This window comes from Ostrea edulis, chromosome 4, assembly GCF_947568905.1.
Source record: "Ostrea edulis chromosome 4, xbOstEdul1.1, whole genome shotgun sequence".
In the NCBI taxonomy this organism is placed as follows: domain Eukaryota; kingdom Metazoa; phylum Mollusca; class Bivalvia; order Ostreida; family Ostreidae; genus Ostrea; species Ostrea edulis.
Genome location: NC_079167.1, coordinates 80836150 through 80908238, shown reverse-complemented (window position 1 = coordinate 80908238; position 72089 = coordinate 80836150). Strand labels below are relative to the sequence as shown.

The window sequence follows — 72089 nt, the reverse complement described above, 5'->3', positions numbered from 1 at the left end:
TACATATTGTTGCACAAACTGTACTTAAAATCCCACATAAAATTCACCAAATTACTTCTTTTTTTTTTAAATTCACAAAATTTCAAAACATTCCTTGAAAAGGTAAATTGTATTTACTATTCTTTCAAGTATATAAATCATCTTTTAAAAAAAGGGGGGGGGGGTAGGGAGGGTCATTGAATATTGCATATGACAGATAACCTCAGATTAACCCACATTGAGAGACCGATCAAGGGGCCTTTTTTTTCTCCTGTATCACATCTGATCACCCCAAAGCACTTTGCATTTTGGGCGTACTTAAGCAGAGGAATGCCTGTGTCAGTCCTGACATTAGTAGGGTCTTACACAAGATAAGAAATCCCTGAAGCTGCCCTATCATTGAAGAACACTCAGCAAAATGTCATTTGTTGCTAGTTCCTGGAAACAAATTATTGATAAGAGAAGCAAAACATATTGAAAAGACCCTGGGTGCAGGTTCAGATTGATGGGGGGAAAACAAATTGTCATTGATCAACATATTTTCACACTATTCTGAAAATATTTAGGAAATTCTCACGCCCTGTAAATTAAATTTTTTAAAAGCTTATAAGCCTGTGACTATTTGTTTTTAACCGACACAAGTGACTCGAAATTCCGATACAAAAGTTCTACGCTGAGTATTTCACTGGTGTGCCAACAGATCACCAATGCAGCAAAATTTCTATGTATACAAAATACAGTAATAAGAAAAGGGTGGGTCAGAAATTACACTGCACGTTTCCATGGTAAACTCTGAGGTATTCGAAGGAATGCCATAACACACTGCTTTCCGTGTCACAAAATACATTCACATAGCAAATGCACTTCTAAATCTGTCCGCCATCTAAAGATCTTAACCAAAAAGACCCAAACCATTTCTTCAAATCAATCCTTGAAAAAAAACTTGAGAACCGTCTTCGTGTTAGTTCCGCATGGATCTGAGTTTCACTAACTAATACAGAGAATCAATTACGGCACTCTTTTACGATCGTTTTTAAAAAAAAAAACATCTTTGATAAATAAGTCATTTTAAAATAATCTGTTTCATTTTTTAAGAAAATAAAAATCATAGAGATGTCAATGATTGATGGATTTAAAACCAGAATCTCCAAAAACTTCCAAATGATATTTAACACCTATTTTTTGTACTTGTAGTACAGTGGTGATTAGGTGTTAAGATTTGTTGTTGATTTTGTACAACAATTTCGTCCATTTTAAGTCTGTTTACATAATGACCAGCATTTAGGTGAGTCAAAGGCTTATAACAATATTCAAAGAACAAAAATCACTAGTCTTGGAGGACATTTTTTGAGGGTCTTGTATCTACTACTTTTTCCTGATAAGCTACATATATGTAGCAGAGAGACTCAGATAATTTTCTATATATATTGATACTTTTTGTCATTCGATCCATCAATACTGCAATTCTCATTAATGACCACTCAACAAATTTACAGTAAATGCAGACAAAAAAACATCGACAAAAGCAAGAGATTGCACTATTCATAGTGAAGTAGGTCCCCTGAGACCAGTGAACTCAGTTATCAACATCCGTATCACACAATGAGAATTTTTAGAATAATCTCTCTCCACAGAAGCACCTGCAGAAGGTTTATTAAGTCATTCAATAGCTTTATCAATATTATCAGGCATTTTAAATCTCTATCAGCTTATTTTTTATTAGACATTTCAATAAAAACATGGTCATTACTAATTCATTAACGGTACATATACAATCATCTCGATCCTCACTCTCCTGTACTTTTGCACACAGAAAAAAAAAAGAACCCCAACTAATATTTGAGAAAAGTTTTAACTTCTGGGTGGTGCATTCAAACATTCTGCAAGTAATCTGTTAAACTATCTACATATTTGATAATAACCTAGACTTTATCAGCATCTCTGTGAACTAATGACTACTCCCCCACCAAAGCAGCATCTAATATGCGGCTCCAATATAGGACACTTCCTGACCTTGACACTGGGAGGTTCCCTTCTGAGAGTAAATAAAGCATTAATTACTTGCTGAAATAGACTATTTCTTTCAACTTTAATTTTTTTTTATAGAAGTGGGTAAAATACGGGAAATAATCAGTGAGATTTTCAGTGGTGATAGCTAGGTGTTTCTCTAAACTTACGAGTGTCAGTGTGTCTGTACAAGCCAGCTGCATTTCTATACACATGATTCATAAACTTTCACTTTGGAATTTTAAGGTACCTAACACTGTATATACTTTATATTTTACTTTTATACAAATCATATATTTTGTCTTGAAACTCTTTAGAATCCAGAAAAGATCTGATGACTCACAAGGCATGCTTCACTTCTAACAAAAAGTAAGGGTTCGTAGTTAATTATTTTCAGCATCAATTATAGGCCTTTTCTTTACATTTTGTGGTTGTTGCCATAAACTTCTTTAAATTTTGCATCATTTCATTTTTTTTCACCACAAACCTTCACACATAGTTGTCATTAATACTGACTTTTTATTAACCGAACTTCATAAAACGAGCCGTCTCTCCCTTTCTGTTGCAGTCAATTCTCTGTCATGTAACCATCACATTAGGGCATCAGACACACCCAAATTTTATTGATACCAGAAGATATCAAATGCACTTAAATCTCTCCACATCAAGTGTGTTCAACATCCCTGAGGTATAAATATTCCCCTGCGGACGATGAAAAAAGCTTGCTGCCGATTAGGGCAACTCCCTCTAATTAAATTCCAACTTTTGTTTACACAGCTAGGATAATTAATGGAGGGGCGTTTCATCAAGTAAAGATACATAATAAATCATTACACAAAAATAGTGGTAAATTCAGCAGCAGTTGAAAGAAATGTGTAGAAGCCAAGCTGTACCAGTACGCTGCCAGTATTTTAGGAACATCAATCATTTGACATATATTCTAGGCAAACAGGGTATTTTATGAGGTATAAAATCTAACTTCTCCCAATAAAACGACTAGATACATCAATAAATACACAAAGACAGTAACTGTGTCAAATTGAGTGAATATCTAGATGAAACTTTAGAGGTTGCAGAAATCCTTCCCGTTTATTATTCACATGTTGGTATATACAGGTAACACTGATATTGCCCATTTACTTTTTGTATACACCCGATTTATAAATCATTTGTACTTATTTCTCCATATGCTGCATCTACATGTAGTTTGTAGTTCATCTTTTCTCATATTTATTTCTTTATAAACCTTCCTTCCCCCTCTGGGCCCGAAATTGGAATAAATTTATCTCATCTTATCTAGAGCTTTTTATAAAATGATAAGTTCCTCCTCTTGTGATCTGTTATATATAAATTTGATGTCTTACATATTTAGAATATAGTTTTATTTTTTGCTTAACACACTACAAAGGATGCATGAGACCCCATCACTTAGTCAAATTTATAATTAAAGATTGTTTCTGATTTATTAAATAATTGTGGTTTTCCGGCAAACATTGTCAGTTTGTGATCAAAATAGAAATTTCAAGAAACACTAATGACATCGTATATGATAGGTAAATATATATTTAAAAATTCACAGTTAGAAATTCCTTCGAGATGGAAACTGCTAACACGGTCAACTAAAACCCCTTTATTATGAAAAAACTGAAACTTCCACTGAAGACGAAAAGGCACCTTGAAGACCGAATCATGTGATTGATGATCATTAACTGTGTTAATTAAATATTGTGATATATTTGTAACATACAAGCACCTCATTCACAGATAGATTTCTGTCATCCATAATCAGATTTCTCATCGCAGAGATAAAAGATGTATTCAAATTTGGATGAAATAAAACAGTATGTTTTCGAGGAAAAAAAAGGAAACCAGAGATCAAGATAGCTTTGTCTAACAAACACAAAAGGTCCCGTGAAATGTGATTTAGCATGTTTTTATGCAGATTAGGAGATTCCTGCTACAATTATCAATTTTTGTCACACCTTGCTCTTTAATGTGGTAGAGAAAACAAATGACACTTATAAGCTACAGAACTCAAAATACTTGTGGTCTTCCCCACCAGGTAATCCCTCTACATCTATATCCTTCATCATATTAATAAAAACTCCTAACAAATTACAAACATTGACAGTTTATCACTACATAAACCAACAACAGCCACAGTAAGACGTGGAGTCATAATGATTTTTATTCCCGTAGGAAAGGAAATGTAGAAGAAATAATTGGCTATTACCAATAATGCTCAGATAACACATCAGGGGAAAGTGTCATGAGTGTAAAGTGGAGGATATGTACCATAATATTTTGAAATTGAAAATATAAAAAAAAATTGTTTATTTAATGAAAAAATGCAGTTATAGTAGAAATTCAGGAAGAAGAAATTGACACCCCTTGGACATTGGAACTCAAAATCTATAGACAGGATGCCTTGACACACATAAACCCTGGATCTAGGACTGTCACAGAGCAAGCTACACAATCAAAGGGGCAAAAAATAAACTATGGATATTTATTTTTCCATTTCTTTCCACAGTTTTAGTCTGCCATCATGAAGATGCTATTTCTCCTTAAAATAAAACAATGTTTACCATTCCAGTCTAAATGCAACAATTGGTTTTACTCTTCGTAAATTGATGCCTTTGTTTCATACTGGATGCCAGTCTCTTAAAACTTGAGTTTGTACTCACCCGCAAACCAGATGGCATTGAAACCTGCCATTTGACTGTCCTGGTCTGCATGAAATTTGACTAGGAGATCGTTGGACGAAGCGAGGGGAATTATGGGTAGACTGCTTCCACTGTAGTTTCCGACCAGCGGATCCAGCGTGGAGCGACCGTCGTAAATGCTGACAACATCATAGCCATTCTCTATGTCAAAAGCTTCAAACTGCAAAAATTTCAGTATAATAAATATATCTACCAATAAATACAAAACATTTTCTCTCCCCTATTACAAATGATTTACATCCTACAGATTTAAACATTATATACTGGGAAATTTTCTTTCCTGTTTCATTTTCAGTGTTTTGTAAGAGATTTATTCCATCAGTTTAATATAGGACTAATATTGAATTGAAAACTGTGATACCGCAATGAACAGATCCAATTCAAAATGAGATGCAATCAATTTCACTGTACCGGGGTGAATTTGCAACAAGGAACATTTCTCACTAAAGAGTGATTCCGAAATTTGGCCCTTCAAAATCTTTTACAGCTGATTTGGCCCTTCAAAATCTTTTACATTTGGTTCGACTTTCAAACCTCTTTTACAACTTTCTGATGTAAGATTTGTTCTGATACAAACATAATCATACTCACTTGTAAATAGACTCTTGTTCCTACAGGTGTATGAATGTTCCATTGACAGGATGAGAGGGGTGGGTAAGGATGAGGATAATGTGGTGATTGGAATGTTCCATTGTTTCCCTGATATCTATTGCCACAATAACCTGCAGAAAAAGTCACATCTATCAAGCCAGCTATCATTTTCAAATCTGCCACTGTAAAAACTGTTAAGAACAGAGCCAGCCAATCAGAAATGCAGTCTAGTACTTCACATCTTATGCCATTTTTCTTTGAATGTGCATGTACATGTACCATAGTCTCAAAAGTTTTAAAAGCTAGATGTCTTTGTATATCGATAATCTAAGATCTGAAAAGCTGCCTTGTCACATTGATAAAGCCATTTCCTGCCGCCAACACTAAAAGACTTCCTACAAGATATTTTCAGTGATATGATTTTTCAAAGACTTCTTTAAATTTAATTGCATGGGGATTTTTGACAGAAAATATCATGGTACCTTATGTACAATTTTTACTGCACGCTTAACACAGGTTAAATTTCCTTTCAACATCTATCAAAGTATGTGTATCTGATTAATATGAGTTCCTCTCATCATACAAACTATTTATTTACTCAGGAAAGTCTTCAATCATGTTTCACCCCAAAATTGTATCAAAAATGTCACCAAGGTCAAACAAAAACTACAATATACACACAGCAATCTTAAAATTTCATTCCGCAGTAAATAATTCAAATGGTTTTGATAATTTCTCATAAAACACCTATCTCGTAGAGCCATACGGTGATGTATGCACAGGTTTTCCTTATGCTAATAAATAATGTACAAATTAATTCATTCTTGAATAATCAAGAATTGTGGGGTCTTGTTACTTGACAAACAAAAATGGAGCATGTCAAGTGTACACGAATTATAATGGGTTCAGGTTGAGGCCATCAAATTTTAGTAGAATCTAATGGTGCAAGTATAATAATAAAAAAAATTTTTTTTAAAAAGTATTTAAAATCAGTTACTCGAAATATTTTTAAAAAATTGTTGTGAATTCAGATTGTAGGTAACAAACCTTGAATAAACTGATATACGGTACTTATACAACACTAAAATTTTAAGTTGATTATTTATCATCTACATGCAAGGACAAGTGTTTCCTCTGATATGTTTCTGTGCTCAATCTTAGTTCCCTCTTCATATCAAATAAGCAATCCAGTACACTATTACTGGCCACAAGCTTTATTCATTTCAATTAAAGTTTGACAAGTATACATTTTCCAACCTAACTATATAAACAAAAGTTGAAATGGTAGTATATAGCATTTCTGGTGGTGTGGTCCACACGCACAAGACCACTTATACGCGATTCTGGAATTGTACTAAATAGGGAAATGATGTCCTATTTGTATAAATTAGAGCTCACACAAGTGACATTTCTTAAGCCTGACTGTTACACAACAATCATACATTAAAATCTCATCTTTTTACATGAAAACATTCTTGAATTTTTCTTTTCAAAGATAAAAGATTCTAATTTAAAATCCACTAAAAGAGAATGCAAGGAAATAACAAGCACTCAATGCTTTGAGATCAAAATTTCTATTCTACATTTTACAAGAAGTACACAATTTCCATAAGAATACCACATTGACAAGATACAGTTCTTAACAAAGAATGAATTTCAGCACACGCCCATTTTTGGGCTCCTGTATAGACAAAAGCTATAGAAAATCCTCCAATTTTACGTGTTTACCTTGTACAAGATCTGGATACTATAGAGAGGGGTCAGACCACAGCTTTTAAGACTGGGGATATATAGGGTTTCTCTCTCCTATTAACTACGAGTTCTAGAAACAGACCCCAGCACATCCTGGTCATTAATTTACGCAAGAATTAAATATCGCTCAAATAAAGTGCACACGTCACACAGAAATTGGTAGTAACACTGAGCTGAGTAGAAAAGATGACATAATCTTTAAAAATCAATATCTAAGCTATATCATGACTAATTACCTACTGCACTGAGAATTATTCAGTCTGCTTACTATAATATAAAAGTCTACATCCAGGTAAACCAGAAACTTTGTCACAATCAAGTTTGGATTATATTAATCATACCTATTACTTCACAGGAAGTGATTTTTTTTTTTTAACTTTTCATATTTTCACCACCATTTCCATAACCAAAATTGGGCACTAGCCTTGGACCACAAAAAAGTTACTCCAGAATAGCCATTAAATTCTTTTGCCACCCTGTTTTCCAGAGTCCACAAAGAACTAACTTCAATAAAGACTAATACAAAGACTGCGGACTATATACTATCGCCTGCTGATGAATTCTAACCCTGAGGTGACAGAACGATAAATTGCTTATTCTCTATGGTGATCCCACATTTCAAGGTTAATAAGCACGTCAAATGTAAAACTAATTTTTCTAATGATGTTTTAATGAGAGAGCAATTTTTTGCTCTATAACTTTGAATCATTTCTCATTAGAAATCTGAACTTTTGTGCAACATTTATATTTATGAGACAAGTTTCACCTATATCCCATGCACCGTTCTTTTTCATTTTTATAATGACCATGTACTTATTGCATGATTTATAAATTTCAAAGCCTTTCGTATAGTTACAAGCATTAAATTCATGATTTCCACCTACATATAATAAGTCTGTATATATATAGCAACACAGACCATGCTGTTTCATGACTGAACCAGTTATACCACAAACTACCACTGCACTTCATCATTGATACTAACTAGTACATAGTACTCAAAACAAAATTTTTATAATCATACACATTTTTATTACACAATATCTTTCTCTTGCAATCAGAAAACCTAATTTAAAGACAAATTCCTTCAGTCCTTCCTACCTGAACAATTTCTTTCATCTGATTGGTCAAGACAATCGGCAACTCCATCACACAACCAATCAGAACTGATACACTTGCTTCCATCTTGGCAGCGATACTGCTGTTCGGCACATGGCATAGTTTGGCACACAATTGGCAGTTTCGCTTCACACGGTCCTAAGGACCAGCGATATTTACCAAAGTCAGTCACACTAAATACGTTTACAGAAGAACACAGCTTGTGACCTACAAAGCAGGAGAAGATTTGGTCAGACATGTTCTGAACATGTAAGAAATGCTACATCCATCAGACCATATGTTAATTATGTGCAGTCATTAGCAATTAAATAAGAACTGATCAACCGATCATGGATTTGATATCAATATTTAATAATTGGTGATATCAATTAACACATTCTTCCATATTCATACACTATAATGATCGCATTCCATATCAAAATATTTATGTTGACATTTTTTTTACAGAATTAATCTGCTTATTATTATCAGTTTTACATTTTAATTTGAAAGTTCATTCAAAATGGCTGACAAACAATGAGCACATAGGCATCCTTAAACGAAAAGTTCATTTTTTCCCCCATTACTGAAACAGTTAAATAGTTACATTTTACATGAAACACAAACGTAGTACAGATCACAAACGAAATATATTCACATTTGCAATGATTTTGCCTGATATCTCTACAATTGTAATGATCGATAGCCATTTCTTCATGAATGCATTGCAGTTGTAAACAATGCATGTATGAATAATAAATATAGTATATCTAATTCAATAAATATAGTACATGTATATCTAATTTAACGACTGGGAATTCTGACAGAAATGAAAGTAGAATATAAATATATGAAATAAACTTTGTTTCTGCAACGTTTTATGTCGGCATACTTCATGAAGCGCATGCTGGCGTGAAGCTTCATAGTTCACAACCTCACAATTCATAACCTCATAACCTCACAGTTCATAACCTCACAGATCATAACCTCATAACATCACAGTTCATAACCTCATAGTTCATAACCTCACAGTTCATAACCTCATAACCTCACAGTTCATAACCTCATAACCTCACAGTTCATAACCTCATAACCTCACAGTTCATAACCTCACAGTTCATAACCTCATAACCTCACAGTTCATAACCTCACAGTTCATAACCTCATAGTTCATAACCTCATAACCTCACAGTTCATAACCTCATAACCTCACAGATCATAACCTCACAGTTCAAAACCTCCTAGTTCATAACCTCACAGTTCATAATCTCATAACCTCACAGTTCATAACCCCATGTATTTTCAAAAAAAAATTATATTTCTTAAACAAAATATACAAAACTTGCTATTACAGTTTGATGAAGATGATGCTAAATTCATTTCAATTAATCGTTCAAGAAAACTAACAAAAACCCCATGTTTTGTATATGATCAGCTGATACAGAAATATATTAGATTCATTGATATATCAATACTTATTTCCCCTCTATTGATAATGAAAATCTCATCACTGACAGCTCTACAGTGTTAACAAGATGAAGAAGTCGCTGCAGTTGGAACTAAACAAGTCATGCTGTGCTTTGAATTGAGGTCATTATTCGAGCATGTAACTGCTTAATGAATCTTAATGCTTGCATGAAATAACATTAGCTTACATGATATTCATAACTTAGAAACACTTCTGCACACCGGATACCGAACACTGAATAATGCAGAGGGGTAAAATTATTCAGAAATGTGAAATGACTGGTGATTTCATTGTCCATTCCATTACATGATGTGATTAATGTCATTGTCCATTCCATTACATGATATGTAATTAATAATTTCATTGTCCATTCCATTACATGATATCTAATTAATAATTTCATTGTCCATTCCATTACATGATATGTAATTAATAATTTCATTGTCCATTCCATTACATGATATGTGATTAATAATTTCATTGTCCATTCCATTACATGATATGTGATTAATAATTTCATTGTCCATTCCATTACATGATATGTGATTAATAATTTCATTGTCCATTCCATTGCATGATATCTAATTAATAATTTCATTGTCCATCCCATTACATGATGTGATTAATAATTTCATTGTCCATTCCATTACATGATATGTAATTAACAATTTCATTGTTCATTCCATTACATGATATGTGATTAATAATTTCATTGTCCATTCCATTACATGATATGTGATTATATTGTCCATTCCATTACATGATATGTGATTATATTGTCCATTCCATTACATGATATGTGAGTATATTGTCCATTCCATTACATGATATGTAATTAATAACTACAAACATGCTATGAATTCTTCCTCAAACATCTGAATTTGTGATCACTGTTTTGGTATGATGAGGAGCTATGACAAATACAAAACGTGAATGATTTGAAGGTCGTGATTTGAAGGTCGTTACCGTGTTGAAAGCCCAGCGGCTGATCCAGGGCCCAGAAACCCTGTTCCACATTTGTCACCTGTCCATCCGTCCAGCTATACTGACCAGCTTCATCTCTGGACAATCCTGTCAAATTGTAAGCAAACATTTTAAAAACTACAATGTAAATTTATTTCTAGATAAAAAATTCTCCTTCCAAACAAAGCTATATTTTTGGCTGTTTTCGAATTCCATACCTAAATAACTAAAGTGGGAAAATCCTTTAAAAATTAATCACTTAAGACATTTCCTTCTACAAAAAACTAAATAAATATATAGAACGATGAGGAATGACCTTTTGGCTTTCTCGTCATGTTCTTGGTATTCAAAACAACCAAAATAAATTTACATTTTCTGTCATTAGAAATGTAAGAAATGCTTTACTGTTTGAGAAAAGACAAAAAATAAAATAAATATATCACACATTTATTTGTATGGTTCTATTTTTGGCTTCAAGCAAAACAAAATCACAAGTAATGCTTTTAAATATGTGCAAGAAACAGCAAATTCACAGATATGGTTTCACAAGAGGCCCATGGGTTACACAACTCGCCTCCATCACTTTGCTTATATAATAAGAAATAAACTCATTACTTTGGGACAATAATAGTGTAAAACTTTTAAGCTCCTGCTAGACCCTGTGTTGTATTGATGAAGAAAGTTCATTCTACATGGGGACACTTCAATATCAATTTGATAAACTGTATAGTTAGGACTCGTAAGCCTTGTTGAGATGTTCTTCCTATACTACAGCTGACTCAAACTTCGATCTCGCAATGTTTTTGATCTCTCAAAAAGACATTTGAATCCCGTAAAACATATTTCATTGTTTTTCAGTCTTGATATCTGGAAGTGCTGGAGACACACAGATGCAACCACTGAATCAATCATATAATAATAAAAAACTTCAAACCTTTATTGTGGCTCCATTCAGGCCCCAAAGGTCATAGATTGAGCAAAGGTCATAGATTTAATCAAAGGTCATAGATTCAGCCAAAGGTCATAGATTTAGCCAAAGGTGTCATAGATTGAGCCACTTTAATCCACATTACATGTGATAGTTTGCATATCAAAATAACAACACAAATTGTGGTTCTTTAAAAGAATTTTTTTTTTTAGATCGATTTATTCCTTTGTAAAACTTAAAACCCTTTGACCCCACTCTAGCCATAGAGTAAAGATTAGATTCTTCACTCTAGCCCCAGAGTAATGATTACATTCTCCACTCTAGCCCCACAGTAATGGTTAGATTCCCCACTTTAGCCCCAGAGTAATGATAAGATTCCCCACTCTAGCCCCAGAGTAATGATTAGATTCCCTACTCTAGCCCCTTAGTAATGATTAAATTCAAATGAACTGGAATGTTCACTACAGGAAGAGGCTTGCATATTGATTTGATTTAATGAGCTGATGTGGCATTCCTGCCCCTGCCCTCAAGGGTCTTAAAAGCAAGCTTTTTCTTGTTATGACCTCTCTAGCCCCTTCATTTAAACACATTTGCATCCCCTTCCGATAAAGATACTTTATACCAAGTTTTGTTGAAATTGGCCCTTTCGGTTTTGAAAAGAATTCAAATGTAAAAAAATCTACCTAATTAACAATGACAAGCAGACATAGGACAAATTTTTTATCAAAAAAGATCTCTATGTACTCAAGTGAACTAAAAACACATTTACAAAACGATTTCCTTAACTCCTGCAGCATCCCTGCTATCAAAGCCATATTTTCTGGATCTTTTGATGACCACAAAAAACGGCCATTGTCAGTTTATTACATTATTAGCAGCAATTTCCTTGTCACTTACCAATCCAGAATGAGGCGCCTTCCCAGCCCTGGAGGGACTGGAACTTGTCGTTCTGCTGATGCTGCACATTTTCTATGAAATATCCAAGCTGCTGATTCTGATTATATCCCTCTAACTTCAATAACCAGCCTCCATAACTGCACAGAGTAATTTATAGCACAGTCTTCAATGCAAATTCAAATAGTTCAAATGTTTGTAGTATCTATTGAATGCCCACACATAAAATCAGCCTTACATATAATTTTTAATAGCTTTAATTGATTACTTTTTTATATATATACATAAATGCTTTCTTAATTTATCGACATGGAAGTTGTACGTCTTACAATATTATATGCACAGGGCCTAGAAAATGACACAGAGGTTGTACTATAAATTCAATTTCAGTAAGTACTATTAAATAATTGTACACGTTCTAAGTTTTCCACTAATGAGCTGTTTCACATTTCTGTGTTTTTATTGTGCATGTTAATGAGAAAGCTCACACAGACTCCAGCATTGCCTGCTAATATCACACACAGAAAAACAGGGGAATACATTAAGAGCTTAACAAGAGTCATTGAAACAATTAAATTTAACAGATAACGCCCAAACCCAAGTGTTAACTTAATATGCAGTTCAGATATCCTGTTTAAAAGTCATCAATCTCTGATGGAAGAGCTGACATCTCCACATGAATTACCAATACCAGTGTCCTGTCAACACTCTCTACACAACAACCCAGCATTCTAATTAGCAGGTCCGCTATTTGCTTATTGTTTAATCACATGTATGCAAAATGTTTTACTAAAAAATCATTTATAATGCAATTATTAATGATTGATTATTACCGTTTACTTCACAAGTAAATTTTAAATTTCAAGGCAAAACAAAGAAACATTGTCCGGTGTCAACATAAGACTTCAAAAGTAAGACACCAGTCCGATTCCATAAGCCAATAAAAAAAAAGAATACAAAATCAAATGAAATGACGAGGATGACATCCCAGCTTTTGATGCATATCTAATGAGGGGTGGGGGTGTTTAATCAACTCCGATCATGGAGTAACATGTGTGAACCATCTGGTGACAAATAAGTCTAGTGGTATTTCATCTTTATCAAAAGGAGAGATTTCTTGATAACAAATATTTAAACAGTGGCAATATAACCATAGCCTATCATAAAGTCAGTTTTTCAGGCAACCCATGACCAACAGATTGGTATGAAAGGTTCCGATTCATTAGTACAGAGTGGGGAGGGCTTAAGGCTTGGGTGGCATACATCTGACTCCATCAAAATGCATACATTGCTACAAAGAACATTCTTTAATGCCATATTCATCCCTTACTCCTATAGGCAAATAATTGCATTACAATATAAGATAATAAAATAACTGAATACTCAATATACCTTAATTATTCCGAAAGCAATTTTCAATACACAGTAAAACATGATTATAACTAAGTGATGGGAACAAAATTGATTCGTTATAACCGTAATTCATTATATCCAATAAATTCACATGTTTTAAAACTACAGAGAATGAAAATCACTTATAATTTTTTGTTGTAAGCATGAATTCGTTATAAGCATGAATTCGTTAGAAGCATGAAAGCTTGAATTCGTTATAAGCATGAATGCGTTGTACAGTAACCACAACGTTATTCTTGACATGATAAACGATAGAACACGATACACGCACGATAGGATAGGATACACGCACGATATGATAGGATACACGATAAACCTGATAAATGCAAAACCTGATAAACGATCTTCACGATAGACCTGATAAACGCAAAACACGATAAATGATCTTCACGATAAACGGAAAACCTGATAGAAATGTTGTAAATTTAGAAGCAATTTAGACATAACGAAATTTTGATACCGACAACATAATCACATTATGTTGATAATAATACTGAAGGATTTCAATATTCATTAATATTCATTATACACCTAAAACGTATAATTTCTTTAATACACGGTCGTACTTTTTAAAAAAAACATTTTTAATTCATTTTTACGCTATCACAGCTACATGAAAAATCAGAAAACTAAACTATATATGGTCTTTAATTCATTATTTGATATCTATATGAATTTTCCCAGCCAATGACTCTAAAATTATATTATCACCTAATGTTTGATATATAAATTACAAAGGGAACTCTAAAATTATATTGTCACCTAATGTTTGATATATAAATTACAAAGGGAATTAACTAAATGTAATATAATGTAGTGATATATCATGCTTCAGTAGCTTTCTTATTCTAATGTCTATTATCTTGAATGTGAAAAAAACAAAACAAGTAATATTTTGTGTGTAGCACGGAGGGGTTTATTTTGCATCAAGCTCTAAGTCCATAGGTCATGCAACAATTACAATTATTTTCATCATGACCGTTTTAAAAACAATCCACTGCACTACACCAAATCTTCATACGTTAAATATTTCTACACTGTGAGTGATAATTGATAGTCATAAGTAATTCGAACATATGCATTTGAATTGATATCTTAATAACAAAAAATAAATAAACTATGGAAAAAAACCAAAACCCGGCTTTTTTTAAATTCACAATTTTAAACGCTTAAAGAATTTTGGGTTTAGTATGTAAAAAAAATTCATATAATCATCAAAACCGGCTTCAATTCTCAGTATCTACCCGTACGACTATTGGTACAGTTTACATGTACAAGTAAAAAAAAAAACAACTCGTGCCCAGTTGAGCAGACTTTTGGGAGATGCAACACCATTGCACCCTTTTATACCCTAATCTTCTAAATGTGTGAAATACAACGTCCCTGAGAATGTTTGCAGTCAAAATACGGGTGATACACAGACGCACACAAGTTCAGTAATTGGTATATAAATAGAATACAGGTGGGAAAAATCGGAAGAAAAAGAGCCTTTATTAAAATATATGTATAAAACAATGTAATTGACTGATTTTTCCTTTCAAATCAGAACTTCCTATTTCTCTGTTAGTGTTAATTACAAATAATTGTTTCTAGACAAACAAATGTTTATGAACTTCAGATGAAGGAACTTTCAGATTGACTGTCCACGGTTTGCTCAGCAAACCATTGCCTACTTTTCATACTACTTAGAATGAAATTGTGATAAATTTTCACCCTCTCTGGACAGATAAATAGCTCTTCTTCTGCCTTAAAATCGACAGATTTATGTTCTCTTTCAAATATACTGTCTTTTCTTGATTCCTAAAAATAGCTTCTTTAACAAAACAAATAAAGCTTTCGAAAAGTATCGTACTTTTTCATTAGATTTAATATACAATCCCGATAGTTTCCGAAGCTACACGATAAACGATTTTCACGATAAACGGAAAGCCTGATGCACGCAAAACACGATACACGATAGACCTGATAAACACAAAACACGATAGAAAACCTGACAAACGCAAAACACGATACTATAGAATACACGCACTATACGATGGGATACACGCACGATACGATAGGATACACGCACGATAGAACACGATAGGAATGTCAAGAACAACGTTGGATTACATACTGGAATATTTGAGGAGACATTGTTAACTAAATCTCCAATGATAAACTCCTCCTCCCTCCTTTTATTACCTTTGACATAATGATTCTGCTTGAGTAAATGTTGCTAATTCTGCCAAAACCAGGACACATGTGCTTCCGATTTTACTCCACCCTGTAAAACAAGAACACTTAAATTTACCTAATCATCAATGAAAGTTTGACAGCGTACATACAACAGATACAATTAGCTATACACTCGGCCATATATAAAACGTGTAATTACTTCATGCTTTTTGAAGCATGTTGCTGGAAGGGTAAGTGGTTCATTAATTTTATAACCTACCATCATCTGATATTCATCTTTATAAAAATGTCTGTTAATGGCTAATCATGATGGAGGAAAGAACAATAAAAAATATCTTTTAATTTCTTCGATAGCAGTAACTGAAGGTTATATATAAAACTTTGTATACTGTGGCCAGTGACACCTCCTCCCCCCCCCCCCCCCCCCCCCCCTCTCTCTCTCAACTTTATATTCGGCTATATTCTACATCTGTGACTTTAAAACTGAGCAAATATAAATTTATCCAAAAAAAACGGCCAGGCCAGTCTAAGGCTTGTAATAAATAAAAAACCGGCTTTAAGCCAGGCCAGTCTAAGGCTTGTAATACATAGAAAACCGCCTTTAAGCCAGGCCAGTCTTAGGCTTGGTACTGAGCATGTTCTGTTTCCAGATTCATTCCAATAAAATTTATTTCACTGTGACACAGAAACTAATTATCAAAATGACCAAGTCCAAGTTACAGTGTGCAGACTAGTCATACTTAAACATGTGCTACACAATTCCTTTTTACACAATTAAAAGAAAACTTTAATCACTTAATCTCCTTTTTGACACCATTTTTTGTAATTTTTAATTTTTGATATTTCTGTAAGGGAAACTGCCTAAATTTGTAAGTACTGTAATTTTTACATATTGAGAAACACTGAAACATCAATCTTGTATGAGGCCAAAATAAAAATATTGTTTGTTTCCCCTCGCCCGACCGAGTCTGAAAATTCACACCGACCCATTAGTTTTTATTACGCCATTCTGGTGAAGTTTTTTTTTTAATTTTAAGAAAAATTCAAGGTCGTTTCTGGTGCAGATCAGTATTTTATAATGACAAAAATTTTCTATATCTTCTTTGGTTTCAATCCAAAATTAAAAAATAATAATACGAATACAGGAGGTGTTCTGGTCCGAAATCTAGAAATTTCGCCCCCTCCAGCTGGAGGCGGCATTCTCTGGTTGATTTCAAATACTTAGAAGCCGAATTCAATTTTAAGCTCATAACTAATCAATAAAACGATTCTTCTTGTACTTACTAATATCGATTTTATGGGTTCTTTCATCACATAAACAGTCTCTTGAAAACATTTTATCAAACTGTCGAGCTTTGTTTTGAGTCACGAGACTCGTTTGCTCAAATGGCAGTGAAAATTCGGTTGACTACAATTGTTGGCTTCTGTTTAATATCGAATTTTGGATTGATATTTTCTTTTAATCGATATTAATAAGTACAAGAATCATGATTGTTTTATTGATTAGTTACAAGTGAGTTTAACATTGAATTCGGCTCGCAATTCGGACTAGTGATCTGCAAGATCGAGATGGAGAAATGTTGTCTATACGAGGAGCGCGGAAACAAGAGAATTCGGGGCAATCCAGTGTGCAAGTTGTGTTCTTCAGCAGGGGAAAGTGTTGATATTTCGGACGGATGCGATATTTTTGACAGTCAATCAGAAGCATTCTCAATTTAACTTATTTCTGAACTAATGCTATATTTACAAACTGGAAAACACCTAATTATATGCACATGTGTAACTCAGCTCTGATTGGTTGATGTCAGCATCCATTTTGTTTGATCGGCAAAATCAAGTCTCGTTGAAACGTTTTCTGGTAAACTAGATCTACCGATATCATTTAAAAATATAATCAAAATCACTATCATATATAAATTAAGATAATGTGCAAAAAACAAAAGCATAAAATGTCAGTGAACCATAAATAAAAGACAGCAACCGAGTTTACCAATTTTATAACACCATGTGTCCAAAACTAACACCATTGTCCATAGTTGCAACATTCTCCCTAACTTTATTTAAGTGTTAGTATGTGGTATAAATAGCAGAGAAAATTCTGATGAAACCCAATGTTCGTCGAATCAACCAATATGTATACATGTAGTCCAATGCCTAAGTTTAGTGGTTAGATAATGAGCATTTCCAAAATACATGAAGTACTGTCTGAAATATCGACACCTTCCCTAATTGCAAAACGTGGCAATCAAAGCAGAATTTACGCGAGAACTGACTATACGAGTTTGATGAGGAAACATGGATGATGTGCTTCACGACGTTTGGTATCGGGCATTGTTAATGGTTATGGGAATTTCATAATAAATAAAATTCTGCTAGCTAAAAAAAAAAAACTTTTTACCTACCTACCGACCTTCCTCTGAAATTTAGGGTCGGGAGAGGGGAAACAAACATATTTTTAAATGTGGCCTGAGAGAAATCAATCCAGATTAACACAATAAAGTGACAAACTTTCTGAGCTTTCTAAGTTAACAGAGAGTAAAGAGGTCTCGGTATTAAAGTGCAATGTCTATCGCATTTGTCAGGGAGGATTTTCACATGGTTCAATGTGCATATCATGGATATAAGGACTGCATTCAAGCGTGCAACAGAGAATATTTCAAGATTCTGTGACAACTTATGATGTCAAATTTGTGCCTGATTCCAGAATTTCTGTTTAAAGATATGACTAAAATATTATGAAATATTTACTCATCAAGTTAAAATTTTCTCCACTCATCAAAAATTTGTGTCTCGGGTTCTATGTCTTGATTAAATTTTACTGATGTAGTTATAATTTTAAGGCACCAATCCAAAAGCTTTTGATTATGATAAACCCTCACAATATAATCATGTGATATAAAATTAAACAATATACCATATAATGGGAAATCTTAAACAATATACCGTATAATGGGCAATCTTAAACAATATACCGTATATTGGGCAATCTTAAACAATATACCGTATATTGGGTTATATTAATGTATATATCATGTTGTTAATTTAAATCTTGTCTGTAATCAGTATTTCATATATAATTATAGATATGTGCAATGCAGAAGTGTGAACTCTGTCAGTATTAGTACTTCTGAATGATTGTTATTTATTTTCATTGTTATAATTAATTGCTTGTTAACCTGTACATGCCCCCCCAGGGCCCTTGATTGGTGAATAAACAATATATAATATAATAATAACATATAGGGAAATCTTAAACAATATATCGTACATTGGGAAATCTTTTATACAATATACGGTAAAAGCAAGCCCAACAGGGGCAGAAATATCTTAAACTGTACAGTAGAGAAAAACCGGGCATCTTCTCCGAACATTGCACCTCCAGAATCTATAATGCATTAAACAATATTCTGTAGACAATTTGGGGCGATTCCTGTTAGAAGACTGTAGACAACATGTCATGTGATAGGTCATAGCCTTGCAACAAACTTAAGATCAAATTTAACTTGTAAATATAAATTTGGTAGTCCCTAGTTTTGGGCTGGTAAGTTTACATGAATACCCATCACTAGTGATGACTAGAACATACTGAACACAAAACCATTTTTAAGCCGAAATAAAAATCTGTTTCACCACAATATATTCATTATATGATGCAGATGTAATAATTACCACAGGTATGACTTTTCATCAATAAATAGAAAAAAATCTATCTGCATATATAAATACATTTATACATTATATATATAGATAGGGTTTTTTCCCCCCTATTTATTAATCAATGAAAATTCAGATAGCTGTGATGTGATGGAATACAAATGAAGCTCACCTTCAGGACAGGTTACCCATGGTAAACTTTTCTCATATAACTGGATACTGAAATCTTTTCTAGAAACCTGGAATGCAAGGAAATAAGTTTATCATTTAACATTTCAAGTTCTGTTTATACTGTTGTTTTTGTTTTGTTTCATACGGGAGAAAAAAAATCACCCGATAGCTAGCTAGGCCTAACAAGCTGAAGTGAAATTTTCACATACTACTCAGTTTTCATAGGAATAACAATTGGTTATATCAAAGGTGTTGTCACATTATATTTATTTTATACAGGTATACTGTATTAAGCGGTGTTACATTTACAGCATATCTATGTATTATAAATATGTGACAAGTTCCACTACGCAGCTAATCGGCACTGCACCGTACAGCCGGTAGTGTCCATATATCGGCGATAATTCAGCGCAGATTACTGATAGGCAGCTTAGTTAATTTCAGTTCCGCCAGTGAGGAGACACCAACCCATTACAACAGCTCATGTGGTCATCCTACAGTCTTTCATTTCTTTTTCTTTTTTTCCTTTCTTTTTTATTTCCCAGCAGATTGGTTATTTTAGAACAGTTTTACTATGCTTAGCTGCAGCAGCTATTGAGCTAAGCATAGTTCTAAAATAACCAATTTTTTCATTTCCGGATAAAATTGAAATTTTATTTCCATCAAGGGGAGAATATTTGCACTCTCTTTTTTTCTAAAATTAAATTGTTATTTTTGAGAATCTGATCAGTCGAGAATACATATAATATGTTTTACGGCGTGACCGTGTTTGAGGGCGAAGCAAACAAATTTTGGCATTGATCTGCAGTATATCCAAAACAGAACAAAGACAACCCGAAGTTAGCACGAGGACGGAACTGTATCAAAGCATCCTAATTTTGGATATTTCATCCGCCTACATATTGAACGCGGGAAATATAACGCAATTGATGTAAACAGTACATTGTGACGTCATATTCAGTGTCGTTCTTTAGGAAATTTACAAGCATAGCGTTTGAACCACAACAAACATGGCGTTAATCGTGGAGTGATTATATATGATTAAGAAAATAAGATTTACATGCTTTTACGAATTTTATGTAACATCTCAGAACGACGTGAACTAGGGTAGACGAGATTCAACATGTCCACGCGATAATATTCGAATCGACGCCATTAGTACCAAAATTTTCAAGTTCCATAGGTATGGAAAATTTTTTCATTTTTTCCTATATTTTCCTTTTAAACATGTACATACGTGTTACCTATAGGGAGAGCTCCGCTCTCACGGCCCGAAGATGCAATACAATGATTTTATCAATCTGAATAAACTTGCTACAGAGAAAGAAAGTTTATATTGCCCTTCTAAAAATCCGTACTTGTCAGGTTATCAAGGATACATAACATATCTCCATAAATAAAGGGTGAGCGCCGGTATACAGTAGAAGATCCATGTAGATTTTTTTCTTAAGGGAGTCGGTTAATACCACCTGCCCCCTTAACATCCCCCCTCCCCCGTATTTTTTCAGGGGGGTTCGATCAAACTCCCTGTCGAGGCCTCAATACGTCACCTACGTTTTGGGAGCAAACGAACTCTGGCGGAAGTTTAGGGGTTCGATCAATATACTCGGGACTAAAATTCAGTATTGCATAAAAATTAGGTCAACATTTAATACTTAATTTCTTACCAGCTTTAACTCGATTCACTATTTTAAAAATGAATGAAAAGGATATAGAATATCATTCGTCTGCAAGGCATTATGCTGGCTAATCGTAGTTCGTGCGTGCGCGTTCCAGATGAGAGTCGGTTATTTTCTTAACGATTTAAAACTGAAATGGCAATTTTGTTACATTTGACAGAGTTTCGAAATTCCAAAAAACCACAACATTTTTCTATTTCCTATCGTTTATTCATGACAATCTTAATCTAAGTGTTATATCCCCTTAAATGTACATAGTTCTCGAAACGTAGAGTACAAGAGTTTACAATTTCTAACCAGTATGTACAAAGGTCCAGCTCAAATACCATTGTAATAATATGGTCATACGCTTTTTAAAAAAATTATCTCCTCTCAATGAAGAGTTCTTATTTGATTTCCGAATACTTCGTAATTCGGCCAGGTTCAGTCAGCAGTTAGAATGCAAGTGTCCCGGGTTCGATATCCGGTTGATCCAAATATTTTCCTCCCATTTGTTGCTACAATTTCATTTAACTAAGTCCTATCTATACCTGTATATAGAACCGTCAGTAATGCATACTTGAGATGACTTGACATTTTTACTTGCCACACACAAGACCTATCAAAATATGCTAATTCTATAAAAAAAAAAAAATTAAAAAATGGTAATATACTTCTGGGTTTGTTTGTTTGTTTGTTTTTGTTTTGTGGGGTTTTTTGGGAGGGCTGTGTGTGTGTTGTTGTTTGTTTTTTGTTGTTGTTGTTTTTTGTTAAAGAGTGCAAGTGAATGTCACGAAAATCATATATACAAGCGTACTATTATAACGATATTTAAACTATCAGGACCCGTAGTGGTGTGATAAATTAAGACTATCATTCCGCCTTACACACATTATCTATTGTCGACTTTCGGTTCTCGTTTGTAAACTACAACTAATTAAACCCGTTAATCTCTTAGTTAAAAGTTGTTAATCATGGTCAACTAATCGTGGAACGTATACTCCGCAGTATAAATCATACTTTTTACTGCTAAGCATGAAACACACTGACCTTAAAGTGTAAAATATAGTGTAGAAATACGAAACTCTAAAAACGTGGCACTAAGACACTTCCGTAAACTCTAGCCGACGTCTTATAAATAAAGTTTTTATTTTGAATTCAATGAACATCAAATATATATATATATATATATATATATATATATATATATATATATATATATATTTCCGCCACGTACACTTTTCATAAAGGCCCTGTCACACTATGACGTTCTCACGAGCGTTCGAGTAACGTGTTGCGAGACACAGAGGAACGTCGAGAACGTTAGAAACAAATTACAAAAAAGTTAGACGAGCGTCGATATACGTGTAAAATGATGTAATATAAATGTAAATGTAACCTTAATTAATGTTTCTTAATAATATATAGAAATAGGAGAGAGTGATTTTAAAATATTTTGAATTTTACGCTAGAAGTGCAAGTAATCAGGGATAAGTGTAATATTTAAGTGTAAATTTTTTTCTCTCCATTAATGTATAACTACTATGTACTAATTTTACTTGAAATGGAGCACGTCGTATTTGGCAGTCGTGTAACTAAATACAGACACGCCCTCTCGCGTCTACAGCAAATCATTCTTGTTTAGGAAGCAACTCGTACGAAACGGGATGTGGCACGCCCGAGTATAGAGGAAAGATAAACAGATTCGAACAAAGAGCCATTTCCGAGTACCCGGATGTACACAACCGCTATTCTAATTAATAAAATAACACATTTATCCCCTTGTGGAATTGCGAGCATGCGCAGATTCTGTTATTCTGTGTAGAGAAGTGGACAGTCATACCTCACACTCACAAGCTACATGTCTGGATGTTCACATCTCTAAAGAGATGAAATATGCACGTACGTTACTCGGTGACACGAAGGAAATGCATTGATTCGTGATAACTTTTCAATAAATTTTGATATCTTTATAAAATCATGGATAATTTTATTTAAAATGTCACGATATTCAATTTTAATTTGATGCTAGATATACAAAAGGAAAACTATAAATTCCAGAAGTGTATAATTTGCAGTAGATATATCCCCCATGTAAATTCGACCCAGCTCCGTGTTGCTGATTGGGAACTAACCCAGTGTTAGGTTAGTCGACAAGGAACAATACACTTAGTATTCTATAGGGTGGGGAAGGCTTTTCTGACAGATGAAAAAGATTTGTGGTAATCTTAATCTAGTCATGTTCTATCACAGGATACTGGTCCACCCATCAGGTACAAAGATTTTCTACACCCTCTGGAATTTATTGCAGAGCGTAAAAAAAAGATATATCGGCAGAACATCTTTGGTCTTGATGAAAAATTGGCACATCTGAATCGCTCGCAAAACGAAATTTTTCCCTGCTGAATGAGGGACAAAACGCTGTTTTAAAGTTTAAACCTGATCGTAATAAACGCGATATTGGAGAATTTATCTGTAATTAATTGAAAGACATACACGAGAAAACGTGAAATTTCGCGGATTAGGTAGTATCTGTCAACTTTGATATATTTCCCGCCCTCTCCAAGAATTTCATCCATCTTGCTTTTCAGGAGATGTTGTCAACAATACTAGGTTGATACAAACACTCGAGAAACTAACCTCTGCTGTGAAGGCCCCCTATATTAGGTCACCGCAGTTAAATTCTGTATGTCAAAACTGTGTCGCCCAGTCATCGCAGGAGCATGTTTCTGAATGTCGTTCTAAGTACTGTGCACACATTACAGAGTGTACCAACTGTGTTGCACTATATTAAATCTGATATACATTTACAAAGGTTTCAGATTCCGTGCCCTTCTGCTGTTACGCTTCTTTCAAGTGCAATATTGGGGTCATTCTCTGTAGAGAAATAGTCATTCTTTGTAGAGAAATAGGACTTCATTCTTTGTAGAGAAATAGTCGTTCTTTGTAGAGAAATAATCATTCTTTGTGGAGAAATAATCATTCTTTGTAGAGAAATAATCATTCTCCGTAGAGAAATAGTCATTCCACTTCTCTAAAGAGAATAATATTAGGATGCGTGATTTTAACTTGTCTTGTGGGTGCTATAGTGTGTGTTCGTATGCCCATCTGTAAATCACATACGGACCAAAGTTTCAGATGAAAACTCCGTACTTCCGTTAGAGCAGGGGGGGGGGGGGGTGGAGACGAAAGCCGCATGAGTTTCTAGGTCAAAGGGTCACATGGCAAGGCCATAGTCAGGATTCCAGAGAGATTACCATTATCTTACTTACTTCTATAAATTTCGATAGGTCAAGAAAACTAAAGTCCAATAATAAGCGAAGGTCGTGGGTTAAGATTAAGGTCAGTGATAAAATTATTTACTAATATTTTTGTCAGTAATACTAATAAAGCGTTTAATTTGTCGATAAACGCACTGACCTCTGAAATTGAAATGGAAACTTGCTTATTACAGTATTACTGTATTACACTATTACAGTATTGCAGTATGAGTCTTTGTATTGTGGGGACATCCAAATGCATATTATGTACCATACTTTCAGTTTCCAATGTGTGGTAGTTGGGAAGAGAGAAACGTGCGTGCAAAATTTCAAAGGTGTGAAGGTCACAGGCATCAGTCATTTACTGCGCACAACTAATTATTGATAATAATTATAACAATAATTGTATATTTCTGTGTGATCTAACTGCATTCTGCGCGGAAATGGATTCTTCTCCGGCGGCGCCTGTGTTTGTTTAAAACTGACCATGGGACAAATTCTCCAATCTTGACCATGCTTACTTATTATTGAAACGAGGGTTACAAGAAGTAGCCTGAAACACATATAACAGTTCTTATAGCCTGACACACATATAACAATTCTTATAGCCTGATACACATATAACAGTTCTTATAGCCTGACACACATATAACAATTCTTATAGCCTGACACATATAACAGTTCTTATAGTCTGACACACATATAACAGTTCTTATAGCCTGACTCACATATAACAGTTCTTATAGCCTGACTCACATATAACAGTTCTTATGAAATCGGAAACATTTTGTTTAATACGCAACAGTAACTTTCGATGTACCCAGTCGGTGTTCTGACGTCACAGACTTCATGGGAAACTCTCTGATGACCAGTCCGTGTCCTGTCTCCACGCATCCACAGACAATTGCATCGCTTGGGGGTCGAATTTACTATATAAAGAGTAGTAAATTCGACCCCCAAGCGATGCAATTGCCTGTGCACGCATCCTAACATGAGAGGAGAAAACTTGCCGCTCCTGGGGAGATTCGAACCCATGCCCCCCTGATAACCAGTCGCATTTTAATCAGTATATTGTAATGAAAATGATTTTTTAACAGTTGAGATAGTGCGGTAACCGTGTTTATGGACATTTGGGACAATGTCGTGGAAACACAATAAATTATTCTAAGTTGAGAATCATATTTGTACTTGCTACAGAGATAACAAGGCGGGATGACGGTCATCAAAATAAATCATCTAAAACAATAACAGCACTAGTATACCCCCCCCCCCCCCCCCCCCCCCCCCCCCCCCCCCCCATTAACCTCATATGTTTCAAGACTATCTCTATTCTGACTCGACAGCGATTTCTTTTTTTCTTTTTTGATTTTTATTTTATTTCGGCTTATCATTCCGGATGATGTCTGTTACACAATATTCCAATATTAATGGACAATTTATCAGTTGTTATCGAATCCAGTAATACCTACATGCATCGTGTACATTTATAACACACGTGCAATGTACTCTGTACAGCCTTGACGCCTTGCATATAGTTCTCAACGCAAACCGCAATACAGAACTACATAGCCCTGGGAGAACGCAGGTTTTGGTCCTATAGACAACTTATAATATGGTATTTCATAAACTTTATAACAACGCACTGATAGACACACAAGTTTAATTAAATGAACATGCATTACAACTAGATCTATGAAGATAAAATTTAATTATTCCAACAACAAAGTGCATCGGTGAGTTGCGTGTAAAAATATTTTGATCTCTGATGTAAAGTCTAGGGCGCGGTTTGTCAGTAATTGAAGCTTATCGTTTTACTATGCTAGAATTTGGAAATTGGTTCAGAGACTGGTATGAAGTGTTTTTCACAAACTTTGTATTTATACAAAGTACAGACACAAATACACAAAGTCCAAAGTATATACTTCATAGTCAAAATTCCCAGCCAGTATTCTCTCTCTCTCTCTCTCTCTCTCTCTCTCTCTCTCTCAGATAGTTTTATCTACCCGGTGTCGTTTTCGCTTAACTGCAGTTTATAAGTGCAACTGTTTGCATAAGCATGTTTATCAGGATTGTTCTTTGACTTTAGCTGATAACTGACATGTGCAACATGCAACAATAGGATTTATCTTGCTGGAAAATAGCAGGGTCAAACTTGTTTGCTTCACCCAACATGCACAGCATCAAGAATTAAATTGACGCAATGTTAAAAAAGTGTAGAGTGTTGTGACGCAAATTAAAGCAAGCACTCATGTGAGGAATTTCGTGTTTTGGAGAGATGCTGATAAAGATTCTTATAAATGTCTTCTGACTTTAACTTGAGTTCGTGCATCGGTGATGCTATATTCACGTCTATTTATAAGTAATTACTACTAACATAGGTAATTATATAAGTATGACAGTGTCTATTTGAGATGAGTTTAATTCCATCAGTCAACTTTAAAATACGATCCTTCGAAAATTCAGATTTGGTGAATACAATATACACAACTACTCAAAATTGATTCAATCATTTTTTAATTTATTTAATTACTTTGTCGACAGCTAGCAAGAAGCTGTTACACTAAAAGAGAAAACAAAACGTGGATTTTTTTAAAAATTGAAATATCATTCCAGTTTTATGAAGAAGGAAAAAATTCCCACCCAGAAGATTCTACAAACATAAGGAAGCTCTTGTTCACACTGATTAACACGGAGCACATGGTAACCCTGGTTTACGAGGTACAATGAAACCCCAGAACTTCCGCGTTAGTTCTTGCAAGGATATTAAACGTCCACCCAGTCTGCATCTTGTCAATTTCCACGACCAGATGTATTTATAACTACAGATGCAAACACATTATATGTTTTTTCATTAATTCTAATTAAATCGTGCATGTTCACGCCACTTAAAAAATAAATCGATAATTTTTTTAATAATTCTGAATATTAGGAGCAATAAAATGGGATTAAGATGTGGCATGTGGATTTATCTTATTTTTAATTCTTTCACAAAAAATGGTGAATACACATTTCTAATTTGAACTAAATCTAATGAACCTTTACCGGTTTTGTGTTGTTGTTTTTTTTTGGTTTTTTTTTTCTTTTCTTTTCAAATAAGAAGGAAGTCCGTATTGTTCTTGTCATTTGAAAGTGTGAGAAAAATTGCTTTAAGAAGACTGGCATTTTGTCATGCAATCTAAAATACCACATCTGTCTTTGATTTCAGGAAATTTAATCTAACGAGACACTGGAATGTCACGACCTGTTCTAATAATGACATTGTTTCTCCTTGTCTTTTTGATAATAAAAAATAATAATAAATTATTGATTGATTAACGTATGATCAAAAATAATTGATGCTCGCGTTAGCGACACCAGAAAAAAGCGTAACCGCCAAAATGACTCAGAATTGGTTTAGATCGCAAGCGATGTCTCAGAACGCTATCATTCAAAAACAAGTGGCGGATTCAATATTTTACGTAATATTTTGAATATCTCTTCTTTTTTTCTCTTTCGCCTAAATTGAACTGTAAAACCGTTTATTTGATGTTATGTTGCTTTTTTTAAATCTATACCAAGAAGTGTAAAGAAAAAAAAAGGACATCATTTGTCGAAAATAAAATGTATGTTCTATGATTAATAAACATATACTACGTACATTCAAATTAGAGTTTTCTTTATATCATTAAAAGCCAGAAGAATAACATTTCCATAAATTAGTTAAGCGTTCCTAATTACGAATGCAAGTCTTCTCAGCCATTAAACACATAGAGTGAAAAACTTCTCCAACTATTTCCCTATGCACTTCCTACCCTTACTAACCCTGCGTAAGAGTGCACACTGCTGGGAATCAATAACAGGGTGTTAATTAAATGAGTGACCCATCTAGTGACCTAATTAACTTACCTGAGAGTAGACACAGACAGAGCTGAACACTGACCAGAGGACAACATAGGTAAGAAGGCTTTTCGGTTTGAACATCAGCCGAAATGACCGAACCATTTGCTTGTAGAATGGGGAAAAAATACACAGTCCGAGTCCGGCGGGGGCATCGGGAAAGTGGGGAAACAAGACTGGCAGATATATCCAATTATTATATTGTTATACAGTACACTCATTTAATCCCCTGCACATATACCATAGTGATTGGCTTTCCAGCATCTAGGAAGAGAAGGCCGAGACAATAACATAGCGTTCTGTGTATATTGAGACACGAACTCCGTTTAGTGGTAAATCCCCTTGATAAGGACAAACTCCCAGTCACACCAAGAATTAAACGTGTAAATCCATTTTTCATAATCATCAATATATAATAATTTCAACCTAACTTTGTCATAATACCGGCATGGAATGATAATAATACCGTGTCGCTCTATCGTAATACGAGATCACATGGGGCCGCCGACGGGGAATACACTATTTAAAAAAAATATATGTCAGTTGGTCGATCAGCTTTAACGGTCACATAGCAGCACATGAATAAGTCTTAGCAAACGCAATTCTCAAAAGATACATATAAAATACCACAGGATTAAGATTCAATTTTTTTCTTTCTGATTTTTAAATCTTAAATGAGATGGTTATCCTTGAACGACCTCATTTGTAGTATAACTGCTTATATTGCGCTAAGACTATAACAAGCGCCCAATGGGAAGTCACGCTAATGTTCATTCATACCCACCCATGAAGAGCGTTTTGGTGGGATAAAATGCAAAATATACAGAAAATGTTGTCAGAATTGTTCACGGGTGTTCTAATAATGCCAGATCTGTGGACCATTGTTGAGATAGAACGGTGAGAACAGCGTTTAGAGAGTACACATCGCCGAGGCGGGGAATCCCTGAAACAGACTATGCCTGACCTAAAACCAAACAATATCAGCTGTTATATGCGATGGGTGTGGTTGCTTATTTGAGGATAATTTGCATCGTTTATGGATTCGGGCACCTGCCATTCGGTCCTCGGGGGTCTTATCTGAAGAAATGTCTATGATTTATGGTCATACGGGCAACAGAAAATGTTTTATTTATCGAATTCCGAGGGCACCCTCCCTCCATTATATAATTCAATAATTGATTCACACGAAATCAATATAGAGAAAGGCTACATCAAATTTTCAACCTAGGATTTATGTTCACAATTTCTCCACTTTGGAGTGTAGATCGTTAATCTATGTTTATGATAGCAATTGTATTATGAAAGGGCGTAGCGGATTACTTAGATTATTTATTTAATGATGATAAAACACCTATTGACCCCCGTTAGAGATGATAGCCCAATCGCGTATACGCATTGGAGATCAATGTATTGGAGTGCTAAGCTATATATTCAAGTGAATTCAAGCACATTCAGTAAAATAAACTGCGCACTGACCAAAGAATTCTTAAGTTTTTTTCTTTTTCTTTGTTTGGGTTTTTTGGGGTTTTTTTGCCCCCACCTTCCTTTTTTCCCCACCTGCCAAGCATGCATGGGATTTTAGAGGATTAAGTTGGTGCATGAATGAAAATATAAATTACAAAAATTTGAAAGAAAAATAATAGAATAATGTGCTCAAGGTAATACCTGCGTTTTATTCAGAATTTTGTGCTTCACATGTTCATGCTATAAAAATGCATGCGCGTACTTGCTGTAGCCACATGAATACATGGACCCTGAAAAATTGCCGTGCTGGATCGTACAGCTTTATAACGACAAAATGAGCACTTGAGCAAGTTAAAATTCCCCACCGTATTTCGTAAAATTAACGGAAAATGATTGTATAATTGCATATGTATAAACATGTCCTTAAAAATAAATTATCGCCGCTATATCGAAACGTGTGTAGAATAAAACAACCCCTCTCTATAGAGCCGTTCAATCAAGTCGACAATTTATGTCAATTCGACTCTTCATACAAAGTGTTTGAATTTAACCACAAATATTTTTTTTTTTGTTGGAAAATACACAAAAAGACAACACAGGACGTTTCTGTGAATGGAGGAGCAGATCTGCACAATTTTGAATAAACAGTTGTTTTTTTCCCGGTTGATGCTATGGAAACGAGAATTAATCATGATTTCATGATTGTATATATATATAGAATAATATATGACAAAATGAACACCTGAACATTCAATAATCATGAAAATACGATGAAATAATTATATTTAAAGATAAGTGATATTTCCTAATACATACAGACATATACGTATTGATAAGCATGGGATCAATCTAATTTTTTTTAAATCTATTCCAAGGCAAAGGAGAGAGAGAGAGAGAGAGAATACTTTGCAGTGGTCCTATCTTTATTTCAGGAAAAGTGCATATCTTTCCTACATGGCTGCGGTAACGTTTCCGAAATTAAATTTTACTCGGTGTTAATCTATACACCACAATTTAGAATAAGTTCGCGTGCCAAATGTAGTCATAAAAACAAAATGACCCAATTAATCTAACAGAAGATGTAGGACTGAAAAAGATCTCAACTCTATAATATGATATACCTGCATCACAATAATTTATTAAAAATGTTGGAAACATTGATATCAACATCCCAACATGGCCATGCAGGAAAATTCGAACATGGAACATTGATATCAAAATCCCAACATGGCCATGCAGGAAAAATCAAGAACGTATTATCGTCATTCGCTTAGAGAAAAATCAGTACTCCTCGTCATTAATTATTCAGCATAAACATAATGACTGATTGATTAAGTCATGCCTTGTCTGACAAGGCAATTAATTACTTTGTAAAACAATTGTCACAAAAATTACGTAGCACATTTTTATTATATATTACAAATGTATATTCCAAAGATACATGTAGGTTTGTTTTAAAATTACAATGTATAGGACTTTGTAAAGCAAATCCCCCCCCCCCCCTCCCCTTTTCAACCTCCCCCAACACTATTGATATACCAGAATAAATCCTACAGAGACTTTTGTGAGTATTTAAATTGTAACAATGTCCAAATTGGTAGTTTACAGTTAAGCATTTGGCTGGAATCTGTAATGGGCGATTTTTCAAAGGTTTCCGATCGTCAGTTGCGGTGAAGGGCGTTTACATGACAAAATATTGAATCCTGGAACCGAACAACCTTTGTGACGATGTTATGTCATAATGGACAAAAATAAATTCCAGTAATTTCTCAAACAGAACATGAGAAGCAAGGGCACCGCAGAGGGAACATCCTCTATGCCTCGAAAGCATTCAGTAACACACACAGTGAGACAACATTCAGTAACACACACAGTGAGATAACATTCAGTAACACACACAGTGATACAACATTCAGTATCACACAGTGAGATAACATTCAGTATCACACACAGTGAGATAACATTCAGTAACACACAGTGATACAACATTCAGTAACACACACAGTGAGATAACATTCAGTAACACACACAGTGAGACAACATTCAGTAACACACACAGTGAGATAACATTCAGTAACACACAGTGAGACAACATTCAGTAACACACACAGTGAGATAACATTCAGTAACACACAGTGAGATAACATTCAGTAACACACAGTGAGACAACATTCAGTAACACACAGTGAGACAACATTCAGTAACACACACAGTGAGACAACATTCAGTAACACAGTGAGATAACATTCAGTAACACACACAGTGATACAACATTCAGTAACACAGTGAGACAACATTCAGTAACACACACAGTGATACAACATTCAGTATCACACACAGTGAGATAACATTCAGTAACACACACAGTGAGATAACATTCAGTAACACACACAGTGAGACAACATTCAGTAACACACACAGTGAGATAACATTCAGTAACACACACAGTGAGATAACATTCAGTATCACACAGAGTGAGACAACATTCAGTATCACACACAGTGAGATAACATTCAGTAACACACAGTGAGATAACATTCAGTATCACACAGAGTGAGACAACATTCAGTATCACACACAGTGATACAACATTCAGTAACACACACAGTGAGATAACATTCAGTATCACACAGAGTGAGATAACATTCAGTAACACACACAGTGAGATAACATTCAGTAACACACAGTGAGATAACATTCAGTATCACACAGAGTGAGACAACATTCAGTATCACACACAGTGATACAACATTCAGTAACACACACAGTGAGATAACATTCAGTAACACACAGTGAGACAACATTCAGTAACACACAGTGATACAACATTCAGTAACACACACAGTGAGACAACATTCAGTAACACACAGTGAGATAACATTCAGTAACACACACAGTGAGATAACATTCAGTAACACACAGTGAGATAACATTCAGTAACACAGTGAGATAACATTCAGTAACACACACAGTGAGACAACATTCAGTAACACACAGTGAGATACCATTCAGTAACACACAGTGAGATAACATTCAGTAACACACACAGTGAGATAACATTCAGTAACACACACAGTGAGACAACATTCAGTAACACACAGTGATACAACATTCAGTAACACAGTGAGATAACATTCAGTAACACACAGTGATACAACATTCAGTAACACACACAGTGAGACAACATTCAGTATCACACAGAGTGAGACAACATTCAGTAACACACAGTGATACAACATTCAGTAACACACAGTGAGATAACATTCAGTAACACACACAGTGAGACAACATTCAGTAACACACACAGTGAGATAACATTCAGTAACACACACAGTGAGATAACATTCAGTAACACACACAGTGAGACAACATTCAGTATCACACAGAGTGAGACAACATTCAGTATCACACACAGTGAGACAACATTCAGTAACACACACAGTGAGACAACATTCAGTAACACACACAGTGAGATAACATTCAGTAACACACACAGTGAGATAACATTCAGTAACACACAGTGAGATAACATTCAGTAACACACACAGTGAGACAACATTCAGTAACACACACAGTGAGACAACATTCAGTAACACACACAGTGAGATAACATTCAGTAACACACACAGTGAGATAACATTCAGTAACACACACAGTGAGATAACATTCAGTAACACACACAGTGAGACAACATTCAGTAACAAACACAGTGAGACAACATTCAGTAACACACACAGTGAGATAACATTCAGTAACACACACAGTGAGATAACATTCAGTAACACACACAGTGAGATAACATTCAGTAACACACACAGTGAGATAACATTCAGTAACTCACACAGTGAGACAACATTCAGTAACACACACAGTGAGACAACATTCAGTAACACACAGTGAGAAAACATTCAGTATCACACAGTGAGATAACATTCAGTAACACACAGTGATACAACATTCAGTAACACACAGTGAGACAACATTCAGTAACACACAGTGAGACAACATTCAGTAACACACAGTGAGACAACATTCAGTAACACACAGTGAGATAACATTCAGTAACACACACATTGAGACAACATTCAGTAACACACACAGTGAGACAACATTCAGTAACACACAGTGAGATAACATTCAGTAACACACACAGTGAGATAACATTCAGTAACACACACAGTGAGACAACATTCAGTAACACACACAGTGAGACAACATTCAGTAACACACAGTGAGATAACATTCAGTAACAGACACAGTGAGATAACATTCAGTAACACACAGTGAGATAACATTCAGTAACACACACAGTGAGATAACATTCAGTAACACACAGTGAGACAACATTCAGTAACACACACAGTGAGACAACATTCAGTAACACACACAGTGAGATAACATTCAGTAACACACACAGTGAGACAACATTCAGTAACACACAGTGAGACAACATTCAGTAACACACACAGTGAGACAACATTCAGTAACACACAGTGAGAAAACATTCAGTAACACACACAGTGAGACAACATTCAGTAACACACACAGTGAGACAACATTCAGTAACACACACAGTGAGACAACATTCAGTAACACACAGTGAGATACCATTCAGTAACACACACAGTGAGACAACATTCAGTAACACACAGTGAGATAACATTCAGTAACACACACAGTGAGATAACATTCAGTAACACACACAGTGAGACAACATTCAGTAACACACAGTGAGATAACATTCAGTAACACACAGTGAGATAACATTCAGTAACACACACAGTGAGACAACATTCAGTAACACACACAGTGATACAACATTCAGTAACACACACAGTGAGACAACATTCAGTAACACACAGTGAGATAACATTCAGTAACACACACAGTGATACAACATTCAGTATCACACAGAGTGAGACAACATTCAGTATCACACAGAGTGAGACAACATTCAGTAACACACACAGTGAGATAACATTCAGTAACACACAGTGAGATAACATTCAGTAACACAGTGAGATAACATTCAGTAACACACAGTGAGACAACATTCAGTAACACACACAGTGAGATAACATTCAGTAACACACAGTGAGATAACATTCAGTAACACACAGTGAGACAACATTCAGTAACACACAGTGATACAACATTCAGTAACACACACAGTGAGACAACATTCAGTAACACACAGTGAGACAACATTCAGTAACACACACATTGAGACAACATTCAGTAACACACAGTGAGACAACATTCAGTAACACACAGTGAGATAACATTCAGTAACACACACAGTGAGATAACATTCAGTAACACACACAGTGAGACAACATTCAGTAACACACACAGTGAGATACCATTCAGTAACACACAGTGAGATAACATTCAGTAACACACAGTGAGATAACATTCAGTAACACACAGTGAGATAACATTCAGTAACACACACAGTGAGACAACATTCAGTAACACACAGTGATATAACATTCAGTAACACACACAGTGAGATAACATTCAGTATCACACACAGTGAGACAACATTCAGTAACACACAGTGATACAACATTCAGTAACACACACAGTGAGACAACATTCAGTAACACACAGTGAGACAACATTCAGTAACACACAGTGAGACAACATTCAGTAACACACAGTGAGACAACATTCAGTAACACACAGTGAGATAACATTCAGTAACACACACAGTGAGACAACATTCAGTAACACACACAGTGAGATAACATTCAGTAACACACAGTGAGATAACATTCAGTAACACACAGTGAGACAACATTCAGTAACACACAGTGAGACAACATTCAGTATCACACACAGTGAGACAACATTCAGTATCACACACAGTGAGACAACATTCAGTAACACACACAGTGAGACAACATTCAGTAACACACACAGTGATACAACATTCAGTAACACACAGTGAGATAACATTCAGTAACACACACAGTGAGATAACATTCAGTAACACACACAGTGAGACAACATTCAGTAACACACACAGTGAGATAACATTCAGTATCACACAGAGTGAGACAACATTCAGTAACACACACAGTGAGATAACATTCAGTAACACACACAGTGAGATAACATTCAGTAACACACAGTGATACAACATTCAGTAACACACAGTGAGATAACATTCAGTAACACACACAGTGAGATAACATTCAGTAACACACAGTGAGACAACATTCAGTAACACACACAGTGAGACAACATTCAGTAACACACACAGTGAGACAACATTCAGTAACACACAGTGAGATAACATTCAGTAACACACACAGTGAGACAACATTCAGTAACACACACAGTGAGATAACATTCAGTAACACACAGTGAGATAACATTCAGTAACACACACAGTGAGACAACATTCAGTAACACACACAGTGAGACAACATTCAGTAACACACAGTGAGATAACATTCAGTAACACACAGTGAGATAACATTCAGTATCACACACAGTGAGACAACATTCAGTAACACACACAGTGAGACAACATTCAGTAACACACAGTGAGATAACATTCAGTATCACACAGTGAGATAACATTCAGTAACACACAGTGAGACAACATTCAGTAACACACAGTGATACAACATTCAGTAACACACACAGTGAGATAACATTCAGTAACACACACAGTGAGATAACATTCAGTAACACACACAGTGAGATAACATTCAGTAACACACACAGTGAGATAACATTCAGTAACACACACAGTGAGATAACATTCAGTAACACACAGTGAGACAACATTCAGTAACACACAGTGAGACAACATTCAGTAACACACACAGTGAGACAATATTCAGTAACACACACAGTGAGATAACATTCAGTATCACACAGTGAGACAACATTCAGTAACACACACAGTGAGACAACATTCAGTAACACACACAGTGAGATAACATTCAGTAACACACACAATGAGACAACATTCAGTAACACACACAATGAGACAACATTCAGTAACACACACAGTGAGATAACATTCAGTAACACACAGTGAGATAACATTCAGTAACACACACAATGAGACAACATTCAGTAACACACACAGTAAGACAACATTCAGTAACACACAGTGAGATAACATTCAGTAACACACAGTGAGATAACATTCAGTAACACACACAGTGAGATAACATTCAGTAACACACAGTGAGACAACATTCAGTAACACACAGTGAGATAACATTCAGTAACACACACAGTGAGATAACATTCAGTAACACACAGTGAGACAACATTCAGTAACACACAGTGAGACAACATTCAGTAACACACAGTGAGATAACATTCAGTAACACACACAGTGAGACAACATTCAGTAACACACAGTGAGATAACATTCAGTAACACACACAGTGAGACAACATTCAGTAACACACACAGTGAGATAACATTCAGTAACACACAGTGAGATAACATTCAGTAACACACACAGTGAGACAACATTCAGTAACACACAGTGAGACAACATTCAGTAACACACACAGTGAGACAACATTCAGTAACACACAGTGATATAACATTCAGTAACACACACAGTGAGACAACATTCAGTAACATACAGTGAGATAACATTCAGTAACACACACAGTGAGATAACATTCAGTAACACACACAGTGAGACAACATTCAGTAACACACAGTGAGATAACATTCAGTAACAGACACAGTGAGATAGCATTCAGTAACACACAGTGAGATAACATTCAGTAACACACACAGTGAGATAACATTCAGTAACACACAGTGAGATAACATTCAGTAACACACACAGTGAGACAACATTCAGTAACACACACAGTGAGATAACATTCAGTAACACACACAGTGAGATAACATTCAGTAACACACACAGTGAGATAACATTCAGTAACACACACAGTGAGATAACATTCAGTAACACACACAGTGAGATAACATTCAGTATCACACAGAGTGAGACAACATTCAGTATCACACACAGTGAGATAACATTCAGTAACACACAGTGAGATAACATTCAGTATCACACAGAGTGAGACAACATTCAGTATCACACACAGTGATACAACATTCAGTAACACACACAGTGAGATAACATTCAGTATCACACAGAGTGAGATAACATTCAGTAACACACACAGTGAGATAACATTCAGTAACACACAGTGAGATAACATTCAGTATCACACAGAGTGAGACAACATTCAGTATCACACACAGTGATACAACATTCAGTAACACACACAGTGAGATAACATTCAGTAACACACAGTGAGACAACATTCAGTAACACACAGTGATACAACATTCAGTAACACACACAGTGAGACAACATTCAGTAACACACAGTGAGATAACATTCAGTAACACACACAGTGAGATAACATTCAGTAACACACAGTGAGATAACATTCAGTAACACAGTGAGATAACATTCAGTAACACACACAGTGAGACAACATTCAGTAACACAGTGAGATAACATTCAGTAACACACACAGTGAGACAACATTCAGTAACACACAGTGATACAACATTCAGTAACACAGTGAGATAACATTCAGTAACACACAGTGATACAACATTCAGTAACACACACAGTGAGACAACATTCAGTATCACACAGAGTGAGACAACATTCAGTATCACACAGAGTGAGACAACATTCAGTATCACACACAGTGAGACAACATTCAGTAACACACACAGTGAGACAACATTCAGTAACACACACAGTGAGATAACATTCAGTAACACACACAGTGAGATAACATTCAGTAACACACACAGTGAGATAACATTCAGTAACACACACAGTGAGACAACATTCAGTAACACACACAGTGAGATAACATTCAGTAACACACACAGTGAGATAACATTCAGTAACACACACAGTGAGATAACATTCAGTAACACACACAGTGAGACAACATTCAGTAACACACACAGTGAGACAACATTCAGTAACACACACAGTGAGATAACATTCAGTAACACACACAGTGAGATAACATTCAGTAACACACACAGTGAGATAACATTCAGTAACACACACAGTGAGATAACATTCAGTAACTCACACAGTGAGACAACATTCAGTAACACACACAGTGAGACAACATTCAGTAACACACAGTGAGAAAACATTCAGTATCACACAGTGAGATAACATTCAGTAACACACAGTGATACAACATTCAGTATCACACAGAGTGAGATAACATTCAGTAACACACACAGTGAGACAACATTCAGTAACACACACAGTGAGATAACATTCAGTAACACACACAGTGAGATAACATTCAGTAACACACACAGTGAGATAACATTCAGTAACACACACAGTGAGACAACATTCAGTAACACACACAGTGAGACAACATTCAGTAACACACACAGTGAGATAACATTCAGTAACACACACAGTGAGATAACATTCAGTAACACACACAGTGAGATAACATTCAGTAACACACACAGTGAGATAACATTCAGTAACTCACACAGTGAGACAACATTCAGTAACACACACAGTGAGACAACATTCAGTAACACACAGTGAGAAAACATTCAGTATCACACAGTGAGATAACATTCAGTAACACACAGTGATACAACATTCAGTAACACACAGTGAGACAACATTCAGTAACACACAGTGAGACAACATTCAGTAACACACAGTGAGACAACATTCAGTAACACACAGTGAGATAACATTCAGTAACACACACATTGAGACAACATTCAGTAACACACACAGTGAGACAACATTCAGTAACACACAGTGAGATAACATTCAGTAACACACACAGTGAGATAACATTCAGTAACACACACAGTGAGACAACATTCAGTAACACACACAGTGAGATACCATTCAGTAACACACAGTGAGATAACATTCAGTAACACACACAGTGAGATAACATTCAGTAACACACAGTGAGATAACATTCAGTAACACACAGTGAGATAACATTCAGTAACACACACAGTGAGATAACATTCAGTAACACACACAGTGAGACAACATTCAGTAACACACACAGTGAGATAACATTCAGTAACACACACAGTGAGACAACATTCAGTAACACACAGTGAGACAACATTCAGTAACACACAGTGAGATAACATTCAGTAACACACAGTGAGACAACATTCAGTAACACACAGTGAGACAACATTCAGTAACACACACAGTGAGATAACATTCAGTAACACACAGTGAGATAACATTCAGTAACACACAGTGAGACAACATTCAGTAACACACAGTGAGACAACATTCAGTATCACACACAGTGAGACAACATTCAGTAACACACACAGTGAGACAACATTCAGTAACACACACAGTGAGACAACATTCAGTAACACACAGTGAGATAACATTCAGTAACACACAGTGAGACAACATTCAGTAACACACAGTGATACAACATTCAGTAACACACACAGTGAGATAACATTCAGTAACACACACAGTGAGATAACATTCAGTAACACACACAGTGAGATAACATTCAGTAACACACACAGTGAGATAACATTCAGTAACACACACAGTGAGATAACATTCAGTAACACACAGTGAGACAACATTCAGTAACACACAGTGAGACAACATTCAGTAACACACACAGTGAGACAATATTCAGTAACACACACAGTGAGATAACATTCAGTATCACACAGTGAGACAACATTCAGTAACACACACAGTGAGACAACATTCAGTAACACACACAGTGAGATAACATTCAGTAACACACACAATGAGACAACATTCAGTAACACACACAATGAGACAACATTCAGTATCACACACAGTGAGATAACATTCAGTAACACACAGTGAGATAACATTCAGTAACACACACAATGAGACAACATTCAGTAACACACACAGTAAGACAACATTCAGTAACACACAGTGAGATAACATTCAGTAACACACAGTGAGATAACATTCAGTAACACACACAGTGAGATAACATTCAGTAACACACAGTGAGACAACATTCAGTAACACACAGTGAGATAACATTCAGTAACACACACAGTGAGATAACATTCAGTAACACACAGTGAGACAACATTCAGTAACACACAGTGAGACAACATTCAGTAACACACAGTGAGATAACATTCAGTAACACACACAGTGAGACAACATTCAGTAACACACAGTGAGATAACATTCAGTAACACACACAGTGAGACAACATTCAGTAACATACAGTGAGATAACATTCAGTAACACACACAGTGAGACAACATTCAGTAACACACAGTGAGATAACATTCAGTAACACACACAGTGAGATAACATTCAGTAACACACACAGTGAGATAACATTCAGTAACACACAGTGAGACAACATTCAGTAACACACACAGTGAGATAACATTCAGTAACACACACAGTGAGATAACATTCAGTAACACACACAGTGAGATAACATTCAGTAACACACACAGTGAGATAACATTCAGTAACACACAGTGAGATAACATTCAGTAACACACAGTGAGACAACATTCAGTGACACACACAGTGAGATAACATTCAGTAACACACACAGTGAGATAACATTCAGTAACACACAGTGAGATAACATTCAGTAACACACAGTGAGATAACATTCAGTAACACACACAGTGAGATAACATTCAGTAACACACACAGTGAGACAACATTCAGTAACACACAGTGAGATAACATTCAGTAACAGACACAGTGAGATAGCATTCAGTAACACACAGTGAGATAACATTCAGTAACACACACAGTGAGATAACATTCAGTAACACACAGTGAGATAACATTCAGTAACACACACAGTGAGACAACATTCAGTAACACACACAGTGAGATAACATTCAGTAACACACACAGTGAGATAACATTCAGTAACACACACAGTGAGATAACATTCAGTAACACACACAGTGAGATAACATTCAGTAACACACAGTGAGACAACATTCAGTAACACACATGTAGTGACATTTTAAAACATCATTTCCAATCTAATATCGTGATTGAACAATCGGTAATATTCTTAAACATGAACTCATTTCTTAAGTCAACACTTCACTTGGTAACATTCTTAAATCGTAGCACAACATTCGGTAATATTCTAAAACGTTATCCGGCGGTCCGAACTTCCTTCGTTACCCAGAGACCCGGGCTTGCTTCGTTACCCGGAGGCCCGGGCTCGCTTCGTTATCCGGAGGTTCGGACTCGCTTCGTTATCCGGAGACCCGGGCTTGCTTCGTTACCCGGAGGTTCGGACTCGCTTCGTTATCCGGAGACCCGGGCTTGCTTCGTTACCCGGAGGCCCGGGCTCGCTTCGTTACCCGGAGGCCCGGGCTCGCTTCGTTACACGGAGGTCCGGGTTGGATACTTGACACCTGACGTTGAGAAGACGTATAACGGTTGCCATGGTTATATGTATCAGCGGACATCTTCATGTGTCATAGTTGTAGCAGGCATGACAAAGATATCTGAAATGATACTTATTCCATTGTCTCCATAATATATTCCCGGACGTACGCGATATACATCGCAAACGCGCCTGTGGATAAGTTACTTTTGATCATCTTGAATTTTGTTGCAAGACAATACGATAAAGGGGGGGGGGGGACAATTTGGCCAAATATTCCGTGTCCGAGTACAGATAAGAGATAGGGGCGGACTTGCAGACAAACGAAACATTCGTATAATCGTGTAAATCTAACAAATACAATGCAGGATTACGTATTGATTCTTTGTGAATTTTGATCGCTAACATTAAACGTTTCTATGTTCAACTACTTATCCTAACTTAGACGGGCGTATTTATTTAGTAAAAGTGTCAAGCTCTATTGACGGATGGGAGTGTAAAATGTGTAGATTAATTATCACGTATCGATTAAATACTCCACCCAAAGATTTTCGATTTTTTGGTCATATGCATTTTATTTTCGAGTAATAGATGAAATGACTACACGGGTATATTTTAACCTGAGCTTGTGAAAGGCGAAGATAACGAACAGTGATCAATCCCATTACTCCTATAAGCAATACAAAATAGAAAGTTGTTGCGTACATCATTGACTACACAGGTAGATATTAACCTTGCCTTGTTGTGTACATCATTGACTATATGGGTAAATATTAACCTTGCCTTGTTGCGTACATCATTGACTACACAGGTAGATATTAACCTTGCCTTGTTGCGTACATCATTGACTACACGGGTAGATATTAACCTTGCCTTGTTGCGCACATCATTGACTACACGGGTAGATATTAACCTTGCCTTGTTGCGTACACCAGGACGCAGTACGTTACAAACAAGACCTGGTAAACACAAACATTATAAATAGCAAAAAACAACCGAAAAATGTCCCCGTCTTTCCCTTTCACACGTGCGCTAAATTAATCATTTTCCTTTCTACAGAGATAGTTTAGTTTTAATTATAAACCTGCAAGGCCACTTAGTTATAATCAGATAGGTGTATTTTGGAGGTATTTGTTTTTTAAAAATATGTTTACAAAATTTATACGTATGCAATTTAAAAAGATCGCATGCATGTAGAGGATTTGGGGTGTTTTCTGTCTCTAATTAAACCAGCGAGTTACACGTCCGCGCTAACGGCTTTCGAAATTAAAAAAGAAAAATTACATAAAACCCCGTCATCATTCATTCGGAAAATTAAAAGTCATGAAATATGAGGATTTATTGTGTCAAAACTTAATCTAGCATAAAAAGGACAGAAAAATGAGTGAACATGTTTAGCAATTTTGTAAACGCCCTACTTTGTTAATTCTAACGGCCTTTTTATTCGCATCCTATCGTTGCTTTTGGGTAAAAGGCGTTCAATTTGTTCAGGATTTTGTAATTGTCGATAATCAACACAGTTCCTACCGGGCAGAAAATCGTCCCCACCAATCGAGCTGCGGATAAAATGCATATGCAAATTGTGTGCTGTGATATGACAAGTTTGAATACAAATGAAGAGACATAACTCGTGATTCACCATCAGTGATAGAACACATAATTGTATTAGAGTTACCTTCCATTATAGACGAGAGAGAGAGAGAGAGAGAGAGAGAGAGAGAGAGAGAGAGAGAGAGAGAGCGAGCGTGTATAGTGAGGACAATTGTTAAACATTTGACAGAAGTTGTGAGGATAGAAAGTATACTATGAAGACAAAATTACGTCCCCATAAACGTGATCCACAGCATGTGAAAGATGTAGATACAAAATATTTGGTTAGTGAGGACAAGTGGTGTGGGGACGTTCTCACAAATATTCTCTCTCAAAACCATTTTTTCACAATTCGAAAGAGTATTAGATAACCTTTTATAGATGTCTCTATAGCTGTACTTTTTTGCCCTCATACAATAACATATCCGTGTATTCTCTTCTAGACATTGTGAGGACGCATCTCCCAAAAATTGAAATCCTTTAAAAACTATGTATTTAATAATTCTACATTATATGCATCCATAATATTGGGTATCCTATCACCTTAAGGTAGCTCATTACACTAAATTCTTATTTAATGGCTCGATAAAACACCTATGATTTCACCATCGAAAAAGTGATACAAGCTCTCAAATATTATATTTGAATTTTTATGTGCTTTATCCCGGAATGATAAAAAAGGTACTTTGTTTGCAAATAAGATGCTCTAGAGTCCAAATTTCGCTGTGATTTGATGCACGATATGAATATTCAAGAAAACATGCCTAAACGACTCAGATAGACTGTCAAATTTTTTTAAAATATAAAAACGAAGTTGTTTTTTTTTTTAAATCTACGGATAAAATCTTTAAAAAACATGTCAGTAAAAAAGGATTTATCAGAAACATTTTAAAAAGAGATTGAAATGAAATGGTCAAAATTAGAAATATTACACCCCCCCCCCCTAATTTGAACCAAGCCCGAGTCTTTGAGAACATTGTATCAGAAAATTACATTCCTTTGATGTAATTGGTTTACAAATTAAACGACTTTATAAAGGAAACTAATTTCTTGATGAACAGTGCATACAATTAGCAACAATATGATTATTTTAGTAATTTCTATCAATTTTGATCGGAATCGGTACTTTTCATATCTGAATTTTGGTCATTTCGTTTCAATTTCTTTTTATAACACATTTCTTCGATATATCTTTTCTAACTGACATGTATTCGTAGATTTAATATAAACAAATAACGTTTTTAATTTTCATAAATAATTTTTTCGAAAAAAATTCGAACTTTTTATATATCTTTTAGGCATCATTTATCAGATATTCATATCATCACAGCGAAATTTGGGCTCAAGAATATCTTTATTTGCAAACAAAACCGCTTTTTTAATCCTTCCGAGAAAAAATCACAAAATAATTGAGAGCCTGTATCAATCTTTCGATGTTTAAATCATACTTCACAAGTGATGTCTTAACAAGCCACTAAATAAAATTTTAGTGTAAATGATCTACCTTAAAGAGGTTCGCACCTCAGATTTGGAGTAATGTCAATTTTTGGGAAGTGTATTTTTTATTTCTACATTGAAGGAAAATTAGGAAATTAAAAAGAAAACCTGGGGTCGCAACGCTTGTTATTGAGCTATAGTGTTCTAAACATGACCTTTTTACACTCAAAATTTCATTTAAACTTGATGTCTGTTGATATCTACACAAATCAATCATTACATAAAATAGATTACATAATCATGTCTTCTAACAGATAAAAAAAAAAAATTACTGCTAGTAATGGAAATAAATGACTTTTTTTGCACTTGATATACGAACAATTCCACGATATCAAACTTGAGTGCATTTAGAGTAATGTCAATTTCTAAAATTTCACACAAGATTAGGCCGAAAGTAAATTTTCAGACATAAATTATGAAGGACTGGTCAGATTTGGTGAAGGCGTCAGTCCCAAGTATTCAGCCAAGCCGATTGTGGTCCGGGGTACCCCCAGACTTACTCGGCGTTTCTCTATAATTTGCATTGACTCTTCGCGTACAATTCTTGGTTTTCCATCTCGTTTCTACCAAAAACGTTGGGATATATCGATTTATTGCCATATTTGTTTTAACAGGTTGGGAACATGTCCCCTACAGGGATATATTCTCGTGAAAACCCCTTTTTAGCGAGAGCAAATATATCCCGTACAACCGAGACTACCCATCCATATCTTGTTTAATGTGACAAGTGCTAAAATGTCCGATACTTCTGCAAGTACTTATAGCTAAATCAAAAACTCACAAATGTGCACTAAATTTCGCAAATGACAGATTCATGAACAATTTGCGTCACGTTGGGTGCATGTCGCAATTATTCAGCATTACACGGAATTGGCCATTATTTTGTACAAGGTAATGTTTACTTTCTCGCTAGATGAAGTGTTCCCACCCCGTTATTTTGATAGTTCCTGGTTGTTGCAAGTAAAAATGTAAAATCACCCGTGTTGCAGAAGGTTGTATATAGTTATCGTAGCAAAGAGAAATCTTCAGGACAATCGGTTATAGAACCCGTGACCGGCTAGCAGCCGAGCCACCCTTGTCGATTACAATTCAACCCTACTCTGAAAATCGCAACTCTTTATATCGGAAATGAAAAAAATGTCAGACAGAAAGGTCACGTACATGCGTGTCCTCAACATAATTTGTTACCCGCAAACATTTGGCTTGTTTCATTGGTCTTGCACCGAAACAAATCAAAGGCGTCGAGCTAAGTTCTATAGTGCACTGAATTGCGGACAAGTTTATCTAAATTATTCACCACCAAACTGTTTTTCCAAGCTATTAATATAGAGCAAACAGAGTGCCACAGACTCTTGTTTCTGCAAGTTATGACGTCTGTATACTATCTAATATTAGTATACAAACGTCACAACTTATCTACAGAAACAAGTGCCTGTGCAGAACACGTATCAGTCCAGTCTACTTGGGGGCCCCAAGTCATGCGCCGGCAGCAATTCCAGCAGAACGTCAAGACTGAATCCACACACATTACAAGTATCAACAAGAATTCAAAGAAAACCCAAACATTTATCTAAAAACTGTATACAGCTATAAATGTAAATGAGGATACTTCAGTATTACTTGGTACTTCGGCGTCATATTAAAACACATCTACAAAATTAAAAATTCCCAGCAACCATCATGCAATTAATCTAACTACAATGTACATTGTTCCTAAATAAGATCACCACAACAATCCATTGAAACACTCCCCAAGGTTTCTATGTACAGACAATCCTCCCCAAGGTTTCTATGTACAGACAATCCTCCCCGAGGTTCCTATGTACAGACAATCGGCAATATCACAAATACTCATTTCGACTTCTTTACTTTCTTTGCGCTCTGTGGTCTCTTTGGCGTCTGAAAAGATAGATCAGTGTAAGTAACGGGTGTTTGAATCCCCCCCCCCCCCCCAAGATTTCTTTATAGAATGGATTTCTTTGCCAATCATGGTTTCACTGGGGGCATAGCATACACAAAAAGTGAGCACGATTTGTAAATTTATAAACAAAGGTAACAGGTATATCATGATAAAAAATTCGCTCTCCTGCCTTTAGGTTTTACCTTACATGACCGCCCGAAACCAACACCCGTGCACGTTCCAACCTTGGTCACTTTACCCATAGGCATGCACCTGTTTATATAGAGAAAATACCTTGGGTTTGGGCACTTTCACGGTGTTCTTCCGCGCCAGTTTTGCAGGAGACTTCTTGGGGGATTTGGCGGGAGATTTCATCGTGTTGCTGGCTTTCTTGAGTGCGCGCGGCTTCTTCACTGAATTCAGATTCTTTACCTCCTTTTTCTGTTTTGCGATCTTATTTTCCTTGTCTTCGCTTTTCGTCACTTTCTTCTTTTTCGTCGCTAGTATCCTAAATCTGCTCGACATCAGAGGCCTGTCATCAGATTGCTTCGATTTGTTGATCATGTTTTTCTCGAGCGCCTTCATGAGCGCTTGCTTCAGGCGGTAACGCACAGTGGTCGGGTCGACAGATTTATAGTTTTCTGTGATGTAGTTACGAATGGATGGTACCGATGCTCCTTTAGTGTCTGAACTCGCTCTTATGGCTTCAATGGCCATTTCCAGGAAGGACGGATGAAGTTTGGGTGCCTTTTTGACGGCGTGTTTCTTACTCGTTGACTTCCCTGGCGACGCCATTTTTCGCCCTCTGCTGTGAGAAAACTCGTCTAATTGTGCAACACGTTATATATAGCAAAAGCGCGGACGCCTTTGAAAACACTGGATTGAAATGACACATGCGATATGGATTTCCAATCCACTTAGACGTCGCTTGAAACTTCTACTATCCATGCGTCAGAGACGTCCTAAAAATGCGTCCCATGTTAACTTTTTCTTTTCTTTTAACATCCCAAGTGTTTACAGATTTCAGTTAGAAGATTACGACTTGCTTGACGACCCCCCCCCCCCCCCCCCCATGCCCAGGTCTTCTATACTAACACACAACGACCTTCGGTTTCTTTATCAAAGCCTGCGAGATACTACATTATACATCGAGATGTATATAGATACAGATTGGCAAATAAATCTATTCTATAACGTTCAGCCGATATTCATATTAGCCCAGTCTTTAGTGAAGAGGGAGTTTATAAAGGCCTGGTAGGGAATGGGGGGCAAAATGGTGATTTTTTTAATATAAGGAAATGAGGTTAAGAGAATATTCAACATCCTACATTTCTGTATCATAGTTTGATTCTGAATTTCTGAACAGCCTTGTTCTTCTCTGATTTCGTTGTCTGTTTTTTCTTACATTGATATAATGGTAATACACTGAAAGGATCGCCATTAAGAATATTTAGATAAATCCAGCAATGAAAAAATAAAGGATTTTCCGGACTACGGGGTCACATTATCAATTCATTGCAATGTCTTGATAGCGCTGACTTTTGAAAATATCCCACCATTTACAACTGTTTTCTTTTAGTTCAGATACATGACTATGATGTATACCGGTATTGTGCACTGTCAGATACATGGCTATGATGTATACCGGTATTGCGAACTGTCAGATACATGACTATGGTGTATAACGGTATTGCGTACTGTCAGATACATGGCTATGATGTATACCGGTATTGCGAACTGTCAGATACATGACTATGGTGTATAACGGTATTGCGTACTGTCAGATACATGACTATGATGTATACCGGTATTGTGCACTGTCAGATACATGGCTATGATGTATACCGGTATTGCGAACTGTCAGATACATGACTATGGTGTATACCGGTATTGCGAACTGTCAGATATATGGCTATGGTGTATACCGGTATTGCGTACTGTCAGATACATGGCTATGATGTATACCGGTATTGTGCACTGTCAGATACATGGCTATGATGTATACCGGTATTGCGAACTGTCAGATACATGACTATGGTGTATAACGGTATTGCGTACTGTCAGATACATGACTATGATGTATACCGGTATTGTGCACTGTCAGATACATGGCTATGATGTATACCGGTATTGCGAACTGTCAGATACATGACTATGATGTATACCGGTATTGCGTACTGTTGCTGTCAGATACATGACTATGGTGTATACCGGTATTGCGTACTGTTACTGTCAGATACATGACTATGGTGTATACCGGTATTGCGTACTGTCAGAGACATGACTATGATGTATACCGGTATTGCGTACTGTTGCTGTCAGATACATGACTATGGTGTATACCGGTATTGCGTACTGTTACTGTCAGATACATGACTATGGTGTATAACGGTATTGCGTACTGTCAGATATATGACTATGATGTATACCGGTATTGTGTACTGTCAGATACATGACTATGGTGTATACCGGTATTGCGTACTGTCAGAGACATGACTATGGTGTATACCGGTATTGCGTACTGTTACTGTTATGATGCAAGTTGTTGTTTGGAGTTTTTGAAACACGTCCATGAATACAAATATGTCTGGGTGTGGGGAATAGAACTATAATGGGCACGAGAAGACCCATTTGTAGTGCGCTGTCCAAATTTGTGATGGAAACCTAGTCTGTATATATGTGAAAAGAAAGGCGAAATTAGTATCATTTCACTAAACAACAACAAAAGATAACAACATATTAGATAAACAGATTTATTACAAGTGTTTTCTACATGTTTATAAAAATATTCTTCTCCTGATCATAACTTTACAGAAATCAACAATCTTACAATAATTTATATACAACAAAAGTGTGTAAGTACATAGTACAATATGATTTTATCAATTAGTAAGTACATGTACATTGTTTTCTTAAGTATACTGGCCCCTTTGCTAAATTTGAACAAGGTTGAACACATTCACAAGAAACGATGACAGATTCGCAGGAAGACTGAATGCACAATGTAACGGAAGTCAGGTAAATTTGGCGCATTGGAAATATTGGCTTCTTTTTGGCGAATGAGGAAATTTCATAAAAATTAAAAGTGCCAAAATTTTAATTTTTCTATATTATGATATTGATCACTGTTCGATATCTTCACTTTCATTCACTTAAATGAAATGGCGCCAAAGGATAAAGCGGAAAGATTTCAAAATTAGTCTTTTTCCCCAGAAAAAATCCTCTAGATATTCCCTGCGCAAAAATTACCCGATATACGTCAGAAGTTTGTAAGTAACCGTACATCCGTACGTCAAGCCGCTACATGTTAGATATATGCAAGTAATCGTATGTCAGATCTTTAACCGCTATGTCAGATCTTTAAGTAACCGTATAAACGTACATCAGGCAGCTATGTCAGATCTTTAAGTAACCGTACGTCAGGCCGCTATGTCAGATCTTTATGTAACCGTACGTCAGGCCGCTATGTCAGATCTTTAAGTAATAACCGTATGCTATGTCAGATCTTTAAGTAACCGTGCATCAGGCCGCTATGTCAGATCTTTATATAACCGTACGTCAGGCCGCTATGTCAGATCTTTAAGTAATAACCGTATGCTATGTCAGATCTTTAAGTAACCGTGCATCAGGCCGCTATGTCAGATCTTTATATAACCGTACGTCAGGCCGCTATGTCAGATCTTTAAGTAATAACCGTATGCTATGTCAGATCTTTAAGTAACCGTACGTCAGGCCGCTATGTCAGATCTTTAAGTAACCGTACGTCAGGCCGCTTTGTCAGATCTTTAAGTAACCGTACGTCAGGCCGCTATGTCAGAAGATATACTAGTGTAATCACATTACAAACAAAACACATACTCTTTTATAAAAGGAACACACATGTGTAGTGTTAGCGTCGGACTGAGATTAATTAAATGAAAACTCGTCTCGCCTGAGTACCACGTTCAGAAGTTTGTAGCATAAGACTAGTAGAATTTCCAAAACATGACTCTTTTCCATCGTTGAAATAATTAGAATTCGTATTAAAGCCTAGAGTTCATGTCTTGCCCCCCCCCCCCCCCCCCCCCCCCGATGTATATAGACCATAGAAATAATTAGAATTCGTATTAAATAATTAGAATTCGTATTAAAGTCTAGAGTTCATGTCTTGTTCCCCCCCCCCCCCCCCGATGTATAGACCATAGAAATAATTAGAATTCGTATTAAAGCCTAGAGTTCATGTCTTGTTCCCCCCCCCCCCCCCGATGTATAGACCATAGAAATAATTAGAATTCGTATTAAAGCCTAGAGTTCATGTCTTGTTTTCAGTCACACACCCCCCCACCCACCCCCAGATGTATAGACCATAGAAATAATTAGAATTCGTATTAAATAATTAGAATTCGTATTAAAACCTAGAGTTTATGTCTTGTTTTTAGTTTTTTCCCAGATGTATAGACCATTTTACAATAGGCAACATCAATGACCTTCACTTTATGAAAGAAATGAAATTGATCAATCACAGAGAAGTATTACCCAGAGTTCAGAGTTCAATTTGATGGCAATCAAAAACTTCACGGACATCTCCTGGAAACCGCTAAACCACGCACAATTTATTTATACAGATAGAGATTCATGGATTCCTTTCGACACATATGACTGTCACAACTAAACCTATGACTGTTACCACTATGATGGTGATCAACACCAGCAGCCATTTGTTGTTCCGCGCCAAGTGTTTCATTCTCATTCTTTTCGTGACGACTCGGAATTCACTGGCCTGAAATCATACAAAAACATATAAGTATCTATCTATCTGTCTGTCTGTCTATAATTCAAAGATAAATAAAAAAAAAAACCAAAAAAAAACCCCATAACAAACCCGATCCTGTAGTTTTTCTGCTAACTTCTCCATGTCCTCTAAGTTATCTGATCGTTCCAGCAGTTTCTGCATATTGTCTCCCAGAATGCCCACGAGCTCATTAATCTGAGTCTGGATCCTCTGAAGATCAGCGGCATTCTGCTGATCCTCGAGCTCGGGATTCTGTATATTGAGCTCAAAAAAATAAATAAAAAAATATCACACTGAAGTCCACTGTATGTCTATTTCCGGTATATTTCTCCAATCTTTCTGATTAAGAAATTACTAAGAGCTTTATTGATGATGTTACGTCATCAGAACTGCCCGAAAGGTCTTGGCACTGGATATTTGGGGACATATTTAAGTAAATGTGTAGAAGACCTTACTTCCGGTCATCATTTGAAGGAAAAACAAAAATGTTTTGAGTCTCATCAGGCCATGCAAGAATGCGGGAGCATTCATGAAAATAATGTTCTTTGGAATAGATGATTTGGATCGTAGAAAAACTTGCCAGGTATAAAAGAGACCTACTGCACAGCTCAGATGCATTGTTTTTAAGATAAGGGTCGGTCAATTTACCTTGAGATGGTTGATTTGGTTGACACAGTTTAGAATAACTAACGACCTTCACATGGCTCCAATCTTTATTATGTTCACAAGATTTTAATAAAGATACAGGTACCAATACTACGGTATTCTATGAATGAAATGAAACACAAAGCTCGGTAAGACAGGTATCCAAAAACAGCGGTGGTAGAGATGTAAATGGAAATAGTTTCAAAACACAGCCTGTCTTATACCAATTCTTGGATCTGAAAATCAAAACTACCTGTAGTACTAGTGTTCTACACATTATTACGTAGTACAATGAATTAGTGTGATGGGTCCTTATTCCTAGACTTTAGTGTTGTACACATTATTACGTAGTACAATGAATTAGTGTGATGGGTCCTTATTCTTAGACTTTAGTGTTCTACACATTATTACGTAGTACAATGAATTAGTGAGATAGATCCTTATTCCTAGACTTTCCCGACTACATGTTTAAAAGGCGCGTGCAAAATGCATCTTCTGGGATGAAATCAAATAGTTTACGGTACATTGTACGAGTCTGTGTGATTATAACGCTATCATACTGCTACATTAATGATGTTAGTGTGGAAACAAATTAAAAAATCTAAACTACTAGTGTACCTGTAAATACCTTTCTTGTGATTCGATTTTATTTACTACATTTTTAAAAGTAGATTTTACAGGGGGGAGGGGGTCGGGTCCGCTCTAGAGATCAAATATGCAATGTTTCAAAAGATAAAATGAAAGCATTTCTGGACATTATTTGTTTTTACAGGGCGCATAGCATAACCATATGTATTTTGGATCAGCTCTTTGCACGAATAAGGCATGTCCTAATTCGCTCCACTTTTAACAGTGATTGGCAAGCCTAAAAACCAAAAAACATGTAGTCTGCGTTGTAAATACGTTTGTATATTAGTGTAGTTGTAGTGCTAGATGTATTTATATGTTGTTTTTGTTATTATTCTCTGTTGATATTGGCCACATTATGTAATTCTTTTCGTTTGTCCTGAAGAAGGGACCGAAAATTTGACAATCTGGTTGTTCGTGTCGTTGGTCATTTTAGTGCTTTGTGTGTGTGTGTGTGTGTATATATATATATATATATATATATATATATATATTCATTGATTATACTGAATAAGAAATAATTCGATACTCATCTTTAAATAAAAAGAATTGCCCAATGTTGTGTGGTATTAGGCTTTGATTTTTAATTTTCTCAAGAGCTTCAGAGGGGCTTCACTTAGTAGGTCCCAGAACCTCTGTCTTCTAGGTGCCCCCCCCCCCCCCCCCCCTAATTTCAAATATGTCTTGGGTAGGTTAGGGACAAAATAATTAAAATTAATATCAAAGCAACACAGGCACATAGTATCGTTTTTTCAAAGTGGGGGATGGGCAGCCAGAGGAAAAGTTGACTTCACAATTGTCAAAAATCGAGCATTCTTCTTCCCTACATGAGTTTCACCAATCCTTCTCTGCCCACCCCCCTACGTGCCTGTGTAAGAAATCAAATATTAAATTGTCAATATATTGTTATACAATGTAACGGGAGTAAATCAGTAATCATTAATGATTGGTTTAAAAATATACACAAATAGGGTGACTCCGCGGTATTATTGTAAGATAGGAAAATAAATCATTTGCTGCCCTCTCCCCTATTGAAATGGCTGTCCCCGATTCTTCTTATATCCACATTCTGAGTTATTCTTGTTTATAGATAATTGACTTTGACTCAACTTGGTTTTGCGTTCTCCCATTTGTGGAACTTACAGACAACATGAAATTTGAGTGAGGACTGGGTATTTTTTTCTTGAACAAATAACTTTAAACAAATTAAAGGCTGTGGTAAGATTATGCCAGAATCTGTATTTGCAATCCTTGAGCCTAATCATTATTATTACACACAATGCATGTGACTTTCCTAATGGCATCGTGATCATATGGTATGTTTTAACAAAATTTCCGATCGAACTTTCAAATAATCCTAACCCATGTACATATATACTATATACAATGTATGATATGATATGTGTGCATATATACTATATATAATATGCTATCGTGAAATATAACAGATTAGACTTACCTGTACCCCCGCGTCCTCTCTGGCCATACTTTCTGTTTTATAAAAATAGATCACATTGAAAGTAGCGGTATTTCCTTATTGATCAGCTCAAACCGAAAGGAACACAACGTGGCGCTAGTTACGGCGCTTAGATTGTTATCAATATTATTTTTTTAAATATATATATATATTCATTTATTTCCCAGAGCCTACTCTATAACAATTTTAAAATAAGTAACTAATATAATAGGGCAGCTGCCAGGGATGGGGCCCTGACTAAGCTCCCTCAATATATAACAAAGTTTTTACTAAAGTACCACGCAGGGTACATATTAACTAATTTAGATGTACATTCATTGAATACATAAATTTCATTGCATGTCAGAGTAATATTGTCACAGTTGACATTTAAATGTATAGGTTATAAATTATTCATATTGTATGATGATCAATGTAACAAGGAGTTAGTAGATTACAACAGTGCCATAATGTTAGATATAATAAAGCTAGGGATTTTCTTAAAACATAATACCACTCATGCTGCCTCAGGGTCCACACACACAGAAACTAGAGTCCAGGGATGACCCTAGGGCAGCCTAGCCGGGAGACCATTTTCTCCCAGTAGAGGAGGATTTATATCATACGTAAAACTACATTTACATAATTAAGTACATGTTGTACGTGAACTATGTATACATATCGATTACAAATAAATACAGACATATAATAGTAAGAAATATATATATATATATATATATATATATATATATATATATATATATATATATATTATATATATATATATATATATATATATATATATATATAAATTAAAAGTATGTTACAATACTGATAATGTCTCGCACATTAATTTAATTTTATTAAAGTTTATCCGAAATTCCTAACATAATGTCTATATAATTCGAGTTATGTGTGTTACCAGTCTGATTAAAACCAACCCCCCTTCTCCTATCGTCAGGAGAAGGGGGGGGGGGCTGGTTTTAATCAGACTGGAGTGTTACATTTCTTAAGTACTTTATGATATGTTAGCAATTCATATTTTATATGTTGTTTAACTCTTTCTTGTGTTTCATTTTTGCTATTGAGTCTACATAACATTTTGAATTTGTATATACGATAAGCAATGAAAGAAATTAAAATATTAAGAACTGATATTTTGTCATTTGTTTCCTGATAGAAGCCAATAACAATATGTTTCCAGCTAATTTCAAATTTTAATGAGGAACTTATCAAATTCCAAATATCTTTGACGTTTGAACAATCAAATATTAAATGTTTACAATTTTCTGTTTCATTTGGACATGAGTTGCATTTACTGCTTATATCTTGGCAGCATTTACTTAAGAATAAATTATTGCTGAGCAAGTTGTTCAGAAGTTTATAGTTGAAATCCGCAACCTTTTTATCAAAAATATTTGCAATTTTATGTCTATATATTTTTACCCATGATGATTTACACTGAATATGAAATTCTCTTTCATAGAATGATTGATAAATAGGTGTACGTGATTTTTTATTGCATAAAATTTTGTAAAATATTTTTGAAATACCTTTGCTTAAGTCTAATAGTTTGTTACCGTACTGAAAGCGAGGGATTATTGGAGAGTTTGTGATAAATGGAACAATTAAAGATCATATTTGTTTATAAATTCTCTAAAGACTGAATATAAAATCTTATATTGGCAAATCCAATTACTTTTGTATTTTAAATTATCAAGAAACCATTTAGCAAGTTTTAGACCACTTGAGTCACATATATCTTTGACACAGAGCAGATTACTTTTAATCCAATCAGGGAAATATAATGACTTACCTTTAAATGTGAATAATTTATTATTCCATATTGGTTGTTGTAAGAATTCTGTAGCTGATAAATGCATTTGTCTCTGTTTACATTTATTGTAACATATAAAAATTTGTTGATAGAAAATTGGAAATTTTTTGATTAAGCCATGATTTTTCAAATCTGTTTCATTGGTAATTAGAATATATTTAAAGTAAATATTATTTTTCAGACATAAGGATTCTACATATGACTTTAATTTTCCCTTTGAATTTAGTAAATTTTTCAACCCAAGATGCTTTTATTGACATTAATTTTGACTCAATGTCTATCACACCAATACCTCCTTCATTAATGCTACGTATTAAAGTATTTCGTTTTATACGATCTGTTTTATTCCATAGGAACTTAAATATAAGTCTATTCATTGTTTTTATTTCTTCATTGCATGGTAAAGAGAGAACAGAGATTCTATATAAAATCTTAGATAGAGCTAACGTGTTGATCACGCAAGTTTTTCCAAAAAGAGTGAGGTTGTTTTCCAAGCCTCAAAAAGTTTTTCCATGTCTTTTATACAATTCAAAATATTATTTTTATAACAAAGTGTTTTATCATGACCGATGTAGATTCCTAAAGTTTTTACACAAGAGGAATTTATATTTATTCCACAAATGTTATCCGTATAATTACGTTTTAGGTTTCCCATTAAGATACTTTCCGATTTGGATGTGTTAAGAATCATTCCCGAAACGGAGCTAAATTTATTTATGATATCTAGAGCATTATTCATTGAGACTTCATCTTTTAAAGGGAGTGTACAGTCATCTGCATGTTGGACAATATTTTGTTATCAATATTTTGCATTATAAATCAAAATATAAACTTGCTCAAGTCTTTATGTTGTTTTTATTCCTTTATCATTTCGTCCAAATTTTACTGTGTAATTTCAGAAGTCTAAATATCTGCTCTCTACCATACTCAAATGTCACCAAACATAGATGTCATTATTAAAAAGTATTACAGAGAGCACTTATTAAACATAAGAGACTAGAGCAAGTCTAATCAAAATATGGTAAAGTAATTTTATTCATAAACGTGATTGAAGATTATTGTGTTTCTAATTAAAAAAAATAAATAAAAGGAAATAAAATAAGAATAAATAAATGAGTAAAATATTCTGGGACTGTAACGTCGTGTAAAATTTCAGAAATTCAAGGATTCATTTTGAGAATAAAAATACAAAATTTTGATTTGCTAATCGGCTGAGTAGCGATCGTTCCTTCGCCGAGTGTCCGGTATTAGATCGGAGGTTCCGCGTCACGGTAAACGTCGGCGCGATTTTTTGAATCACACACAATTTACAATATTCTTTTGAATGCGTGAAAAAAGTGGAAATTACTCAGAACGAATTCTAAATATAAACTAATAACTCCGACTGTTCCAAGTATCATTGTGTAGTGGAAGAGTCTTCTTCACCAAGGTTAATGGACGAAATTGTTTTTTCCCCTTTATCTTTAAACACAAATTTGTCTGTTCAAATTTAAAACGGAGCGAAACCACTAGCAAGTGCAGAAAGGCGAAAATAATACGGGGTGAAAATAACCCTGTATACGGTATTTCAAATATAGTTTGAATAGGCGACATCACCCATTTGAATAAGAGACATTAGTTATTTTAAGGACTGATATTAACTTTTCGAAATGAATGGATGATATCACTTACAGGAATAGGTGTTATCACTAGTACTATTCGTATATATAATATTTCTTAATGGAAATGAATACCAAATTGACTTTTCATATCGAACCACACTGCACGTTTACTTTGATGAAAGGTGAAGATAACAAACAGTGGTCAATCTCATAAAAGAGTTTATCTAATATGGATAAACCGGGTTATTTCGTGCAGCTTTATCTTGATTAAATTAGAAATGCATAGGGTTCGTCGTACGAAATTCCTATTTTCATTTCTGCGCGCATGTCATAGATTACTCCTTTTCATTTCGTCATTCGAACAGAACAGAAGCTAAAAATCTTTACACCCACCCTCCCTCTTCCCCTCAATTTTCATGTCCCTTAGTATCTCTGTTAATTTCGTAATGCTGTGTGTTCTTCGGTTGTCGTTTCCGGTTTGTTAATTTCTCGTTTCAGCGTCATGGCGTGGATCAATGCAGGCGGAGGTTCATCGACTGTGGATGTGCATTGCAGACTTCCAAAAATTCTTGCCCTGAGTGATTGTTGACTGTTAGGCATAATTTTGCATAGAATGCTGTCACCGGGGGGTACTGTTTTTTCCAGGCTCCCTTGGATCAAGATGGTATTTCTATTGCTTAATATCTATATTCATTTATCTTATGCTGCCATATTATCATCATCGGCCCATACATTGTATTATATTTGTACTTTCTCCAATGTATCATTGAATGGCCAGGACAAGCACTCCAAATGGAGTTTGTGTTTGACTGGATGGTATTTAAAAACAAAATTTCCCCCTTTTTAGAGGGTTTTCTGGTCAAGTTTGTGTCTCTTGTCCATGTCAAGGCAGTAACAAAATAACTCCTAATAAGCAATACAAAATAGAGAGTTAGGCAAACACGGACCCCTGGATATACTAGAGGTTGGATCAGGTGCCTAGGAGGAGTAAGCATCCCCTGTCTACCGGTCACACCCGCCGTGAGCCCTATATTTTGATAAGGTAAACGAAGTTATCCGTAGTCAAAGTCAGTGTGCCAAGGAACACATCAGGCAGCATTTGAGCCGATGATAAGCTGTATTGGCAAACTAGATCATTATAACGGCCATAAAATTTGCGAAATGCTGACTACAATCGAGACTCTTGAAACCCCTGTACCATCAACTTGTTTGTCAGTAGCTTGCCTCGATTTAAAAATTGATGATATGCGGAACAAGCTCTTGCATATTGAATCAGTTGATATATAAACACCATATGCAGGTGATAATGAAATATTGCTACATAGATATGTGAAGTTAACGATGGAGTAGCTGAAATCATCCCGTTTGTATTAAGGTTGAGTTGTTAGTTTGCCGTTAATATCTATTTCCAATAAAAATATCTATGAGTATGAAGCAGAAGTGGACGCCTCTGTGGTGTATTTTATTTCGAGTTCACAGGGATATACCGAATCGACATTTTAATGAAAATTATTATTGTTAAGGTAGACCTATACTCGGCCTTAAATGGACTCAATTATGGAAAAAATGCCTTTATAAGATAGATATATATTCCAGTTATAGATAAACATTGAAAAATATATATGTCAACATGCTAATTTCATTGTTATTGCTTCTCAAACGTAAGCACCCCATCCACATATAAACAGCATTAATGAAAATGTATTCCTCCTTCTTATTTTTCTTAATAATTATTATTTTTCCAAAACAAATGAGCTGTAATAAGCAACATAGACTATATACCCATTTTTTAATGATATGCAATCATTTATTTTAATAAATGTGAATAACTATTTTCATAATGTACACTTTGTGAGCCCACACATGTTAAAAGAAATACTGTTGAAAATGCCATTTGATGTCAATATTGGTCTTTTCCCCCAATTTTTATGGACTAAACCTTGAATAAATTGTTTCTAATTTACAGATTATTATCTCAGAAAAAGGATTTGCGTAAGAAAATCATATGTTGACGTATCATTTTAAAAGCTATAAGCTCTATAACAAGTACACCCCCCCCCCCCAAAAAAAAATCTTGAATTAAACATTATCATATTTTCATACGTCATGTGAAATTTAAGTATATTTACAACTTTGGATAATAATTTGAACTATGTTAAACTATAACTATTATAGATACATGTGGTTTGCAATTAGATTTTACATTTTATCTGAAAACAAATCATTCTAGAAGAGGGTATTCACAATGTGAATGTAAAACGAAAGTAACAAACTGAATTTTGATAGTTTTGCTATTATGATTAATGCATGTGTGTAATGTGTGTTATATATTTTATCATGGAATCATTTGCATGTACATAAATTGGATATACGTACATGTACACCACTTACGCCGATCTATGTAGATACAATCTCAATAAGGAACTACACTGTAGTCGCGTTATACAGATGCCGCCCCAATAAATTTGAAAAACAGGAGAGGGGATGAGGAAAAAATGACAACTTTATGACGGTCGATGAAATAAAACAAATTATTTGTAGCCATTCTTTGAAGCTTGCGCCGTTCTTTGAAGCTTGTGTAAATATCTGCAACATTGGAGCAGCGAACACAACTACATCTGTGGTCACTAGAGCAGCGAAATGTGAACTTTTATTTTTACACAAGCTTACCATGTATTTGTTCATGATAATTTGGATTCAACAGCTGCGTAGTTTTGAATTAGCAATTATTACGCTCGAGAATTTTTTATTCATATGGAGACGTCACCATTGCTGGTGAGAGGCTGCAAAACTTAGGCCTATGCTCGACGCCGACGGTCTTTCAGTAGGGATTTTTAGCGTGTCACACCTGCTGTGACACGGGGCCTCTGTTTTTGTGGTCTCATCCGATGGACCGTCCCATTTAGTCGGCTCTTGCGACAAGCATGGGGTACTGAGGACCTACTTTCACCCGGATCGTCACAAAAGAAATAATATTGTTATTATGATGCTGGTGGAAATATGAATTGGTCCCCCTTTCCCATCCGTCTCTCCAACTTTCTGATGCCCGCGTAATTCCATATGTTGAACATGGATCATTGTAAAACTTTTACATACATGAATAGTCAATGTATCTCACGTACGCCCTCATCCGCCAAAATGTTGTCTGTTCTCCAACCGATTTTTATCTAAAGCTTGAATCATCTTTAGCCCCCCCCCCTTTTTTTTTTAAAAATGCATTGTACAAAATTTGACCACAGCTGATAAGAACGCCTTGGAAGGAATCAATATCGGACAATCATATCGCCATGTAAAAATCAAACTGTTATCTTTGAAATACCACATTTCGGAAAACGGACGCGTGGTTCCGCATTTACATTTGACTGTGACGTAGGCCGTGTATAGGTCTACTTTAATACATATTAAAACGTCGTCGATAAATCTAAATGCCGAATTGAAGGCAAGAGCAAGATATTTTTTTCTTCTCGCGTAAAAGTTTTTTGAATAAATTCTGTTTCATAAGAATATAAAACCAGGTCACTTAACAAAGGAGCACATTTCGTGCCCATGAGAATTCGAACAAACTGTTGAAAGACATGATCGCCAAAGACTATGAAAATATTGTCAATGAGGAACTCCAGCATATTTTTTATTTAAAAACTTCAGAATACTTATGCGTGGAATCAGAGAGGTGTTTAAAAAAGTAATTTCTGGATGACTGATCACTAGATATGAATATTTCCGTTTTCCATTTTTGTTGAAGAAGCAACTGTTTGTGATGTCTAAAATTCTAGTCTTTAATTTATCGTGTACAAGTTCTTTTTAGAATCCACATTTGATTGAACCCACGTCTGGCATATGTAGTGGCACAGTACGTTTCTCCTATTGATAAATTCACAAGAGAAAAGCTTTATTTTATTGTAATTTTGTTTACAACAGCCAACCAGAAAAGGACGAGTAACAGTAATCGTTACTTATAATGTCGCCGCTCGAGGAGTGTTTCGAGCTGGTGCGGATGAAGGCAACGTCCCTAGCATTCATTAATGCAACCACTGTTGAACTCACTATATCAACTTCTTCAAGGCCAAGGGTGTTACATTGAGTTATCCCAAGAACTGCAGAATTATGGATGATTTCAGTATGCATGACGCCTCTTGGCCCGCAGACAATCGTCCATGAAAATACATATAGTCCTGACACGGGGGCCGTAAATATCCCTGTGTAGTGATTGTAACACTGCATACTGTTTGTCCCGACGGCATCAAAAATGACTGTGTGGTGGGAGCCCGGGGATACCTCGTACTGGGACAAGTAAGCATAAAACGCGGGCACTGTCTGGGTCGCGGACTCTGTGGAAGAATATATATATGTACATAGATAATCACTTTTCACAAAGTTTAGGTTTGGTTTACGTCCCGTCGAGAATTTTTCACTCATATTGAGACGTGAAGTACAACAGATTTAGACTTACGCTTACCGCCCAGGGCTGTAGCGGTGAGGGTTCTATAACGTGCCAACGGCAGTGACACGGTCCCCGTTTTAAGGTCGGGTCCAAAAGACTCGTGATTCTCGCTTTTATTAATTGATTGTATATTGTTTATTGTCCCGCTTGAGAAATTTTCACTCATACTAACAACTCAACTTTATGAGAAACGGAATGATTTTGAACAGCTTCTCCATCGTCAACTTCCCATATTCATGTAGCAATATTCCATTATCATCTGTATTTGGTGTTTATATTTAACATATTATGTTACAGGGATTTTCCTGATCAAGATATAGGGCTCACGGCGGATGTGATCGGTCAACAGGGCATGCTTACTCCTCCTAGGCACCTGATCCCACCTCTGGTATATCCAGGGGGTCCGTGTTTGCCCAACTCTCTATTTTGTATTCTTATAGGAGTGATAAGATTGATCACTGTTCTTTATCTTCACATTTCATAGAGACGTCACCATTGTCGGTGAAGTGCTGCAAAATTAGGCCTATGCTATATGTAGGCGCTTATGGCCTTTGAGCAGGGAGGGATCTTTATCGTGCCACACCTGCTGATACGGGATCTCGGTTTTTGCGGTCTCATCTGAAGGACCGCCCCATTTAGTCGCACCGTACGACAATCAATGGGTACTGAGGATCTATTCTAACACGAATCCCCACGGGAACAAGTCTGGTAGAGGCTTTTCTGCTCGATTATGGATTTAGGTTTTCTTACTAGTATGCGATTGTAGAGAAGATTTTTGAAAATTGGAGAATCTGTGACAGTGTTTGCTTAGCCCTCAGCCCCCCCCCCCCCTTCCGGGATGCATGAATTCTGAAATTTATGTATTTTTTCCCTCGACTCAAAGATGCTTCATATTCTCGACTCAAAGATGCTTCATATTAACAAAAAGAAAGAATGGGAAGGGTTATGATCTAGAGGAGGTTAAAATGTTCAATCTTTAACGGATGATGCGTGGTGGACGACGGACGCTAAACAGTAGGAATATAAGGTCACATTAGTAACTCAAGGCATGTTTTAGAGTGGAGAATATATTTCTATGAATATAACGGAACCTCATTACAATGGATTTTAGATGGAGTTTGGTAAAACAGATACCGTGGTAGTGTTCATACAAGTACATGTAATTCATGTAAAACACGTATTCAGAACTAGATTTAAATGGATTCGGTAAGAAAGGAACACGTGAATGATCGTGAGAACTTTGTAGACCATTCTGAGACTGCAGTGTGTCTTACTTGTGGTTGTGGTCGGATTGGAGTACCTTTTGTTGCTGGCTGACCTGAGGTTCCACAAATGTAAATTTCGTTTTTGAGTGTCATTCCCGGTGGTCAAACTTGTCGCGACAGTACCTTGCTCTTCAATCTGTCCAATACACATGCGTGATTAAACTATTTACGATTAGCAGAGAACAATAACACAATAAGCCGTGTATAGGTCTACTTTAATACATATTAAAACGTCGTCGATAAATCTAAATGCCGAATTGAAGGCAAGAGCAAGATATTTTTTTCTTCTCGCGTAAAAGTTTTTTGAATAAATTCTGTTTCATAAGAATATAAAACCAGGTCACTTAACAAAGGAGCACATTTCGTGCCCATGAGAATTCGAACAAACTGTTGAAAGACATGATCGCCAAAGACTATGAAAATATTGTCAATGAGGAACTCCAGCATATTTTTTATTTAAAAACTTCAGAATACTTATGCGTGGAATCAGAGAGGTGTTTAAAAAAGTAATTTCTGGATGACTGATCACTAGATATGAATATTTCCGTTTTCCATTTTTGTTGAAGAAGCAACTGTTTGTGATGTCTAAAATTCTAGTCTTTAATTTATCGTGTACAAGATCGTGAGAACTTTGTAGACCATTCTGAGACTGCAGTGTGTCTTACTTGTGGTTGTGGTCGGATTGGAGTACCTTTTGTTGCTGGCTGACCTGAGGTTCCACAAATGTAAATTTCGTTTTTGAGTGTCATTCCCGGTGGTCAAACTTGTCGCGACAGTACCTTGCTCTTCAATCTGTCCAATACACATGCGTGATTAAACTATTTACGATTAGCAGAGAACAATAACACAATAAATGAAATCAGAACAACAATAAAAACAAACCTGATAAAGACAACATTAATACCATGAATAATAATAAAATCAATAATAATAATGACAAAAACAATAATAAAGTCAATAACAAACACTATAAAAACAACAATAAAACAAAACTGATAAAGATAACATTAATACCATGAATAATAATAAAATCAATAATAATAATGACAAAAAACAATAATAAAGTCAATAACAAACACTATAAAAACAACAATAAAACAAACCTGATAAAGACAACATTAATACCATGAATAATAATAAAATTTAATGATGATAATAATAATAATAAAGTCAATAACAAAAACAACAGCGATAATGATAAAGAACAATGACAACAGGAAGAACAGCATACCTTTTGAATTTGTTTTGGGATCTCATTTTCACCCGTCACGTGATTCTCCGTCATTCTGCTCTCCAGATGAAGAATGGTCTGACCTTGTATTTTTACTTTTTCTTCCAAGATGGTCATTTTTCCTTGATAAGTCTCGACCATCTTTTCTAGTCTTGCTAAACGTTCCATACACACCTCATTTTGAGCAAGTACACAGGCTACAGATACTGGAAAATAAAAAGCAATGAAGCTTTCAATTAGATTCATTCTCAAAAGAGAAGTACATGTACAAGATAAACTACTATGTGCACTAGTACTTGTGTACTATATATAAGATCTTATCAGACACGACATAGTCTATCTATGGGAAAGAACACTCCCTCTTGAGCAGTCAATATTGGAATAATGGACAACGGGCAGTATAAAGTAGGCTAGTAAAAGAATTGCCAATCAAAGCGTTGAATTTACTGACAACTATATATTTAATAAATTTGTTGCAAAACGTTCCCCAAAATTAACAGCATAAAAACGTATGACTTCCACACTTACACGATCAATCCTCATGATAGATTAACAACATGGCATTTTGAAATTATCAACAGCGGTTTCATCAATAAAAATTGAACATTCATATCTTGTGATCAGTCACCCAAACCTTACTTTGTTAACACCATTCTTATTATACGCACACTTACTCTGAAGCCGATATTCAATAGTCGGTTGGAATACCCATGGACATAAATTGTGCTGCTTTATTTGTTTGTATTCTTGTGAAGCAAAATTTATTAACAAAAACTGAGAAAAAATAATACAGTGATCAATCTCATAACTCATATAAAGAATACAGAAGAAAGGGTAAGGTACCAGAGGTGGGATCAGGTGCCTAGGAGAAGCATTCCCTGTCGACCACCCCACTGTGAGCTCTATATCTTGATCGGGTAAATGGAGTAATCCATGTAGTCAAAATCAGTGTGTAAAAAAACTGCTTTAGTTGCTAAGAAACATGACAGACAGCATTTTATCCAATGACAGGTAGGTTGTTTTGGTAATTATATCGTTAAAACAACCATGATTAAATTTGCGAAATGCTGACGTCAAAAGTGACTGTTGAAACTCTGTAACATAAATATGTTTGTCAGTGACTTGCTTTTGTTTAAAAACTGATCATGCGCAAAACAAGGAATTACATTTCGAATCGGCTGAGATACAGTACATAAGTACCACACACAGGTGATAATGGAATATTGCTACATAAATATGGGAAGTTGATGATGAAGAAGCTGAAATTATCCCGTTTGTCAAATTGAGTTGTTAGTTTAACATCCATGTTCAATAAAATATCCACGTTTGAAGCACGTGCGGAAGACTGCAGTGTCATTTTCTGCATTTGCCAGTCCAATATATCGAAGTGAGCTACGATAAAAATCCACAGTCTTAGGCATCTTTGCATACTTTACGTTGACGGCAAACTGATAATTCAACTTTATGACAAAATGAATTACCTCAGCTTTGCAATCGTCAACTCTCTATTTATACGGCGGGTGTGACCGGTCGACAGGGGATACTTACTCCTCCCAGGCACTTGACCTCACATCTGGTATATTCAGGGGTCCGTGTTTGCCCAACTCTCTATTTTGTATTCCTTATAAGTGTTATGAGATTGATCACTGTTAGTTATCTTCACCTTTCACGTTGCAAGTTTTCATTATCAACCTTATTTATCAATTTTCAATATCAAATTCACAATGCACGTCTCTCAACTGATTTGATACGGGAGAACATGCGCATAATAAATTTTTACATGTCTCAGCTGATTTGATGAGAGCATTCGTGAAATAAATGTTCAATCAGAGACAGGCTACTGACAAATATGTTAATATTACAGTGGTTTTCAACAGTCTCGTTTAAAGTCAGCTTTTCAAATTCAATGGTCGTTATATGCATTTAGTGTTCAAATACATCCTGCTATGATGTCGAATACTGTCTGATGTGTTTCATGCTAATTGTTAAACCACTCTTTACATTTCGCGGTAGCTCCGAGATAGAGCGTTCGCGTCTTGAGTTCGAGCTCCGCTCGTGACATGGCAGGGTCAAACCTAAGACGTTAACATAAGTAGTGATTGCTCCTTCGCCAAACGCTCAGCATTTAGAAGTAAGAATAACGGGTCTTTCGGATATGACCTTAAAAACGGAGGCCCCGTGTCGCGGCAGGCGTTTGCACGATAAAGAACCCTCACTACTACGACCCTGAGCGCTAAGCATAGGTCTAAACTGGTACTTCACCTACAGTTGGTGACGTCTCAATATGTGTGAAAAACTCTCAACAATCAATCAAGCAATCCTACTGATTTTCATTACGGATTACTCCGTTTACCTAATGAAGATGTAGGGCTTATGGCGGGTGTGAACAGTTAACAGTGGATGCTTACTCCTCCTAGGTACTTGATCCCATTCCACGAATCCGTGTTTGCTCTGCTCTCAATTGTATTTCTTTATAGGATTGACCACTGTCCGTCATCGTCACATTTTCCTGTTCTTTATAGGATTGACCATTGCCCGTCATCGTCACATTTTCATGAATAAGGTGAATGCTTTATAATTTTTAAAGCCGATAAATATGAATCGCTGCAATTGAAAATTACCCGGGTTGTACATAACATGGTTTAGTATAATGCAATTTTCTGTACACTAGGAAAATGTTTATCAATAATTATGTAAATTTGCTACTTGCTTTTTAGCTGACCTAATCATGAAAGTTAGTGCTACTTAACAAAAGAACAGTTGGTTACTAGCTGTTTGAAACTGTAAAAGCTAGCTTATAGTACTATTAGTAGCCTACAAGGTTTGATTTATAACCATCGACGTGAAAATATCAAATCTACACGTATTTACTACAATGGGAGTTCGCATTTCAAGATATATTTCGACTGAAGTTGCTAGCGTTTTTATGTGAAATGCAATTCATGCTACATATGTAGCTATACTGAAATCATGCCTTGTTACTAATCCTTATAATCCCTTTTGAAACCTTATATAGCTGGGTGCTAATTCTACACACACACACATATGATTTAAATATTTATACAGAGATTAGTTATCACTAGAGATTAGTTATTACTAGAGATTAGTTATTTTCACTGTAAGATATCAGATATCATGCTTAGTTTCGCCAGATACATAAACATCATTAGGCTCAATACAAAAAAGTTAAATCTTTCTGTGAAATATTCATGTCTAATTTAAAACTTTATCTATGATAAGGATTGATTGCAATATCAGAAAATACTCAGTTGTAAATTGTAAAGATTTCTTTTCAGAAATCTAACTAATATCATATAAATCTATTAAAGTTATATATATGAAGGTTTTCCCCAACCTGAAAATGATATATAAAAGATCAAATATCGTACAAGGAAAATGATATATAAAAGATCAAATATCGTACAAGGAAAATGATATATAAAAGATCAAATATCGTACAAGGAAAATGATATATAAAAGACCAAATATCGTACAAATAATATCAGCTACTTACAGGAATAAACTATGATGAATATAAAAATCTTTAGTAGGTGAGTTTATTTTCAGGAATCCGTGTTTGACCCATTCCAGATTTTGTATTCTTTATAGGATTAACAACCGTTCGTTATCTTAATCTTTTTTAATTCCATGCTTATTCAGATGGAAAGGACTAATGTACCTATTTATAGTATAGACAGTACAGCTGTTATAAGTTCGAATCTCATGTTTTGCATCATATTCAAATATGTAAATTACTCCCCGTCATGTATAAAATAAGGAATTAAACAATTCTATAATAACTACTGGAGGACATAGGTTACCCAAAACAAATGTTATAGAAAGTAAAACTATATGGAAATGTTTCAATATTGCTAAAAATTCATATCTTTCATAAACTTTTCCAATAAAACCACCTTTATTTTTGCATAATTCACAAATTTCAATGAAAAAAACTTTACCCAAGAATTGATAATCTTACAAACACGTCTTTATGTTGGTGCATTTCATGCATTAATGACCGATTCACAATGTTGTTTGTTCAGATAATGGAAAATCCCAAGTAAGCACAGCGAACTGCAACGTCATTCATGCGTCCACAATCTTTGGTATTCTGCATGTATGATCTTAAGGATTTATGTTCAATGGCCACTAGTCTTGAAAGTCAAGTGTATTGTCCATAAAACTGTACGAGTGATTGATTGTGGTATAATCAGATGGGCATGAGAATCACCCGACTTCATATAAAAACCCTGAATGAAATATTTCTGTAAACATCCAGCTGGTTCAGATTGTGAGAGGACACTTGAAAGTTAAAGTTAGTTTTCATTAAACAGTGTAAGGAGTTTAATGGCAGAAGATTTATGACATTTTCTTCTGATATAAATTCCAGTGAGACATTCATCTACTCATCGAGACACTTAACTGGCTATGGTTTTACAGTAAACTTGAAAGTTGTTGCTATTTTGTATAACAATGTTTAAGTACCAACCAAATCAAGCATAAAATGTGGATTCTGGCATGAAAATAAGCATTGAATCTCAATGTAAATCCTCCGTAAAATAACTCCAGCTGCTAAGTATTTCATAGTCAATTTGAAAATCATTAATATCATCTATGGCAATATATGCCTTAGTTCATTCCATATTTCCATCATAATTTATGTTTTATGCCATATTCTGATAAAACATATTCTCAATAAGTATGAAATACTGAAAAAAATTATGTTAGGATAACCAAAAGTTTATTTTCCAACAAAAGGGGCAGTGCAGTATTGAACCAAATATATGTTAATGGTAGCGCATAATTACCAAATGTACAGTAACAAGTGAAGATAACGAACAATGATCAATCTCATAAATCGTATAGAGAATACAAAATTGCGAGAAGGGCAAACACAGACCCCTGGACACACCAGAGGTGGGATCAGGTGTCTAGAAGGAGTAAGCACCCGCTGTTGACCAGTCACATCCGCGTGAGCCCTATATCTCAGTCAGGTAAACGAAGTGATCCGTAGTCAAAATCAGTATGATTGATTGATTGAATATTGTTTAACGTCCCTCTCGAGAATATTTCACTCATATGGAGACGTCACCACTGCCGGTGAAGGGCTGCAATACCCAGGACTATGCTCGGCGCTTATGGCCTTTGAGCAGGGAGGGAACTTTATCGTGCCACACCTGGGACCTCGGCTTTTGCGGTCTCCTCCGAAGTACCGCTCCATTTAGTCACCTCTTACGACAAGCAAGGGGTACTGAGGACCTAATCTAACCCGGATCCACACGGGAATAAAATCAGTATTTAAAGAACGGCACAACAATTGGTATGAAATACGTCCGACAGCATTTGAGCCAGTGATGGCTTGTATTTGCATTAGATGATTATAACGACCATAAAATTGCGAAATGTTAACTTTAAATGAGAATGTTGAAACCCCTGTAACATTAACTTATTCGCCAGTAGCCTGTCTCGATTTAAACCCCTGTAACATTAACTTATTCGCCAGTAGCCTGTCTCGATTTAAACCCCTGTAACATTAACTTATTCGCTAGTAGCCTGTCTCAATTTAAACCCCTGTAACATTAACTTATTCGCCAATAGCCTGTCTCGAGTTAAACCCCTGTAACATTAACTTATTCGCCAATAGCCTGTCTCGAGTTAAACCCCTGTAACATTAACTTATTCGCCAGTAACCTGTCTCGATTTAATAATTGATCGTACGCAGAACAGGCTCTCGAGTACCGCATCAAGTGAGCGACATAAAGTCCATATGCAGGTGATAATGGAATTGTGCAACACAAATAATGAAAGTTGATGGCGGAAAAGCTGAAACCATCATTCGTTATAAAGGATGAGGTGAAACAACAATTAGAATTGACCCCCTTTTCCGTGGTCAATAAAAGCAATTCTACTGTACAAAAGTTAAGAGTTTATACATAGAGGACACATACAATAGTTTCTGAATAGTTTTAATAGTTCCCTTTCTTTTTTGTCACGAGGAATGTCGAAATATCAATTGATTTGTAAACCCCATAACAGGCAGTTTTCGTCATTGTACTCCTTCATGAATAATAACAAAGTGGACGGGTATGAACACAAAGGACAACATTCACTTTAGGAATACGAATAGATTTCATGCTTCTCCTGGTTAATCACGTGACGTTATTTATTTAATTGTGTTAGAATCTTGATATTTGTTTTAAATTGAATGGAGGTTATACATGATTTTCATTGAATACATATATGCTGCATATGTGATCGGTATTTTTAATGCATGTTATTTATTCGTGGTGATGAAAGGTGAAGATACTGCTGATACATGTACCTAAACACGTTATCAAAAGCACATTCGGTCATAGATACCGCCACTGACCAAAAAAAAAATAAATAAAATAGAAATAACAAATGAACTGTACAAATCTTATTGTCATTCAAAGAGTTGCTTTCAACTAAATACGGAAATTATATTAGAACTGTTAACCGTCAACATACGTTTCGTTCAAACCCAGTATTATATTGTGATGTACTAAATATATTTTGATTTAAACATATTTTGTTAAGAAACTTAATAGGATCGGGCAACAGGCATAGCCTACGTAGACCCTCTCCCATATTAAATATATGTCACAAGTGCTCACAATAAATAAATAAATAGAAAATAAAGACATATTCTCTCCCTTTCTCAGGCTCTTGATCGAATTTGCCTTG

The 72089-nt window shown here is 35.5% G+C and overlaps 3 protein-coding genes across 15 annotated transcripts in view; all 3 read right to left on the bottom strand.

Moving 5' to 3' along the window:
* The window catches only part of LOC125672273 (uncharacterized), a 92068-nt gene extending 62268 nt beyond the window's left edge, over positions 1–29800 (bottom strand). For 9 of the 10 annotated variants that reach the window (XM_056163916.1, XM_056163920.1, XM_056163917.1 and 6 more), the window contains exons 1-8: positions 28626–29800; positions 19824–19890; positions 16004–16085; positions 12410–12546; positions 10588–10692; positions 8157–8381; positions 5304–5434; positions 4674–4872 (exon numbers count right to left, since the gene is read on the bottom strand). In XM_056163916.1, coding sequence (XP_056019891.1) covers positions 4674–4872; positions 5304–5434; positions 8157–8381; positions 10588–10692; positions 12410–12546; positions 16004–16085; positions 19824–19890; positions 28626–28721 — 1042 coding nt within the window. In that variant the 5' untranslated portion in view covers positions 28722–29800. Of the gene's footprint in view, positions 1–4673; positions 4873–5303; positions 5435–7031; positions 7152–8156; positions 8382–10587; positions 10693–12409; positions 12547–16003; positions 16086–19823; positions 19891–28625 lie in introns of those variants that run through there. The other variant, XM_056163925.1, reaches the window with a different exon arrangement.
* A 17356-nt stretch (positions 29801–47156) lies between these two features.
* Positions 47157–48344, bottom strand: LOC125670103 (sperm-specific protein PHI-2B/PHI-3-like). Its single transcript, XM_048905065.2, has 2 exons — positions 47805–48344; positions 47157–47509 (listed from the first exon to the last, which is right to left on the bottom strand). The coding sequence occupies exons 1-2, from the start codon at positions 48303–48305 to the stop codon at positions 47462–47464; spliced, it is 549 nt and encodes a 182-aa protein (XP_048761022.1). The 5' UTR covers positions 48306–48344; the 3' UTR covers positions 47157–47461.
* A 3495-nt stretch (positions 48345–51839) lies between these two features.
* LOC125671431 (synaptobrevin-1-like) lies at positions 51840–65732 on the bottom strand. Of its 4 annotated transcripts, XM_048907173.2 has the most exons (4): positions 64163–64323; positions 55013–55044; positions 52372–52545; positions 51840–52269 (listed from the first exon to the last, which is right to left on the bottom strand). In XM_048907173.2, the coding sequence occupies exons 1-4, from the start codon at positions 64302–64304 to the stop codon at positions 52123–52125; spliced, it is 495 nt and encodes a 164-aa protein (XP_048763130.2). In that variant the 5' UTR covers positions 64305–64323; the 3' UTR covers positions 51840–52122. The 4 variants fall into 4 exon arrangements, with proteins under 4 accessions (XP_048763130.2, XP_056019890.1, XP_048763129.2 ...); XM_056163915.1 differs by lacking the exons at positions 51840–52269; positions 52372–52545; positions 55013–55044 and adding exons at positions 52981–53162; positions 65385–65732 and having other exon boundaries at positions 64163–64289; XM_048907172.2 differs by lacking the exons at positions 51840–52269; positions 52372–52545; positions 55013–55044 and adding exons at positions 62329–62775; positions 65385–65723 and having other exon boundaries at positions 64163–64289.
* Positions 65733–72089: the final 6357 nt, after the last annotated feature.

Coding starts and splice junctions, on each gene's coding strand:
- LOC125670103 (XM_048905065.2), bottom strand. CDS start 48,305: ATGGCGTCGCCAGGGAAGTCAACGAGTAAGAAACACGCCGTCAAAAAG. Junction 47,510..47,804: donor TGAAAGTGCCCAAACCCAAG/GTATTTTCTCTA, acceptor CTATCTTTTCAG/ACGCCAAAGAGACCACAGAG.
- LOC125671431 (XM_048907172.2), bottom strand. CDS start 65,630: ATGAATCTAATTGAAAGCTTCATTGCTTTTTATTTTCCAGTATCTGTA. Junction 64,290..65,384: donor TCCCAAAACAAATTCAAAAG/GTATGCTGTTCT, acceptor TGTATTGGACAG/ATTGAAGAGCAAGGTACTGT. Junction 62,776..64,162: donor CAATCCGACCACAACCACAA/GTAAGACACACT, acceptor ATTCTTCCACAG/AGTCCGCGACCCAGACAGTG.